General features: G+C 33.1%; 2 protein-coding genes, 2 long non-coding RNA genes and 1 other non-coding gene across 6 annotated transcripts; 3 read left to right on the top strand and 2 right to left on the bottom strand.

Moving 5' to 3' along the window:
* Positions 1 to 2,389: 2,389 nt before the first annotated feature.
* On the bottom strand, positions 2,390 to 40,462 carry LOC145016957 (uncharacterized). The gene is made up of 18 exons (XR_013666336.1): positions 40,130 to 40,462; positions 35,524 to 35,602; positions 35,344 to 35,423; positions 31,035 to 34,836; positions 30,690 to 30,751; positions 26,317 to 30,118; positions 25,789 to 26,033; positions 21,598 to 25,400; positions 21,253 to 21,314; positions 16,881 to 20,683; positions 16,536 to 16,597; positions 12,165 to 15,966; positions 11,820 to 11,881; positions 6,376 to 6,480; positions 6,255 to 6,301; positions 5,988 to 6,184; positions 5,221 to 5,304; positions 2,390 to 5,138 (listed from the first exon to the last, which is right to left on the bottom strand). It is a non-coding gene; the product is annotated as an uncharacterized LOC145016957 (long non-coding RNA).
* LOC145016965 (uncharacterized) lies at positions 8,531 to 11,813 on the bottom strand. Its single transcript, XR_013666338.1, has 2 exons — positions 11,637 to 11,813; positions 8,531 to 8,859 (listed from the first exon to the last, which is right to left on the bottom strand). It is a non-coding gene; the product is annotated as an uncharacterized LOC145016965 (long non-coding RNA).
* A 10,407-nt stretch (positions 40,463 to 50,869) lies between the features above and the next one.
* On the top strand, positions 50,870 to 53,530 carry LOC145014031 (uncharacterized). The gene is made up of 12 exons (XM_078972383.1): positions 50,870 to 51,036; positions 51,156 to 51,280; positions 51,418 to 51,502; positions 51,570 to 51,763; positions 51,865 to 51,947; positions 52,051 to 52,096; positions 52,183 to 52,239; positions 52,393 to 52,447; positions 52,525 to 52,625; positions 52,698 to 52,761; positions 52,905 to 53,038; positions 53,107 to 53,530. The coding sequence occupies exons 2-12, from the start codon at positions 51,200 to 51,202 to the stop codon at positions 53,281 to 53,283; spliced, it is 1,077 nt and encodes a 358-aa protein (XP_078828509.1). The 5' UTR covers positions 50,870 to 51,036; positions 51,156 to 51,199; the 3' UTR covers positions 53,284 to 53,530.
* A 487-nt stretch (positions 53,531 to 54,017) lies between these two features.
* On the top strand, positions 54,018 to 57,952 carry LOC145015633 (Pentatricopeptide repeat (PPR) superfamily protein). 2 transcript variants are annotated; one of them, XM_078974102.1, is made up of 5 exons: positions 54,018 to 56,765; positions 56,849 to 56,916; positions 57,014 to 57,061; positions 57,412 to 57,504; positions 57,598 to 57,952. In XM_078974102.1, exon 1 carries the CDS (start codon positions 54,036 to 54,038, stop codon positions 56,727 to 56,729), a length of 2,694 nt encoding a protein of 897 aa, XP_078830228.1. In that variant the 5' UTR covers positions 54,018 to 54,035; the 3' UTR covers positions 56,730 to 56,765; positions 56,849 to 56,916; positions 57,014 to 57,061; positions 57,412 to 57,504; positions 57,598 to 57,952. The 2 variants fall into 2 exon arrangements, with proteins under 2 accessions (XP_078830228.1, XP_078830227.1); XM_078974101.1 differs by having other exon boundaries at positions 57,007 to 57,061.
* Positions 57,953 to 58,790: 838 nt separating this feature from the next.
* On the top strand, positions 58,791 to 58,864 carry TRNAV-AAC (transfer RNA valine (anticodon AAC)). Its single transcript has one exon. It is a non-coding gene; the product is annotated as a tRNA-Val (tRNA).
* The last annotated feature ends 4,216 nt before the right edge of the window (positions 58,865 to 63,080 follow it).

Here is a 63,080-nt window from a genome sequence, read left to right as displayed (position 1 = left end):
TATATATATATATATATATGTATATATATACATATATATTTGAAAAATCCAAAAATATTTTATGAATATGTTTTTATTTTTCTGCATTTCATGAAAAAAAAAATTAAAGATTTAACAAAAATGACATGAGATGAGGATACTCTCTACATTCAATAGCTCTAGAAAACGGTGAAAAATGATTGTCCGAACCAACAGGAACAATAGTGGAAGTGTAGAATCAACTACCATAAGTTCATAACAAGGGGACGTGACACCGTGAGCTGAGATGCCAATTGTATAATAATAAACCATAATATAAATAAAATATTGCGTAAGCGAGGGTGAAACAGTTTATTGAACTAATCGCTTGAAAATTTGAAGTGAATCCTCTGTTTAAGAACTCTTGACCCCAGTAAACGGCTTTGTTTGATTTTCTCGCCCACTTGGTTTGAAGGAGGGACTCATATTGCAAATGTAAATCGACATATTCATCTGTAATTATGTTTTAGAGGTGACCATAGTGTACATGACCATGATATCCATTGAACAACAGTAATACACATGGTATTCGTTCATATAGTTCCATTTTTCTATTTCAATTTTCTTCTTCATGGTTTATCGCCAATTCATCTGCCCATTAAATTCTCTCCTCTTTATATCTATCTATCTCTAAACATATGACCAAGGGATTATCATTTTTTTTTTATAATTTAAAGTTAAATTGTTATTTTCTCTTAATGGTTTTCATTGCTAATGGGTATAGAGTTAAGTTTTGTTATAGGAATGCAGAACTGATAGAAAAGTTGAAGAAGACACATGCCTATTTCCTTGAAGAATGCAAGCAATAATAGATGTTTGTTCACACAAGAAGGTATCTATGATACGATGCTTGAAACTATTTTTTCCTTTTTCTTCTTCTTTTTTTTTTTAATTATGAGTTTGCTCTTAATATATAACAATGTCCATCATGGTTATTTGAATGTGGATGGAGGATCAGGATCCACACTTTTCCCTTTCCATTCAGACAAACAACTTTTAACAATATCCATCAATTTTTTTGGCTTAGCCAATTAACTTATGAGAAATTTCATAAAATAACCATATCTTAAAGGGTGTTTTCACCTTTTACCTTAAAATTTCGAAATTTGTAAAATGATCATCAGATCCGTAATCGCTTAATGGCTCTAAGGATCGGTTAATGGCTCAGATGATCTCTTCTTGAGCAAAAATAGTGTCAATTTTTTAGGTATGAAAAAGTAATTGCCCGTTTTTTTAGTTTTTTTAGTTAATTATATGTTGTTAGGGTGTATGATAGTTTGTATGAATGTATGATAGTTTAGTAATTAGTAAATCCCAAATTTTTATCCGATTTTTGCCATGGAAATATCGTTTCTACAAAGAACAGATCCGCAAAAGTGTTTTGCTCAAGAACATATCCACAAAGCCCCCTCCCCTCTAAGGATCGATGTTCGTCTCTGCGAAATTATTAATTATTTATTTATTATTTATTATTTTGATTTTATATGCGAAAATGATTATTAAGTAACAAAAATTATTAAAAACCCCCTAAAAACCCCCGTAAAAATTGTTCTTTAGTGCTGTCACCTTATTAAGATCCTCAGAAAGGTAAACGGATTAGCAGACCCGATGATCATTTTATAATTTTTGAAATTTTATGATTAAAATGTGAAAATACCCCTTAAAATATGGTTATTTCATGAAATTTGTCTTAAGTTATTCCGTCTAAATTAAGTTAACTGGAAAAAAAAACATGTGTCCATTGTACACTTGATTAAAATCTATAGAACTAATACATTCTATTGTGATCTTTGGGAAATTGAAACACTTCGATAAAAATCTATATAAACATTGTATTCTCTAATTCTACAAAGTCAAGGTTTTAATTAATATATATTTTAGTTAAAAACGTATACTAATAATGAAACTCATAAATAAAACAAAACGGATTATCTTTTAGACCACAATTGATCCCAAAAATATGTGCTGAAATAAATTGAAACACAAATCGTCCCTCATGTAGGCGTCAAAAGACATGTTTAGTCCGTATTTTCAAAAATTAAATTCTACCGTCCCTCGTTTAGTTAAAAGTTACACATTTCATCCCTTACAAGACATGAACTGACTATAATGTCGTTTTTAATTTATTTTTGATTTATTTTTTATGTTTTTGATTACTTTTAATTAATAAAAAATCATTTAATTAAATTCGTGGGTCCACTTAACCTTTTAATGTTTTAAAAGGTTAAGAGGACCCACGAATTTAATTAAATGATTTTACATATATATATATATATATATATATATATATATATATATATATATATATATATATATATATATATATATATATATATATTGCTTGAGAACACTTAAACACTACAACCGGAAATTTGAACCACCATCGGAAAATGGAATACCACCAGAAACCCTCTTGATTACTGTCCACAAATGTAACACAAAACACACAAATGGAAATCATAAATAGACTGAGCACTCAGGCATGACCTACTCTTCCCCCTTAAATTCACCGACTCCGACGATGAATCAGGTCGTCTTCTTCTACCGAGAACTAGTAGCTGCAAGAGTACCATAACAATAATCCCATCAAATAACATCTCTTCCACGTCTTTCATTCTTGATCCACCCTCTACCACCGATGACAAACCCCTTATCGGAAAAGATGGTCTTAGGTAGGCTATGGTCGTTGTTTATCAAGATTCGGTATCTCCATATTTCTCTGGTCGATTCTCAACATTGTATCAATCCACGTAATTATTCGGTATCTGCAAAATCTGGTACCGACCCAACTCTCATTAATGTTGTCGCCAGCTCGGAAAATCACCATCGTATTATTTGGTTTCAAACCTTCACCTTCATCGTCTCAAATCTCGCCGCCACCGCTGCCTAGGGTTAGTATCTGTTACTTCCATTCATTGGATTTGATACGATGGGAAAAACAAACATGTCATCACCTATAGTCATTTAGATCTGAAAGCGAGTTCCAGATCTACGTGTGTAGATGTTTGGTTTCTCTATACCTCGACAGATCTGGTGGGTAGTGTATTGCCTAGGGTCGATCTCCTCTATACAAAACCTTAGATCTGAATTGGTGCTCTTCTACGTGAGAGAGGGAAAGAATGTTAAGGATGCAATGGCCGAAAAAGTCAGCCAGAGTTGGTATCGGGCTGGAGTGGGTGGTGATGGTGGATAAGAAAATTTATTTTAAGCTACTAGTATCCAGGTTTTTATAAATTATGTTTCTTGTTTTTTATTTTATTTTTTTAAATCTATGTGTCTAATTTAATGACCTCTTTAATGAATACTTCAGTTCACGAATAAAGAAATTACCAACAAAATCACTATTGATCTTCATGGACAATATAGACATGAGGCAATGTGGTTTTTGAAGCTTTACTTGTGGCTGTTTAACAATTTGCGTAGTATGATCATTAATATTAGTTTATTTAATATCTTTTCATGTCTTTTTCTTTAATTTTTTATTCTTTACAACAGTTGTAAAGGAAATTGTTGTGATAACAGGACATGCTGATGATCGAGAAACCGGTTTTGAAGCCAATGGTACATGTACTTTTTATTCAATTTTAATTTTCAATAGTTAAAGAATAAAAGATTTGCTTTTGTTTTGTAGTTCATTAGTTTATTAAAAAGATATGGAATGGAGCCTAAAGAATTAGACATTTCAACTGTCGAGATGTCTAAACTAGAAGAAGCCTGCCAAGGGTTGATGACAATGTCATCTGCATTACTGCATTACTATTGGTAGATGCATTATATATAAATTCCATCTCATTGGACCTGGAATGGTCAACAAAAAAAATTCGATTGTCTTTAGTTTCTTCACTTGTTTTCTTTAGCACCTGATGATGTGGACAGAAATTAAAAAAATCACATACGATGATAATGATCCAACATATATTTGACCAATATATCCCTATAGTCATATTTTTACATGGAAATATCTGAATTCTTCTCTGAAAAGCGAGAAAAAGCTTATAGTAGCTGAACCAAAAATTATGATAGTTTAAAGTTTATGTAATTGAATAGCGTTATTAACATATTGAATTTACAATAAATTTTTATTGTAGAAATTTTAACGTATTTATGCGTCCACTTATTGAAAAATTTATTGTAAATTCAATATGTTAATAACGCTATTCAATCACATAAACTTTAAACTACCATAATTTTTGGTTCAGCTACTATAGACTTTTTCTCGCTTTTCAGAGAAGAATTAAGATATTTCTACATAAAAATATGACTATAGGAATATATTGGTCAAATATATGTTGGATCATTATCATCGTATGTGATTTTGTTAATTTCTGTCCACATCATCAGGTGCTAAAGAAAACAAGTGAAGAAACTAAAGACAATCGAATTTTTTTGTTGACCATTCCAGGTCTAATGAGATGGAATTTCCATACAATGCATCTATCAATAGTAATGCATTAATGCAGATGATATTGTCATCAATCATGGCAGGCTTCTTCTAGTTTAGACATCTCTACAGTCGGAAATGTCTAATTCTTTAGGCTCAATTCCATATCTTTTTAATAAACCAATGAACTACAAAACAAAAGCAAATATTTTATTCTTTAAGTATTGAAAATTAAAATTGAATAAAAAGTACATGTACCATTGGCTTCAAAACCGATTCCGTTTCTCGGTCATCAGCATGTCCTGTTATCACAACAATTTCCTTTACAGCTGTTGTAAAGAATAAAAAATTAAAGAAAAAGACATGAAAATATATTAAATAAACTAATGTTAATGATCATACTACGCAAATTGTTCAACAGTCACAAGTGAAGCTCCGAAAACCACATTGCCTCATGTCTATATTGTCCATGAAGATCAATAGTGATTTTGTTGGTAATTTCTTTATTCGTGAATTGAAGAATTCATTAAAAAGGTCATTAAATTAGAAACATAGATTTAAAAAAAAAAATAAATAAATAAATAAAATAAACAAGAAACATAATTTATAAAAACCTGGATACTAGTAGCTTAAAGTAATTTTTCTTATCTTCGACCTTGATCTCCTTTCTTAAGTTCTCTGCTTCATCCATCTTTTGATTTCGAAGAATTATACTTCCTTCCTTGAAAAATTTAGAGGCCTGCATTAAGAGAAGATAGAAAAAAGATGTACATAAAAACGAGACAGAAAAAACTGAATATCTCTAAGAATAAAATTAGTACCTGTTTGGTCCCATAAATTGGCACGACGTTCACTTTGTTTTGCATCTTGAATAAGATCTCTAATTTCTAAATTTCTTCTGATATCTACAATAAAAATAATAGTTTTATTGATTCTTTCTATTAGGGATGAGAATTTGACCCGAAAACCTGAACCAAACCGAATTAGGCCCGAATAAGCAATTCGATTTGGTTTTTGGGTATTTATATTATGTTTATTCGGTCCGCGTTATCCAAATAAGACCTTATTCAGTTCTAAATACCCGTCCCAAATAAGAGCATATTGGATTTTACATTCTTATATCTCAAAGAATAGTTAATTCGTCGTTTACATTTTTACTACACAAATTCTAACCTTTTTTTACACCTTCAAAACAATTTTGTATACTTTGCATTATTTTTAATTAACAAATTTATTTATTTAAAGGATTTGTTAAGAAATCATAAGCTACAAAAGTCATAAAAAATACAATGTTTATAATCATATTGTAAATGTTGTTTGGGTTATAGAATCCTAATACAGTTTATTCAGTGTTTTTTCGGTTATATTAGGTGCTTAATCATCTTGTACATGTTATTCGGGTAATAACTGAACCAAATCGATTAATACCTAAACTAAACCGAACCCGTATTGGTTAATTGGTTCCGTTCTCGGTCCATGCAATTACCCTTATTTGGTTTTCGGGTTGTTCACGTCGGTTTCAATCCGGTTCAACATCTCTACTTTCTATGTTACAACAAACAACAAAAATAATGTCAAGGATACTAACCTTGTGGGTTGACACCCACGTAAAGTTGGCCACATCGCAGTAATGCCTCTAAAACCGATCGCCAACTATTTTTTTGATCACTAACCCAGTCCATCTCATTATCAAAGTTGTAGTCTATTTTATTCAAGAAAAATGTGATTTCAAAAACGCCCGGGTTTTCTGAGTCTGACATATTTTCTAAGTAAGTAACGACCGATCTGCAAAAAAACATAGATAGTTAATTATAAAAAAATATATAATCATAATGTAAAATAAACAAATTTGTACCGCTTGATGGTTTGGATTCCCCGAAATTATAGTTATTTTTTGCAAGGCTGTTTAGAAAAATAAAAACTTACATATTAGTAAAGATATAAGAAGGTATCTAATAATAAACTAATGTTACAACTTCTTAGGTTAAATGCAATCCATAGATGAATATCTATAGAACAAATTGCATTCTCTTCTGACTGGTCTCCCAAATTGATTTTGATTGTGTTATGACGATCTATTCCTGAAATATAAACATCATAGTTGTTAATAACTTTATTTTTTTATATAACTAATTGGGAGACCCATGCATTACATGGGTTAATTTAAAAGAAAAAAAATTAAATATAAAAAGTCAATATTTGAGAACTTTGAACTTATAAGAAAGTAAGAAAAATAACGAATTATTATAACTGAAATGTTTTTTATCTTTTAAATTTAAATAAATAAATATAAAAAACTACAGAGCTTTAATTTGAGAATTTTAAAATTTAAAGGTAAGTTTATTAATAAAACTTATATCAATTTATTACTATAATTATTGCAATTATTACATTAAAATATTATGTGAAAATTTAATAAAATAGAAAAGCTCATAAAATGACGTGGAAAAAAATTTTAATTTAAAATAACCACAAAATGACATTTGACAAATTGAATAAGAATGTGACATGTGACCAAAAAAAAAAAACACTTCTTTTTTTAGAGTAGATTAAAACAAACTTAAAGCTAACGTTAATTCAATCAATTTAAAACTCTCCAGTTTTTTGTTCCTTGCTAGATCCCTTTCTAGAGCCGGTCTCAATATCTCATCCTACAAACAAAAGTCATTTAAAAGTTAAAACTATCCACTTTTGTTAAAAAAAAACTGCAATTTTTAACAAAAGAACTTTACTCTATAAATAAAATAAAATAAAATAAAATAAAATAAAATAAAAACTACATGTTTAAATAAAAATAACAATATTAATAAAAAACTGCATTTTAATAGCTTTTATTTGTAAAAAAACAACAAAACAACACCACTTATAAAAAACACATCTTGTAATAATTCAAAATGACTTGACTCATCATAATTCCTTATGGGTCAAATGCTTTGTTAAAGATCATCACTAGCCCAATAAAACAAATATTATTTAGAAGACTTTAGCTTGTTCTAGAATGCTCTAGAAGATTCTAGAACATTATGGAAGACTATGGAAGACTCTGGAATATACCGGAAGAGTCTAGAATACTCTAGAACGACATGGAAGACCCTGGAAGGATATGGATCATTCTAGAAGACATTGGAGCAACCTAGACCTCTCCAGAACATGGTAGAACGTTCTAGAAACATATGGAAGCATGTAGAGTATGTTAGATAGTTCTAGAGTTATCTAGTATGTAGTAAGTGTATGCTAGTATCTAGAACCTTCCTAAGAGGCCTATAAATAGGTATGGAGCTCATTTGCTCCAAACCATCCAAGAAAGCCTCAAAGAAAGCAAAGTGTGTAGTAATCTCACAAAGTGTAAGTTCTCCTTAAGTGTCTTAATAAAAGTCTTGTTGTTTCCCATATAAAAGAGTCGTGTTCAACATGCTTTAATTCTTACCTTCTTAAAGGAAGAAGTTTATGGGATGTAGGGCCTAAAGATAAAATGAGTTGGAGTTGGAGAAACCTATTGAAGATTAGACCTTACCTTCATGACTCTTTTTATTCTCATATTGGAAATGGTGAAGATACTTCCATGTGGTTTGAAAATTTGCATCAACTAGGTCCTTTGAGTTATTTCCTATCTCATAGAGAAATAGCTAATGATGGGTTTAATATACGGGATAAAGTGAGTGATGTGATAGTTAATGAAGATTAGAGTTGGCCATTTGATTGATTGAGAATGATTCTACAGCTTGGAGATTACCCTGTTCCTAGGCTCATTAGAGAGAAAAAGGATGTTGTGTTGTGGATGAACTGGAAGCGAGATATTGTTCCTTCTACTGTTAGTCATGTCTTTTCTTCTCTAATTAGTCTAGAGCCCAAAGTTGATTGGTATGACTTGGTTTGGTTTCAAAACAAAATTCTCAATCACTGTTTCATTCTTTGGCTAGCTATTCTTTGTTTCATTCTTTGGCTAGCTATTCTTGGAAGACTTAGAACACAAGCTAGAATGAAAAAATGGAAAGTTTCTGATGACTTCTCTTGTGCTTTTTGTAACAATCAAGTGGATTCTCATACTCATTTGTGTTTTGAATGTAATTTCCCAATGGAAGTTTGGAAGATGATAAAAGACAATGTGACTTTCAAACAAAAATCGGGAAATTGGTTTGAGATGATTCAGGGACCTCAATACTCTTTAAAGGCAAAAACAAGAACCAAGAAATTGGTTTGAGATGATACACAAAAACAAAAAAAAAATGACTCGAATCGTTTGACAACTATGCCCCTGGCTATTAACTAGTTAATCAACCCAAATTATTAATACTATTGACGACGGTGAGTCTAACCGCCGTCCTCAAAATCTAAGCCGTCTAAACTCCCACGTTCTTTCGATCTCGGCCGCATAAACTCGATTTTGGTGGTTGTTTACGATTCCAGCAATCGGTTTTGACGACCCTCCTCCTTCTCCCCACCTCCCACATTCCGGTGCTCTGTAATAATTGCAATAATTATAGTAATAAATTGATATCAGTTTTATTAATAAACTTACCTTTAAATTTTAAAATTCTCAAATTAAAGCTCTGTAGTTTTTTATATTTATTTATTTAAATTATTTGTTTAAATTTAAAAGATAAAAAACATTTTAGTTATAATAATTCATTATTTTTCTTACTGTCTTATAAATTCAAAGTTCTCAAATAGTGACTTTTTATATTTATTTTTTTTTCTTTTAAATTAACCCATGTAATGCATGGGTCACCCAATTAGTTATATAAAAAAATAAAGTTATTAACAACTATGATGTTTATATTTCAGGAATAGAGATCGTCATAACACAATAAAAATCAATTTGAGAGACCAGTTAGAAGAGACGTCATAACACAATAAAAATCAATTTGAGAGACCAGTCAGAAGAGAATGCAATTTGTCTTATAGATATTCATCTATGGATTGCATTTAACCTGGGAAGTTATAACATTAGTTTATTATTAGATACTTTCTTATATCTTTACTAATATGTAAGTTTTTATTTTTCTAAACAACCTTGCATAAAATAACTATAATTTTGGGGAATGCGAACCATCAAGCGGTACAAATTTGTTTATTTTACATTATGATTATATATATTTTTATAATTAACTATCTATGTTTTTTTGCAGATCAGTGGTTACTTACTTAGAAAATACGTCCGACTCAAAGAAAACCCGGGCGTTTTTGAAATCGCATTTTTCTTGAATAAAAAAGACTACAACTTTGATAATGAGATGGACTGGGTTGGTGATCAAACAAATAGTTGGCGATCGGCTTTAGAGGCATTACTGCGATGTGGCCAACTTTAAGTGGGTGTCAACCCACAAGGTTAGTATCCTTGACATTATTTTTGTTGTTTATTGTAACATAGAAAGTAGGGATGTTATTCGGACTGGAACCGGATAGAACCGACGTGAGCAACTCGAAAACCAAATAAGGGTAATTGCATGGACTGAGAACCGAACCAATTAACCAATACGGGTTCGGTTGGTTTAGGTATTAATCAATTCGGTTTAGTTATTACCCGAATTACCCGAATAACATGTACAAGATGATTAAGCATCTAATATAACCGAAAAAACCCTGAATAAACCGTATTAGGATTCTATAACCCAAACAACATTTACAATATGATCATAAACAATGTATTTTTTATGACTTTTGTAGCTTATGATTTCTTAACAAATCCTTTAAATAAATAAATTTGTTAATTAAAAATAATGCAAAGTATACATAATTGTTTCAAAGGTGTAAAAAAATGTTAGAATTTGTGTAGTAAAAATCTAAATACCCGTCCCAAATAAAAGCATATTGGATTTTACATTCTTATATCTTAGTTAATTCGTCATTTACATTTTTACTACACAAATTCTAACCTTTTTTTACACCTTTGAAACAATTATGTATACTTTGCATTATTTTTAATTAACAAATTTATTTATTTAAAGGATTTGTTAAGAAATCATAAGCTACAAAAGTCATAAAAAATACATTGTTTATGATCATATTGTAAATGTTGTTTGGGTTATAGAATCCTAATACGGTTTATTCAGGGTTTTTTCGGTTATATTAGATGCTTAATCATCTTGTACATGTTATTCGGGTAATTCGGGTAATAACTAAACCGAATCGATTAATACCTAAACCAACCGAACCCGTATTGGTTAATTGGTTCGGTTCTCAGTCCATGCAATTACCCTTATTTGGTTTTCGTGTTGTTCACGTCGGTTCTATCCGGTTCCGGTCCAAATAACATCCCTACTTTCTATGTTACAATAAACAACAAAAATAATGTCAAGGATACTAACCTTGTGGGTTGACACCCACTTAAAGTTGGCCACATCGCAGTAATGCCTCTAAAGCCGATCGCCAACTATTTGTTTGATCACCAACCTAGTCCATCTCATTATCAAAGTTGTAGTCTTTTTTATTCAAGAAAAATGCGATTTCAAAAACGCCCGGGTTTTCTTTGAGTCGGACGTATTTTCTAAGTAAGTAACCACTGATCTGCAAAAAAACATAGATAGTTAATTATAAAAATATATATAATCATAATGTAAAATAAACAAATTTGTACCGCTTGATGGTTCGCATTCCCCAAAATTATAGTTATTTTATGCAAGGTTGTTTAGAAAAATAAAAACTTACATATTAGTAAAGATATAAGAAAGTATCTAATAATAAACTAATGTTATAACTTCCCAGGTTAAATGCAATCCATAGATGAATATCTATAAGACAAATTGCATTCTCTTCTGACTGGTCTCTCAAATTGATTTTTATTGTGTTATGACGTCTCTTCTAACTGGTCTCTCAAATTGATTTTTATTGTGTTATGACGATCTCTATTCCTGAAATATAAACATCATAGTTGTTAATAACTTTATTTTTTTATATAACTAATTGGGAGACCCATGCATTACATGGGTTAATTTAAAAGAAAAAAAAAATAAATATAAAAAGTCACTATTTGAGAACTTTGAATTTATAAGACAGTAAGAAAAATAATGAATTATTATAACTAATTTTGTTAAGTGCAAGTAGTTCGCTAAAGGAACTTGATCACTCCCTATGCCTCTGTCCCTTTACATCCCACCACCAATGAAGGTTGATTCTTTCAAACCAAATTCCTTGACTTTTTACAAAAAACTTTCCTCAATTATTTTTCCTTCTTTTTCCCTAATTATGTTCTCATTTTCTTAAATATAAGCCCTAACTTGACTTAACAGAGATTTACCTGTTTATCTGTGTCGCAAAGATAATTCCATGTTTGAGGTGTATAGGAATGGATCAATGGAGTCATCATTAACATTGAAAACACAATAATTGATAAATCAGATTCTAAGATCTAATTTCCATATTATTTAATATCAATTTGAAGAGGAATTTTATATAATAAAAAGATAGAGTAAAAGTTCACCTTTCATTTTGTAACCCCTGTCTTTCTAACAATGGGGATTGCACCATATCTAAAGGCTTCATCTAGAGCAAAATAAAATAATAGTTAAATAATTGTTAGTTTTCAATTTCCATCTATTAACATAAGAAATAAAATATCATAATGAACAAATAATATCTGCTTCCCATGGAAGTTGACGAATTTACCTCTTCTTATTTATACTTCCAAACGCCTCCAATTAAAACTCAAACCGAAAATCAAATGAATCCATGTTTTTCCACATCAATGACAAATGATTCGGTTCGAGATTAAATAAGGGGGAAAAATTAACACAATCACAATGTGGAGCTAGTAGGAGAAACGTACCTGAGTGGTTGTGCGAGATGAAAAACTTAGGCTAGGGTTCATGAATTGGGGATGATGGGTTGTACATGAAGATCTGAAGCGAGAGAAGGAGATGAAATAGAGGAGCATCAGGAACATTGGAGATGAAGTGGTGTCTTTCTTATACTTCAATCAAAGAAACCTTCATACTCAATCGTGAAGCCAAGAGAGAAATAAGGGGAGATCGTGGGAAGAATTACAGAGCACCGGAACGTGGGAGGTGGGGAGGAGGAGGGTCGTCAAAACCGATTGCTGGAACCGTAAACAACCGCCAAAATCGAGTTTATGCGGCCGAGATCGAAAGAACGTGGGAGTTTAGACGGCTTAGATTTTGAGGACGGCGGTTAGACTCACGGTCGTCAATAGTATTAATAATTTGGGCAGGGACATAGTTGTCAAACGAGTCGAGTCATTTTTTTTTTGTTTATCATCTCAAACCAATTTCCTGGTTTTTGTTTGAAATTCACATTGCCTTTTATCATCTTCCAAACTTCCAATTGGGAAATTACATTAAAAAAACAAATGAGTATGAGAATCCACTTGATTGTTACAAAAAGCACTAGAGAAGTCATCAGAAACTTTCCATTTTTTCATTCTATCTTGTGTTCTATGTCTTCCAAGAATAGCTAGCCAAAGAATGAAACAGTGTCCGAGAATTTTGTTTTGAAACCAAACCAAGTCATACCAATCAACTTTGGGCTCTAGACTAATTAGAGAAGAAAAGACATGACTAACAGTAAAAGGAACAATATCTCGCTTCTAGTTCATCCACAACACAACATCCTTTTTCTTTCTAATGAGCCTAGGAACAAGGTACTCTCCAAGCTGTGAAATCATTCTCTGCCAATCAAATGGCCAACTCCAATCTTCATTAACTATCACATCACTGACTTTATCCCGTATATTAAACCCAGCATTAGCTATTTCTCTATGAGATAGGAAATAACTCAAAGGACCTAGTTGATGCAAATTATCAAACCACATGGAAGTATCTTCACCATTTCCAATATGAGAATAAAAAGAGTCCTGAAGGTAAGGTCTAATCTTCAACAGGTTTTTCCAACTCCAACTCATTTTATCTTTAGGCCCCACATCCCATAAACTTCTTCCTTTAAATGATTTATGTTTGTAGGAAGAGATATTGAGACCGGCTCTAGAAAGGGATCTTGCAAGGAACAAAAAATTTGAGGGTTTTAAATTGATTGAATTAAGGTTAGCTTTAAGTTTATTTTTAATCTACTCTAAAAAAAGAAGTGTTTTTTTTTTTTTTATCACATGTGACATTCTTATTCAATTTGTCAAATGTCATTTGGTGGTTATTTTAAATTAAATTTTTTTTCCACATGTCATTTTATGAGCTTTTCTATTTTATTAAATTTCACATAATATTTTAATGTAATAATTGCAATAATTATAGTAATAAATTGATATCAGTTTTATTAATAAACTTACCTTTAAATTTTAAAATTCTCAAATTAAAGCTCTGTAGTTTTTTATATTTATTTATTTAAATTATTTGTTTAAATTTAAAAGATAAAAAACATTTTAGTTATAATAATTCATTATTTTTCTTACTGTCTTATAAATTCAAAGTTCTCAAATAGTGACTTTTTATATTTATTTTTTTTTCTTTTAAATTAACCCATGTAATGCATGGGTCACCCAATTAGTTATATAAAAAAATAAAGTTATTAACAACTATGATGTTTATATTTCAGGAATAGAGATCGTCATAACACAATAAAAATCAATTTGAGAGACCAGTTAGAAGAGACGTCATAACACAATAAAAATCAATTTGAGAGACCAGTCAGAAGAGAATGCAATTTGTCTTATAGATATTCATCTATGGATTGCATTTAACCTGGGAAGTTATAACATTAGTTTATTATTAGATACTTTCTTATATCTTTACTAATATGTAAGTTTTTATTTTTCTAAACAACCTTGCATAAAATAACTATAATTTTGGGGAATGCGAACCATCAAGCGGTACAAATTTGTTTATTTTACATTATGATTATATATATTTTTATAATTAACTATCTATGTTTTTTTGCAGATCAGTGGTTACTTACTTAGAAAATACGTCCGACTCAAAGAAAACCCGGGCGTTTTTGAAATCGCATTTTTCTTGAATAAAAAAGACTACAACTTTGATAATGAGATGGACTGGGTTGGTGATCAAACAAATAGTTGGCGATCGGCTTTAGAGGCATTACTGCGATGTGGCCAACTTTAAGTGGGTGTCAACCCACAAGGTTAGTATCCTTGACATTATTTTTGTTGTTTATTGTAACATAGAAAGTAGGGATGTTATTCGGACTGGAACCGGATAGAACCGACGTGAGCAACTCGAAAACCAAATAAGGGTAATTGCATGGACTGAGAACCGAACCAATTAACCAATACGGGTTCGGTTGGTTTAGGTATTAATCAATTCGGTTTAGTTATTACCCGAATTACCCGAATAACATGTACAAGATGATTAAGCATCTAATATAACCGAAAAAACCCTGAATAAACCGTATTAGGATTCTATAACCCAAACAACATTTACAATATGATCATAAACAATGTATTTTTTATGACTTTTGTAGCTTATGATTTCTTAACAAATCCTTTAAATAAATAAATTTGTTAATTAAAAATAATGCAAAGTATACATAATTGTTTCAAAGGTGTAAAAAAATGTTAGAATTTGTGTAGTAAAAATCTAAATACCCGTCCCAAATAAAAGCATATTGGATTTTACATTCTTATATCTTAGTTAATTCGTCATTTACATTTTTACTACACAAATTCTAACCTTTTTTTACACCTTTGAAACAATTATGTATACTTTGCATTATTTTTAATTAACAAATTTATTTATTTAAAGGATTTGTTAAGAAATCATAAGCTACAAAAGTCATAAAAAATACATTGTTTATGATCATATTGTAAATGTTGTTTGGGTTATAGAATCCTAATACGGTTTATTCAGGGTTTTTTCGGTTATATTAGATGCTTAATCATCTTGTACATGTTATTCGGGTAATTCGGGTAATAACTAAACCGAATCGATTAATACCTAAACCAACCGAACCCGTATTGGTTAATTGGTTCGGTTCTCAGTCCATGCAATTACCCTTATTTGGTTTTCGTGTTGTTCACGTCGGTTCTATCCGGTTCCGGTCCAAATAACATCCCTACTTTCTATGTTACAATAAACAACAAAAATAATGTCAAGGATACTAACCTTGTGGGTTGACACCCACTTAAAGTTGGCCACATCGCAGTAATGCCTCTAAAGCCGATCGCCAACTATTTGTTTGATCACCAACCCAGTCCATCTCATTATCAAAGTTGTAGTCTTTTTTATTCAAGAAAAATGCGATTTCAAAAACGCCCGGGTTTTCTTTGAGTCGGACGTATTTTCTAAGTAAGTAACCACTGATCTGCAAAAAAACATAGATAGTTAATTATAAAAATATATATAATCATAATGTAAAATAAACAAATTTGTACCGCTTGATGGTTCGCATTCCCCAAAATTATAGTTATTTTATGCAAGGTTGTTTAGAAAAATAAAAACTTACATATTAGTAAAGATATAAGAAAGTATCTAATAATAAACTAATGTTATAACTTCCCAGGTTAAATGCAATCCATAGATGAATATCTATAAGACAAATTGCATTCTCTTCTGACTGGTCTCTCAAATTGATTTTTATTGTGTTATGACGTCTCTTCTAACTGGTCTCTCAAATTGATTTTTATTGTGTTATGACGATCTCTATTCCTGAAATATAAACATCATAGTTGTTAATAACTTTATTTTTTTATATAACTAATTGGGAGACCCATGCATTACATGGGTTAATTTAAAAGAAAAAAAAAATAAATATAAAAAGTCACTATTTGAGAACTTTGAATTTATAAGACAGTAAGAAAAATAATGAATTATTATAACTAATTTTGTTAAGTGCAAGTAGTTCGCTAAAGGAACTTGATCACTCCCTATGCCTCTGTCCCTTTACATCCCACCACCAATGAAGGTTGATTCTTTCAAACCAAATTCCTTGACTTTTTACAAAAAACTTTCCTCAATTATTTTTCCTTCTTTTTCCCTAATTATGTTCTCATTTTCTTAAATATAAGCCCTAACTTGACTTAACAGAGATTTACCTGTTTATCTGTGTCGCAAAGATAATTCCATGTTTGAGGTGTATAGGAATGGATCAATGGAGTCATCATTAACATTGAAAACACAATAATTGATAAATCAGATTCTAAGATCTAATTTCCATATTATTTAATATCAATTTGAAGAGGAATTTTATATAATAAAAAGATAGAGTAAAAGTTCACCTTTCATTTTGTAACCCCTGTCTTTCTAACAATGGGGATTGCACCATATCTAAAGGCTTCATCTAGAGCAAAATAAAATAATAGTTAAATAATTGTTAGTTTTCAATTTCCATCTATTAACATAAGAAATAAAATATCATAATGAACAAATAATATCTGCTTCCCATGGAAGTTGACGAATTTACCTCTTCTTATTTATACTTCCAAACGCCTCCAATTAAAACTCAAACCGAAAATCAAATGAATCCATGTTTTTCCACATCAATGACAAATGATTCGGTTCGAGATTAAATAAGGGGGAAAAATTAACACAATCACAATGTGGAGCTAGTAGGAGAAACGTACCTGAGTGGTTGTGCGAGATGAAAAACTTAGGCTAGGGTTCATGAATTGGGGATGATGGGTTGTACATGAAGATCTGAAGCGAGAGAAGGAGATGAAATAGAGGAGCATCAGGAACATTGGAGATGAAGTGGTGTCTTTCTTATACTTCAATCAAAGAAACCTTCATACTCAATCGTGAAGCCAAGAGAGAAATAAGGGGAGATCGTGGGAAGAATTACAGAGCACCGGAACGTGGGAGGTGGGGAGGAGGAGGGTCGTCAAAACCGATTGCTGGAACCGTAAACAACCGCCAAAATCGAGTTTATGCGGCCGAGATCGAAAGAACGTGGGAGTTTAGACGGCTTAGATTTTGAGGACGGCGGTTAGACTCACGGTCGTCAATAGTACTAATAATTTGGGCAGGGACATAGTTGTCAAACGAGTCGAGTCATTTTTTTTTTGTTTATCATCTAAAACCAATTTCCTGGTTTTTGTTTGAAATTCACATTGCCTTTTATCATCTTCCAAACTTCCAATTGGGAAATTACATTAAAAAAACAAATGAGTATGAGAATCCACTTGATTGTTACAAAAAGCACTAGAGAAGTCATCAGAAACTTTCCATTTTTTCATTCTATCTTGTGTTCTATGTCTTCCAAGAATAGCTAGCCAAAGAATGAAACAGTGTCCGAGAATTTTGTTTTGAAACCAAACCAAGTCATACCAATCAACTTTGGGCTCTAGACTAATTAGAGAAGAAAAGACATGACTAACAGTAAAAGGAACAATATCTCGCTTCTAGTTCATCCACAACACAACATCCTTTTTCTTTCTAATGAGCCTAGGAACAAGGTACTCTCCAAGCTGTGAAATCATTCTCTGCCAATCAAATGGCCAACTCCAATCTTCATTAACTATCACATCACTGACTTTATCCCGTATATTAAACCCAGCATTAGCTATTTCTCTATGAGATAGGAAATAACTCAAAGGACCTAGTTGATGCAAATTATCAAACCACATGGAAGTATCTTCACCATTTCCAATATGAGAATAAAAAGAGTCCTGAAGGTAAGGTCTAATCTTCAACAGGTTTTTCCAACTCCAACTCATTTTATCTTTAGGCCCCACATCCCATAAACTTCTTCCTTTAAATGATTTATGTTTGTAGGAAGAGATATTGAGACCGGCTCTAGAAAGGGATCTTGCAAGGAACAAAAAATTTGAGGGTTTTAAATTGATTGAATTAAGGTTAGCTTTAAGTTTATTTTTAATCTACTCTAAAAAAAGAAGTGTTTTTTTTTTTTTTTGTCACATGTGACATTCTTATTCAATTTGTCAAATGTCATTTGGTGGTTATTTTAAATTAAATTTTTTTTCCACATGTCATTTTATGAGCTTTTCTATTTTATTAAATTTCACATAATATTTTAATGTAATAATTGCAATAATTATAGTAATAAATTGATATCAGTTTTATTAATAAACTTACCTTTAAATTTTAAAATTCTCAAATTAAAGCTCTGTAGTTTTTTATATTTATTTATTTAAATTATTTGTTTAAATTTAAAAGATAAAAAACATTTTAGTTATAATAATTCATTATTTTTCTTACTGTCTTATAAATTCAAAGTTCTCAAATAGTGACTTTTTATATTTATTTTTTTTTCTTTTAAATTAACCCATGTAATGCATGGGTCACCCAATTAGTTATATAAAAAAATAAAGTTATTAACAACTATGATGTTTATATTTCAGGAATAGAGATCGTCATAACACAATAAAAATCAATTTGAGAGACCAGTTAGAAGAGACGTCATAACACAATAAAAATCAATTTGAGAGACCAGTCAGAAGAGAATGCAATTTGTCTTATAGATATTCATCTATGGATTGCATTTAACCTGGGAAGTTATAACATTAGTTTATTATTAGATACTTTCTTATATCTTTACTAATATGTAAGTTTTTATTTTTCTAAACAACCTTGCATAAAATAACTATAATTTTGGGGAATGCGAACCATCAAGCGGTACAAATTTGTTTATTTTACATTATGATTATATATATTTTTATAATTAACTATCTATGTTTTTTTGCAGATCAGTGGTTACTTACTTAGAAAATACGTCCGACTCAAAGAAAACCCGGGCGTTTTTGAAATCGCATTTTTCTTGAATAAAAAAGACTACAACTTTGATAATGAGATGGACTGGGTTGGTGATCAAACAAATAGTTGGCGATCGGCTTTAGAGGCATTACTGCGATGTGGCCAACTTTAAGTGGGTGTCAACCCACAAGGTTAGTATCCTTGACATTATTTTTGTTGTTTATTGTAACATAGAAAGTAGGGATGTTATTCGGACTGGAACCGGATAGAACCGACGTGAGCAACTCGAAAACCAAATAAGGGTAATTGCATGGACTGAGAACCGAACCAATTAACCAATACGGGTTCGGTTGGTTTAGGTATTAATCAATTCGGTTTAGTTATTACCCGAATTACCCGAATAACATGTACAAGATGATTAAGCATCTAATATAACCGAAAAAACCCTGAATAAACCGTATTAGGATTCTATAACCCAAACAACATTTACAATATGATCATAAACAATGTATTTTTTATGACTTTTGTAGCTTATGATTTCTTAACAAATCCTTTAAATAAATAAATTTGTTAATTAAAAATAATGCAAAGTATACATAATTGTTTCAAAGGTGTAAAAAAATGTTAGAATTTGTGTAGTAAAAATCTAAATACCCGTCCCAAATAAAAGCATATTGGATTTTACATTCTTATATCTTAGTTAATTCGTCATTTACATTTTTACTACACAAATTCTAACCTTTTTTTACACCTTTGAAACAATTATGTATACTTTGCATTATTTTTAATTAACAAATTTATTTATTTAAAGGATTTGTTAAGAAATCATAAGCTACAAAAGTCATAAAAAATACATTGTTTATGATCATATTGTAAATGTTGTTTGGGTTATAGAATCCTAATACGGTTTATTCAGGGTTTTTTCGGTTATATTAGATGCTTAATCATCTTGTACATGTTATTCGGGTAATTCGGGTAATAACTAAACCGAATCGATTAATACCTAAACCAACCGAACCCGTATTGGTTAATTGGTTCGGTTCTCAGTCCATGCAATTACCCTTATTTGGTTTTCGTGTTGTTCACGTCGGTTCTATCCGGTTCCGGTCCAAATAACATCCCTACTTTCTATGTTACAATAAACAACAAAAATAATGTCAAGGATACTAACCTTGTGGGTTGACACCCACTTAAAGTTGGCCACATCGCAGTAATGCCTCTAAAGCCGATCGCCAACTATTTGTTTGATCACCAACCCAGTCCATCTCATTATCAAAGTTGTAGTCTTTTTTATTCAAGAAAAATGCGATTTCAAAAACGCCCGGGTTTTCTTTGAGTCGGACGTATTTTCTAAGTAAGTAACCACTGATCTGCAAAAAAACATAGATAGTTAATTATAAAAATATATATAATCATAATGTAAAATAAACAAATTTGTACCGCTTGATGGTTCGCATTCCCCAAAATTATAGTTATTTTATGCAAGGTTGTTTAGAAAAATAAAAACTTACATATTAGTAAAGATATAAGAAAGTATCTAATAATAAACTAATGTTATAACTTCCCAGGTTAAATGCAATCCATAGATGAATATCTATAAGACAAATTGCATTCTCTTCTGACTGGTCTCTCAAATTGATTTTTATTGTGTTATGACGTCTCTTCTAACTGGTCTCTCAAATTGATTTTTATTGTGTTATGACGATCTCTATTCCTGAAATATAAACATCATAGTTGTTAATAACTTTATTTTTTTATATAACTAATTGGGAGACCCATGCATTACATGGGTTAATTTAAAAGAAAAAAAAAATAAATATAAAAAGTCACTATTTGAGAACTTTGAATTTATAAGACAGTAAGAAAAATAATGAATTATTATAACTAATTTTGTTAAGTGCAAGTAGTTCGCTAAAGGAACTTGATCACTCCCTATGCCTCTGTCCCTTTACATCCCACCACCAATGAAGGTTGATTCTTTCAAACCAAATTCCTTGACTTTTTACAAAAAACTTTCCTCAATTATTTTTCCTTCTTTTTCCCTAATTATGTTCTCATTTTCTTAAATATAAGCCCTAACTTGACTTAACAGAGATTTACCTGTTTATCTGTGTCGCAAAGATAATTCCATGTTTGAGGTGTATAGGAATGGATCAATGGAGTCATCATTAACATTGAAAACACAATAATTGATAAATCAGATTCTAAGATCTAATTTCCATATTATTTAATATCAATTTGAAGAGGAATTTTATATAATAAAAAGATAGAGTAAAAGTTCACCTTTCATTTTGTAACCCCTGTCTTTCTAACAATGGGGATTGCACCATATCTAAAGGCTTCATCTAGAGCAAAATAAAATAATAGTTAAATAATTGTTAGTTTTCAATTTCCATCTATTAACATAAGAAATAAAATATCATAATGAACAAATAATATCTGCTTCCCATGGAAGTTGACGAATTTACCTCTTCTTATTTATACTTCCAAACGCCTCCAATTAAAACTCAAACCGAAAATCAAATGAATCCATGTTTTTCCACATCAATGACAAATGATTCGGTTCGAGATTAAATAAGGGGGAAAAATTAACACAATCACAATGTGGAGCTAGTAGGAGAAACGTACCTGAGTGGTTGTGCGAGATGAAAAACTTAGGCTAGGGTTCATGAATTGGGGATGATGGGTTGTACATGAAGATCTGAAGCGAGAGAAGGAGATGAAATAGAGGAGCATCAGGAACATTGGAGATGAAGTGGTGTCTTTCTTATACTTCAATCAAAGAAACCTTCATACTCAATCGTGAAGCCAAGAGAGAAATAAGGGGAGATCGTGGGAAGAATTACAGAGCACCGGAACGTGGGAGGTGGGGAGGAGGAGGGTCGTCAAAACCGATTGCTGGAACCGTAAACAACCGCCAAAATCGAGTTTATGCGGCCGAGATCGAAAGAACGTGGGAGTTTAGACGGCTTAGATTTTGAGGACGGCGGTTAGACTCACGGTCGTCAATAGTACTAATAATTTGGGCAGGGACATAGTTGTCAAACGAGTCGAGTCATTTTTTTTTTGTTTATCATCTAAAACCAATTTCCTGGTTTTTGTTTGAAATTCACATTGCCTTTTATCATCTTCCAAACTTCCAATTGGGAAATTACATTAAAAAAACAAATGAGTATGAGAATCCACTTGATTGTTACAAAAAGCACTAGAGAAGTCATCAGAAACTTTCCATTTTTTCATTCTATCTTGTGTTCTATGTCTTCCAAGAATAGCTAGCCAAAGAATGAAACAGTGTCCGAGAATTTTGTTTTGAAACCAAACCAAGTCATACCAATCAACTTTGGGCTCTAGACTAATTAGAGAAGAAAAGACATGACTAACAGTAAAAGGAACAATATCTCGCTTCTAGTTCATCCACAACACAACATCCTTTTTCTTTCTAATGAGCCTAGGAACAAGGTACTCTCCAAGCTGTGAAATCATTCTCTGCCAATCAAATGGCCAACTCCAATCTTCATTAACTATCACATCACTGACTTTATCCCGTATATTAAACCCAGCATTAGCTATTTCTCTATGAGATAGGAAATAACTCAAAGGACCTAGTTGATGCAAATTATCAAACCACATGGAAGTATCTTCACCATTTCCAATATGAGAATAAAAAGAGTCCTGAAGGTAAGGTCTAATCTTCAACAGGTTTTTCCAACTCCAACTCATTTTATCTTTAGGCCCCACATCCCATAAACTTCTTCCTTTAAATGATTTATGTTTGTAGGAAGAGATATTGAGACCGGCTCTAGAAAGGGATCTTGCAAGGAACAAAAAATTTGAGGGTTTTAAATTGATTGAATTAAGGTTAGCTTTAAGTTTATTTTTAATCTACTCTAAAAAAAGAAGTGTTTTTTTTTTTTTTTGTCACATGTGACATTCTTATTCAATTTGTCAAATGTCATTTGGTGGTTATTTTAAATTAAATTTTTTTTCCACATGTCATTTTATGAGCTTTTCTATTTTATTAAATTTCACATAATATTTTAATGTAATAATTGCAATAATTATAGTAATAAATTGATATCAGTTTTATTAATAAACTTACCTTTAAATTTTAAAATTCTCAAATTAAAGCTCTGTAGTTTTTTATATTTATTTATTTAAATTATTTGTTTAAATTTAAAAGATAAAAAACATTTTAGTTATAATAATTCATTATTTTTCTTACTGTCTTATAAATTCAAAGTTCTCAAATAGTGACTTTTTATATTTATTTTTTTTTCTTTTAAATTAACCCATGTAATGCATGGGTCACCCAATTAGTTATATAAAAAAATAAAGTTATTAACAACTATGATGTTTATATTTCAGGAATAGAGATCGTCATAACACAATAAAAATCAATTTGAGAGACCAGTTAGAAGAGACGTCATAACACAATAAAAATCAATTTGAGAGACCAGTCAGAAGAGAATGCAATTTGTCTTATAGATATTCATCTATGGATTGCATTTAACCTGGGAAGTTATAACATTAGTTTATTATTAGATACTTTCTTATATCTTTACTAATATGTAAGTTTTTATTTTTCTAAACAACCTTGCATAAAATAACTATAATTTTGGGGAATGCGAACCATCAAGCGGTACAAATTTGTTTATTTTACATTATGATTATATATATTTTTATAATTAACTATCTATGTTTTTTTGCAGATCAGTGGTTACTTACTTAGAAAATACGTCCGACTCAAAGAAAACCCGGGCGTTTTTGAAATCGCATTTTTCTTGAATAAAAAAGACTACAACTTTGATAATGAGATGGACTGGGTTGGTGATCAAACAAATAGTTGGCGATCGGCTTTAGAGGCATTACTGCGATGTGGCCAACTTTAAGTGGGTGTCAACCCACAAGGTTAGTATCCTTGACATTATTTTTGTTGTTTATTGTAACATAGAAAGTAGGGATGTTATTCGGACTGGAACCGGATAGAACCGACGTGAGCAACTCGAAAACCAAATAAGGGTAATTGCATGGACTGAGAACCGAACCAATTAACCAATACGGGTTCGGTTGGTTTAGGTATTAATCAATTCGGTTTAGTTATTACCCGAATTACCCGAATAACATGTACAAGATGATTAAGCATCTAATATAACCGAAAAAACCCTGAATAAACCGTATTAGGATTCTATAACCCAAACAACATTTACAATATGATCATAAACAATGTATTTTTTATGACTTTTGTAGCTTATGATTTCTTAACAAATCCTTTAAATAAATAAATTTGTTAATTAAAAATAATGCAAAGTATACATAATTGTTTCAAAGGTGTAAAAAAATGTTAGAATTTGTGTAGTAAAAATCTAAATACCCGTCCCAAATAAAAGCATATTGGATTTTACATTCTTATATCTTAGTTAATTCGTCATTTACATTTTTACTACACAAATTCTAACCTTTTTTTACACCTTTGAAACAATTATGTATACTTTGCATTATTTTTAATTAACAAATTTATTTATTTAAAGGATTTGTTAAGAAATCATAAGCTACAAAAGTCATAAAAAATACATTGTTTATGATCATATTGTAAATGTTGTTTGGGTTATAGAATCCTAATACGGTTTATTCAGGGTTTTTTCGGTTATATTAGATGCTTAATCATCTTGTACATGTTATTCGGGTAATTCGGGTAATAACTAAACCGAATCGATTAATACCTAAACCAACCGAACCCGTATTGGTTAATTGGTTCGGTTCTCAGTCCATGCAATTACCCTTATTTGGTTTTCGTGTTGTTCACGTCGGTTCTATCCGGTTCCGGTCCAAATAACATCCCTACTTTCTATGTTACAATAAACAACAAAAATAATGTCAAGGATACTAACCTTGTGGGTTGACACCCACTTAAAGTTGGCCACATCGCAGTAATGCCTCTAAAGCCGATCGCCAACTATTTGTTTGATCACCAACCCAGTCCATCTCATTATCAAAGTTGTAGTCTTTTTTATTCAAGAAAAATGCGATTTCAAAAACGCCCGGGTTTTCTTTGAGTCGGACGTATTTTCTAAGTAAGTAACCACTGATCTGCAAAAAAACATAGATAGTTAATTATAAAAATATATATAATCATAATGTAAAATAAACAAATTTGTACCGCTTGATGGTTCGCATTCCCCAAAATTATAGTTATTTTATGCAAGGTTGTTTAGAAAAATAAAAACTTACATATTAGTAAAGATATAAGAAAGTATCTAATAATAAACTAATGTTATAACTTCCCAGGTTAAATGCAATCCATAGATGAATATCTATAAGACAAATTGCATTCTCTTCTGACTGGTCTCTCAAATTGATTTTTATTGTGTTATGACGTCTCTTCTAACTGGTCTCTCAAATTGATTTTTATTGTGTTATGACGATCTCTATTCCTGAAATATAAACATCATAGTTGTTAATAACTTTATTTTTTTATATAACTAATTGGGAGACCCATGCATTACATGGGTTAATTTAAAAGAAAAAAAAAATAAATATAAAAAGTCACTATTTGAGAACTTTGAATTTATAAGACAGTAAGAAAAATAATGAATTATTATAACTAATTTTGTTAAGTGCAAGTAGTTCGCTAAAGGAACTTGATCACTCCCTATGCCTCTGTCCCTTTACATCCCACCACCAATGAAGGTTGATTCTTTCAAACCAAATTCCTTGACTTTTTACAAAAAACTTTCCTCAATTATTTTTCCTTCTTTTTCCCTAATTATGTTCTCATTTTCTTAAATATAAGCCCTGACTTGACTTAACAGAGAGATTTACCTGTTTATCTGTGTCGCAAAGATAATTCCATGTTTGAGGTGTATAGGAATGGATCAATGGAGTCATCATTAACATTGAAAACACAATAATTGATAAATCAGATTCTAAGATCTAATTTCCATATTATTTAATATCAATTTGAAGAGGAATTTTATATAATAAAAAGATAGAGTAAAAGTTCACCTTTCATTTTGTAACCCCTGTCTTTCTAACAATGGGGATTGCACCATATCTAAAGGCTTCATCTAGAGCAAAATAAAATAATAGCTAAATAATTGTTAGTTTTCAATTTCCATCTATTAACATAAGAAATAAAATATCATAATGAACAAATAATATCTGCTTCCCATGGAAGTTGACGAATTTGCCTCTTCTTATTTATACTTCCAAACGCCTCCAATTAAAACTCAAACCGAAAATCAAATGAATCCATGTTTTTCCACATCAATGACAAATGATTCGGTTCGAGATTAAATAAGGGGGAAAAATTAACACAATCACAATGTGGAGCTAGTAGGAGAAACGTACCTGAGTGGTTGTGCGAGATGAAAAACTTAGGCTAGGGTTCATGAATTGGGGATGATGGGTTGTACATGAAGATCTGAAGCGAGAGAAGGAGATGAAATAGAGGAGCATCAGGAACATTGGAGATGAAGTGGTGTCTTTCTTATACTTCAATCAAAGAAACCTTCATACTCAATCGTGAAGCCAAGAGAGAAATAAGGGGAGATCGTGGGAAGAATTACAGAGCACCGGAACGTGGGAGGTGGGGAGGAGGAGGGTCGTCAAAACCGATTGCTGGAACCGTAAACAACCGCCAAAATCGAGTTTATGCGGCCGAGATCGAAAGAACGTGGGAGTTTAGACGGCTTAGATTTTGAGGACGGCGGTTAGACTCACGGTCGTCAATAGTATTAATAATTTGGGCAGCGACATAGTTGTCAAACGAGTCGAGTCTTTTTTTTTTGTTTATCATCTCAAACCAATTTCCTGGTTTTTGTTTGAAATTCACATTGCCTTTTATCATCTTCCAAACTTCCAATTGGGAAATTACATTAAAAAAACAAATGAGTATGAGAATCCACTTGATTGTTACAAAAAGCACTAGAGAAGTCATCAGAAACTTTCCATTTTTTCATTCTATCTTGTGTTCTATGTCTTCCAAGAATAGCTAGCCAAAGAATGAAACAGTGTCCGAGAATTTTGTTTTGAAACCAAACCAAGTCATACCAATCAACTTTGGGCTCTAGACTAATTAGAGAAGAAAAGACATGACTAACAGTAAAAGGAACAATATCTCGCTTCTAGTTCATCCACAACACAACATCCTTTTTCTTTCTAATGAGCCTAGGAACAAGGTACTCTCCAAGCTGTGAAATCATTCTCTGCCAATCAAATGGCCAACTCCAATCTTCATTAACTATCACATCACTGACTTTATCCCGTATATTAAACCCAGCATTAGCTATTTCTCTATGAGATAGGAAATAACTCAAAGGACCTAGTTGATGCAAATTATCAAACCACATGGAAGTATCTTCACCATTTCCAATATGAGAATAAAAAGAGTCCTGAAGGTAAGGTCTAATCTTCAACAGGTTTTTCCAACTCCAACTCATTTTATCTTTAGGCCCCACATCCCATAAACTTCTTCCTTTAAATGATTTATGTTTGTAGGAAGAGATATTGAGACCGGCTCTAGAAAGGGATCTTGCAAGGAACAAAAAATTGGAGGGTTTTAAATTGATTGAATTAAGGTTAGCTTTAAGTTTATTTTTAATCTACTCTAAAAAAAGAAGTGTTTTTTTTTTTTTTTGTCACATGTGACATTCTTATTCAATTTGTCAAATGTCATTTCGTGGTTATTTTAAATTAAATTTTTTTTCCACATGTCATTTTATGAGCTTTTCTATTTTATTAAATTTCACATAATATTTTAATGTAATAATTGCAATAATTATAGTAATAAATTGATATCAGTTTTATTAATAAACTTACCTTTAAATTTTAAAATTCTCAAATTAAAGCTCTGTAGTTTTTTATATTTATTTATTTAAATTATTTGTTTAAATTTAAAAGATAAAAAACATTTTAGTTATAATAATTCATTATTTTTCTTACTGTCTTATAAATTCAAAGTTCTCAAATAGTGACTTTTTATATTTATTTTTTTTTCTTTTAAATTAACCCATGTAATGCATGGGTCACCCAATTAGTTATATAAAAAAATAAAGTTATTAACAACTATGATGTTTATATTTCAGGAATAGAGATCGTCATAACACAATAAAAATCAATTTGAGAGACCAGTTAGAAGAGACGTCATAACACAATAAAAATCAATTTGAGAGACCAGTCAGAAGAGAATGCAATTTGTCTTATAGATATTCATCTATGGATTGCATTTAACCTGGGAAGTTATAACATTAGTTTATTATTAGATACTTTCTTATATCTTTACTAATATGTAAGTTTTTATTTTTCTAAACAACCTTGCATAAAATAACTATAATTTTGGGGAATGCGAACCATCAAGCGGTACAAATTTGTTTATTTTACATTATGATTATATATATTTTTATAATTAACTATCTATGTTTTTTTGCAGATCAGTGGTTACTTACTTAGAAAATACGTCCGACTCAAAGAAAACCCGGGCGTTTTTGAAATCGCATTTTTCTTGAATAAAAAAGACTACAACTTTGATAATGAGATGGACTGGGTTGGTGATCAAACAAATAGTTGGCGATCGGCTTTAGAGGCATTACTGCGATGTGGCCAACTTTAAGTGGGTGTCAACCCACAAGGTTAGTATCCTTGACATTATTTTTGTTGTTTATTGTAACATAGAAAGTAGGGATGTTATTCGGACTGGAACCGGATAGAACCGACGTGAGCAACTCGAAAACCAAATAAGGGTAATTGCATGGACTGAGAACCGAACCAATTAACCAATACGGGTTCGGTTGGTTTAGGTATTAATCAATTCGGTTTAGTTATTACCCGAATTACCCGAATAACATGTACAAGATGATTAAGCATCTAATATAACCGAAAAAACCCTGAATAAACCGTATTAGGATTCTATAACCCAAACAACATTTACAATATGATCATAAACAATGTATTTTTTATGACTTTTGTAGCTTATGATTTCTTAACAAATCCTTTAAATAAATAAATTTGTTAATTAAAAATAATGCAAAGTATACATAATTGTTTCAAAGGTGTAAAAAAATGTTAGAATTTGTGTAGTAAAAATCTAAATACCCGTCCCAAATAAAAGCATATTGGATTTTACATTCTTATATCTTAGTTAATTCGTCATTTACATTTTTACTACACAAATTCTAACCTTTTTTTACACCTTTGAAACAATTATGTATACTTTGCATTATTTTTAATTAACAAATTTATTTATTTAAAGGATTTGTTAAGAAATCATAAGCTACAAAAGTCATAAAAAATACATTGTTTATGATCATATTGTAAATGTTGTTTGGGTTATAGAATCCTAATACGGTTTATTCAGGGTTTTTTCGGTTATATTAGATGCTTAATCATCTTGTACATGTTATTCGGGTAATTCGGGTAATAACTAAACCGAATCGATTAATACCTAAACCAACCGAACCCGTATTGGTTAATTGGTTCGGTTCTCAGTCCATGCAATTACCCTTATTTGGTTTTCGTGTTGTTCACGTCGGTTCTATCCGGTTCCGGTCCAAATAACATCCCTACTTTCTATGTTACAATAAACAACAAAAATAATGTCAAGGATACTAACCTTGTGGGTTGACACCCACTTAAAGTTGGCCACATCGCAGTAATGCCTCTAAAGCCGATCGCCAACTATTTGTTTGATCACCAACCCAGTCCATCTCATTATCAAAGTTGTAGTCTTTTTTATTCAAGAAAAATGCGATTTCAAAAACGCCCGGGTTTTCTTTGAGTCGGACGTATTTTCTAAGTAAGTAACCACTGATCTGCAAAAAAACATAGATAGTTAATTATAAAAATATATATAATCATAATGTAAAATAAACAAATTTGTACCGCTTGATGGTTCGCATTCCCCAAAATTATAGTTATTTTATGCAAGGTTGTTTAGAAAAATAAAAACTTACATATTAGTAAAGATATAAGAAAGTATCTAATAATAAACTAATGTTATAACTTCCCAGGTTAAATGCAATCCATAGATGAATATCTATAAGACAAATTGCATTCTCTTCTGACTGGTCTCTCAAATTGATTTTTATTGTGTTATGACGTCTCTTCTAACTGGTCTCTCAAATTGATTTTTATTGTGTTATGACGATCTCTATTCCTGAAATATAAACATCATAGTTGTTAATAACTTTATTTTTTTATATAACTAATTGGGAGACCCATGCATTACATGGGTTAATTTAAAAGAAAAAAAAAATAAATATAAAAAGTCACTATTTGAGAACTTTGAATTTATAAGACAGTAAGAAAAATAATGAATTATTATAACTAATTTTGTTAAGTGCAAGTAGTTCGCTAAAGGAACTTGATCACTCCCTATGCCTCTGTCCCTTTACATCCCACCACCAATGAAGGTTGATTCTTTCAAACCAAATTCCTTGACTTTTTACAAAAAACTTTCCTCAATTATTTTTCCTTCTTTTTCCCTAATTATGTTCTCATTTTCTTAAATATAAGCCCTGACTTGACTTAACAGAGAGATTTACCTGTTTATCTGTGTCGCAAAGATAATTCCATGTTTGAGGTGTATAGGAATGGATCAATGGAGTCATCATTAACATTGAAAACACAATAATTGATAAATCAGATTCTAAGATCTAATTTCCATATTATTTAATATCAATTTGAAGAGGAATTTTATATAATAAAAAGATAGAGTAAAAGTTCACCTTTCATTTTGTAACCCCTGTCTTTCTAACAATGGGGATTGCACCATATCTAAAGGCTTCATCTAGAGCAAAATAAAATAATAGCTAAATAATTGTTAGTTTTCAATTTCCATCTATTAACATAAGAAATAAAATATCATAATGAACAAATAATATCTGCTTCCCATGGAAGTTGACGAATTTGCCTCTTCTTATTTATACTTCCAAACGCCTCCAATTAAAACTCAAACCGAAAATCAAATGAATCCATGTTTTTCCACATCAATGACAAATGATTCGGTTCGAGATTAAATAAGGGGGAAAAATTAACACAATCACAATGTGGAGCTAGTAGGAGAAACGTACCTGAGTGGTTGTGCGAGATGAAAAACTTAGGCTAGGGTTCATGAATTGGGGATGATGGGTTGTACATGAAGATCTGAAGCGAGAGAAGGAGATGAAATAGAGGAGCATCAGGAACATTGGAGATGAAGTGGTGTCTTTCTTATACTTCAATCAAAGAAACCTTCATACTCAATCGTGAAGCCAAGAGAGAAATAAGGGGAGATCGTGGGAAGAATTACAGAGCACCGGAACGTGGGAGGTGGGGAGGAGGAGGGTCGTCAAAACCGATTGCTGGAACCGTAAACAACCGCCAAAATCGAGTTTATGCGGCCGAGATCGAAAGAACGTGGGAGTTTAGACGGCTTAGATTTTGAGGACGGCGGTTAGACTCACGGTCGTCAATAGTATTAATAATTTGGGCAGGGACATAGTTGTCAAACGAGTCGAGTCTTTTTTTTTTGTTTATCATCTCAAACCAATTTCCTGGTTTTTGTTTGAAATTCACATTGCCTTTTATCATCTTCCAAACTTCCAATTGGGAAATTACATTAAAAAAACAAATGAGTATGAGAATCCACTTGATTGTTACAAAAAGCACTAGAGAAGTCATCAGAAACTTTCCATTTTTTCATTCTATCTTGTGTTCTATGTCTTCCAAGAATAGCTAGCCAAAGAATGAAACACTGTCCGAGAATTTTGTTTTGAAACCAAACCAAGTCATACCAATCAACTTTGGGCTCTAGACTAATTAGAGAAGAAAAGACATGACTAACAGTAAAAGGAACAATATCTCGCTTCTAGTTCATCCACAACACAACATCCTTTTTCTTTCTAATGAGCCTAGGAACAAGGTACTCTCCAAGCTGTGAAATCATTCTCTGCCAATCAAATGGCCAACTCCAATCTTCATTAACTATCACATCACTGACTTTATCCCGTATATTAAACCCAGCATTAGCTATTTCTCTATGAGATAGGAAATAACTCAAAGGACCTAGTTGATGCAAATTATCAAACCACATGGAAGTATCTTCACCATTTCCAATATGAGAATAAAAAGAGTCCTGAAGGTAAGGTCTAATCTTCAACAGGTTTTTCCAACTCCAACTCATTTTATCTTTAGGCCCCACATCCCATAAACTTCTTCCTTTAAATGATTTATGTTTGTAGGAAGAGATATTGAGACCGGCTCTAGAAAGGGATCTTGCAAGGAACAAAAAATTGGAGGGTTTTAAATTGATTGAATTAAGGTTAGCTTTAAGTTTATTTTTAATCTACTCTAAAAAAAGAAGTGTTTTTTTTTTTTTTTGTCACATGTGACATTCTTATTCAATTTGTCAAATGTCATTTCGTGGTTATTTTAAATTAAATTTTTTTTCCACATGTCATTTTATGAGCTTTTCTATTTTATTAAATTTCACATAATATTTTAATGTAATAATTGCAATAATTATAGTAATAAATTGATATCAGTTTTATTAATAAACTTACCTTTAAATTTTAAAATTCTCAAATTAAAGCTCTGTAGTTTTTTATATTTATTTATTTAAATTATTTGTTTAAATTTAAAAGATAAAAAACATTTTAGTTATAATAATTCATTATTTTTCTTACTGTCTTATAAATTCAAAGTTCTCAAATAGTGACTTTTTATATTTATTTTTTTTTCTTTTAAATTAACCCATGTAATGCATGGGTCACCCAATTAGTTATATAAAAAAATAAAGTTATTAACAACTATGATGTTTATATTTCAGGAATAGAGATCGTCATAACACAATAAAAATCAATTTGAGAGACCAGTTAGAAGAGACGTCATAACACAATAAAAATCAATTTGAGAGACCAGTCAGAAGAGAATGCAATTTGTCTTATAGATATTCATCTATGGATTGCATTTAACCTGGGAAGTTATAACATTAGTTTATTATTAGATACTTTCTTATATCTTTACTAATATGTAAGTTTTTATTTTTCTAAACAACCTTGCATAAAATAACTATAATTTTGGGGAATGCGAACCATCAAGCGGTACAAATTTGTTTATTTTACATTATGATTATATATATTTTTATAATTAACTATCTATGTTTTTTTGCAGATCAGTGGTTACTTACTTAGAAAATACGTCCGACTCAAAGAAAACCCGGGCGTTTTTGAAATCGCATTTTTCTTGAATAAAAAAGACTACAACTTTGATAATGAGATGGACTGGGTTGGTGATCAAACAAATAGTTGGCGATCGGCTTTAGAGGCATTACTGCGATGTGGCCAACTTTAAGTGGGTGTCAACCCACAAGGTTAGTATCCTTGACATTATTTTTGTTGTTTATTGTAACATAGAAAGTAGGGATGTTATTCGGACTGGAACCGGATAGAACCGACGTGAGCAACTCGAAAACCAAATAAGGGTAATTGCATGGACTGAGAACCGAACCAATTAACCAATACGGGTTCGGTTGGTTTAGGTATTAATCGATTCGGTTTAGTTATTACCCGAATTACCCGAATAACATGTACAAGATGATTAAGCATCTAATATAACCGAAAAAACCCTGAATAAACCGTATTAGGATTCTATAACCCAAACAACATTTACAATATGATCATAAACAATGTATTTTTTATGACTTTTGTAGCTTATGATTTCTTAACAAATCCTTTAAATAAATAAATTTGTTAATTAAAAATAATGCAAAGTATACATAATTGTTTCAAAGGTGTAAAAAAATGTTAGAATTTGTGTAGTAAAAATCTAAATACCCGTCCCAAATAAAAGCATATTGGATTTTACATTCTTATATCTTAGTTAATTCGTCATTTACATTTTTACTACACAAATTCTAACCTTTTTTTACACCTTTGAAACAATTATGTATACTTTGCATTATTTTTAATTAACAAATTTATTTATTTAAAGGATTTGTTAAGAAATCATAAGCTACAAAAGTCATAAAAAATACATTGTTTATGATCATATTGTAAATGTTGTTTGGGTTATAGAATCCTAATACGGTTTATTCAGGGTTTTTTCGGTTATATTAGATGCTTAATCATCTTGTACATGTTATTCGGGTAATTCGGGTAATAACTAAACCGAATCGATTAATACCTAAACCAACCGAACCCGTATTGGTTAATTGGTTCGGTTCTCAGTCCATGCAATTACCCTTATTTGGTTTTCGTGTTGTTCACGTCGGTTCTATCCGGTTCCGGTCCAAATAACATCCCTACTTTCTATGTTACAATAAACAACAAAAATAATGTCAAGGATACTAACCTTGTGGGTTGACACCCACTTAAAGTTGGCCACATCGCAGTAATGCCTCTAAAGCCGATCGCCAACTATTTGTTTGATCACCAACCCAGTCCATCTCATTATCAAAGTTGTAGTCTTTTTTATTCAAGAAAAATGCGATTTCAAAAACGCCCGGGTTTTCTTTGAGTCGGACGTATTTTCTAAGTAAGTAACCACTGATCTGCAAAAAAACATAGATAGTTAATTATAAAAATATATATAATCATAATGTAAAATAAACAAATTTGTACCGCTTGATGGTTCGCATTCCCCAAAATTATAGTTATTTTATGCAAGGTTGTTTAGAAAAATAAAAACTTACATATTAGTAAAGATATAAGAAAGTATCTAATAATAAACTAATGTTATAACTTCCCAGGTTAAATGCAATCCATAGATGAATATCTATAAGACAAATTGCATTCTCTGCTGACTGGTCTCTCAAATTGATTTTTATTGTGTTATGACGTCTCTTCTAACTGGTCTCTCAAATTGATTTTTATTGTGTTATGACGATCTCTATTCCTGAAATATAAACATCATAGTTGTTAATAACTTTATTTTTTTATATAACTAATTGGGAGACCCATGCATTACATGGGTTAATTTAAAAGAAAAAAAAAATAAATATAAAAAGTCACTATTTGAGAACTTTGAATTTATAAGACAGTAAGAAAAATAATGAATTATTATAACTAAAATGTTTTTTATCTTTTAAATTTAAACAAATAATTTAAATAAATAAATATAAAAAACTACAGAGCTTTAATTTGAGAATTTTAAAATTTAAAGGTAAGTTTATTAATAAAACTGATATCAATTTATTACTATAATTATTGCAATTATTACATTAAAATATTATGTGAAATTTAATAAAATAGAAAAGCTCATAAAATGACATGTGGAAAAAAAATTTAATTTAAAATAACCACGAAATGACATTTGACAAATTGAATAAGAATGTCACATGTGACAAAAAAAAAAAAAACACTTCTTTTTTTAGAGTAGATTAAAAATAAACTTAAAGCTAACCTTAATTCAATCAATTTAAAACCCTCCAATTTTTTGTTCCTTGCAAGATCCCTTTCTAGAGTCGGTCTCAATATCTCTTCCTACAAACATAAATCATTTAAAGGAAGAAGTTTATGGGATGTGGGGCCTAAAGATAAAATGAGTTGGAGTTGGAAAAACCTGTTGAAGATTAGACCTTACCTTCAGGACTCTTTTTATTCTCATATTGGAAATGGTGAAGATACTTCCATGTGGTTTGATAATTTGCATCAACTAGGTCCTACACAATTTTTTTGCTTTAGAATTCTTATTTGACTATCATAATTGTGTGATTTTGTTAATATTTGTGTAAGTGTAATAAAAACTTATTGTACGGTAAAGAAGTAAAAAAAAATTTGAAACATAAACTCATCTTTAAGGCAAAAAACAGAAGCAACAAGATTGCACTTCTTTTAGTTCTTAGTTTTACCTACTTTTAGCATTTACTTTATTATTTACACTCAAAATATAAAATGCATATATAAATAAATTTCCTTTATCTATTATTAAAGTTAATATTGGCAATTAATCATATTCCAGAATTGTGTAGATAGCCACTTTTGTTGATAAAATATAACTTTTTGTTTGATTCCCTTTTTAGTGAGCTATGTTTATTTGTTCTATGGTCATAGTATAAGTTTGTCCCTTTATGCACATGGGATTGAACCTCACGTATTTCAAATTTGCCGCTCTAACCCTTTGGCATACCGACGCAGCAAGTCTGGTATAATCATAAATGATTATACAATGTCACTCGTTCCTTTCTCCTCCGCCACCATCCCCACCACCGTAACTGCCACCGCCACCACCATTACCACCACCTCTGACACCAATCATCAAAAGTCAACATACCATTTTTTTTTTCTTTTTTTCTTCTATATAATACTACTTTAAAGTTTTTTTGCTCCCTGGGTCATCAAAAGTCAACATACCAGTCTTTAAATTTGTGAAAAGAATAGTACCATTTTCTTTTGGTGTAAAAAGAAAATTATTTGCACTTTTGGTCCTTGTGGTACTATCTATTATTGAACCATGTGGTCATGTGTTGTCAATTTTACAAAATTTAATTATTATTAAATATTTTAAAATGATCAAGATTGGAAAAACATAATCAAAGGGCAACGTACTTTCTTCGATGTTTTTGGGTTAATTGCAAAAAAGTAAACTAGTTTCCCAACATGAGTTGTCGCTACAATGGATCTTTTAGGCAATTAATATGTTTTAAAACATCAAATTCAAGTTTTAGTAGTAAATTTTCTACTAAGCTTGTTTGATATTCCACAAATTAAACTAAAATTATGCATATAGATAAAGTATGTCTTGAGACAATATAATCCAAAACAAAGTTATTTGTGAACCAAAATTCAAATCTTGTGAATAAAATAATCCTCGATGAAAGAAAGATTACTACAGTACTACTGATGTCTATAATGCTATGAATAAAATCAAACTCAATGAAGGAATCAAATGAACCAAAGAGTGTTGATGCCTATAAGGCCATGAATAAAACCAAACTCAATGAAAGAATCAAATGAACCAACGAGTACCTAATGAAAATGTATGGAATTCAGCTAACTGATAAGCCCCAAGTAATCCTAGAGTGCTTCTAGTTGATCTGCTTTATTATAATTATTTTGGTCTAGGGGTAGTTCGGTCTTTTATTTAGTTATTTTGCAGGTTAGAGTTAGTGGTGATTCAAAGTAGTGGGGATATCACCTCGCTAAGATGTAATTCCCTTGTCCTTTTCTTTAGTAGTAGTAGTATACATATAGTAGTTAGTTATAGGAGTGAGATAGCTAAGAATTAATCTGTAAGAGAACTTTGTTCTTCTTTTGGAGAGACTCTCACCTCTAGAATTGTGAGAAAACTATCTTTATGAATATTATCAAGAATTTCTGTTAGTGTGAGCTTTACAATACCTGGAGTATATGATAGATTCAACAAGGATCTATCAATTGGTATCAGAGCAGTTGATGCTGGGGAAACAATGATAGCAAATGAACAACAACAATCTCTGTGGATTCAACAACAAGCAAAGGACCAGGAAGAGCTGAAGATCATCCGAACGGAGTTGCTAGAGATGGTGAAGATAATGGAGATGCATCGTCAGAACCAGATAAAGAGAAAAGAAGAGACAGAAGCTAAAATAGCAGAAATGAAAAAATATTACTACTCAGAGGAAGGGATGGAGGCTGAGAAGGCTAAATGGAGACAAATTTACTACTCAAGCTTGAAGGAGAAGGAGAAAGTAGACCATGAGGAGGAAGAAGCATCCGTCAAAGTTTATGAGTCAGAATCAGAATGCAAGACCACACCATCGTCATCACTGTCGGAATTTGAAGCAACTAGCGAAGGAAAGACAGCCCACGAGGAGGAAGATGAAGTATCATCGGAATTTTCTGAGTTGGAATTGGAATCCGAGCCACCGTCGCAGTTTCCACCAGCAGCGCTGCCGCCGAAACAACCAACCCCGCTGTCGTCTCCGCCATCTCTAGGGTATGAGAGCAGAAAAGAGAATGAGATGAAGAACTTAGGTGGAAAAGTTCCTGAGTCGGAATCAAAACCAAAGAAGGCACCACAACCACCTATGCTGTCACAGCCGCCACCTTGCCCTCCCCTGTCGCCGCCACATTCACCTTCACCACCACCATCACCGGTGATATTTCAATCAGCAGGAGTAATGAGAAAATCAGCTCTGGACCAGGAAGGATCGAACCAGATGTTGAACATGGCGACTCTGGTATGGACGAATCCAAATGGCGAAATTCCGGTAGCAGAAAACCATTTAGAAACGGGAGCCACCGGGCGATGTTGTGTGTTTTCGCAGATCAGGAAGCAAACGGAATACTCACAAATGGGAGATAGCGGCTCCCTTAAGCGACGTCTGTGAAACGAAACATCTAGGTCAACACAAAGGTGGGCTTCAAAAAGAAATTTGGGCCGAATTTAAAGTAAGGGGCTCACCTAATCAGACATTGGACGTGATGAAAGGTAAACACTCTAACTTAAGCCCAATTGTTAGTAAATCATCTAAGGCTAAAGAGACCTTCAGCAGCCCATGTGAGATTGAATCACTGAGTACGCATTCAATCCCACAGTCGGCGAACTTGGCGCCAACTCTTACGTTCGTAACTCCTACTTTAGCACCACCTGCATCGTTGTTTCCTATAATCTTAAATCTAGATATGAGTATGGAGTTTTCGTTGAATCAAATGCAACACACACACAATTCATCATCATCTCTATCGATGTACAGTTCCAATTCAACTTCTGAAATACGAAAAGAAGACCCCCTCAAGCTTGCTGCCGAAGACTACTTATCTGGGATTTTGATGTTGTACCTCCAGAAAGGAATGGTGGACCAGGCACTCCAACCGTTCGACAAAATGCTTCAACATCAGAACCGCATCTTTAATGAAAAATCTCCTTGTCAAGAGGCATTTCTAAAAGCTTTACCAGGTGATAATGAAAGATTTAGTGCAAACAGTAGGGAGGTAAAGTATCTAAAAGGAGGTTATGTTGCTTCGAATTTCAAGAAAGTTCATGCAATGGGTGCTGCAAATTTTATTTCTTATGTGATTATCATGAACCCTGTGGGTCAGATTGGAACTGTATATGCTCTGATGTTCCATTGTTTGGTTGTGAAGTTGGCTGAGATTTTGACTAGGATTGATAAAGAAAGAGAGAAAGAAAAACTTGAGATTCCTAGTAAAGGGAAGAATGTATCAAGGTCTGCTGTCATCTGGATGGGGAAGAAACCAGAAACTGTTGGAGACATAATTAGCTTAGATAGGACGGGAAAAAGCCCAGAAGTTGTGGGTGCTATGCATGTTGTTTCTGGAATCTATTATGCATACGGTGAAAATAACAGATTGCATGGGAAGGAATGGGTTCAATTTTTTGTTGAGAAGGGTGATGCTGATAAAGAAAATATTGATGTGCTAACTGAGGTCGAGCAAGTGGATGTGATAACTACAAATCAGAGCAATACTGAGGAAGCAAAGATAACAAGGTTGTATGTTAGAATTTGGGTGATATTGACCATTTTTATCCACCTTAAAGGGATGAAAGTTAAAAAAAATAGCAACAAGAATGAAATGGAATGGCTGGTGCAGTGGCCAAGGTTTCCGGAAGCAGAAGCAACGTGGGAAGAATTCAAGAAGATGAAACTAAGGGTTCTGGATGTTCACCTTGAGGACAAGGTGAAAGTTTGGGACGCCGGTATTGATAAGCCCCAAGTAATCCTAGAGTGCTTCTAGTTGATCTGCTTTATTATAATTATTTTGGTCTAGGGGTAGTTCGGTCTTTTATTTAGTTATTTTGCAGGTTAGAGTTAGTGGTGATTCAAAGTAGTGGGGATATCACCTCGCTAAGATGTTATTCCCTTTTGTCCTTTTCTTTAGTAGTAGTAGTATACATATAGTAGTTAGTTATAGGAGTGAGATAGCTAAGAATTAATCTGTAAGAGAACTTTGTTCTTCTTTTGGAGAGACTCTCACCTCTAGAATTGTGAGAAAACTATCTTTATGAATATTATCAAGAATTTCTGTTAGTGTGAGCTTTACAATGCCTAGAGTATATGATAGATTCAACAAGGATCTATCAAAGCTAACAAGTTGAAAGAACTCTAAAATATTCCTTCAAAGAATCACAATGGAAAATTAAGGCAATAAACCCTCAATCTAGCATTGCACCTCTGCAACATCATATTTTTTTCTACATTTCTTGAATTTAAATCAACCCAAATTATAATTATTGAACAGTTTACCTCATATGGAAGGCTTTTGAAATGTTGCTTCATATCAATTTCTACGCATTCACCGGAGGTTGGATGCATAATCTTCCTTCACACTCGCTCGCTGGCTTGGCTACTGAAGGGAGAGTTTCATCGGAAAATAATCAGGAGAGCTAATCGGAAATACATACCCTCACTCTCTCTCACGCAGACAGATACACACACTACTGTACAAGAACACATTGATTTTCTTTGCTTCTTTTCATATATGGATTCAAAACTGATCAAAGGGAATGGGAATGCTAATTTGAGGTTACAAACAAATTCCTTTCAAGGAATTCCAGAATTGATGGTCGGATTTTGAGAAAAAAAGGACGATTCCCCTGCAGATATGCGATCAACGACTGTAACTAGAAGACAACAGGATTTCGGCATTTGACAGCTTTGGTCCCTAGGTTTAGCATTCCGACATAGTCTACCCTCAATACAATTATCTCTACTAATTTCTGAAAATTACACACTACCCCCTGGACTTGTAATTCCCAATCAGTTTTTTTAAGTGGATTGATTTATTTTAATTTCTTATCATTATTATCATTTTTTATTATACCTTGATTATTTATGTAATTAATTAATTGACTATTAAGTAGCAAAAATCATATAAGCACATTGTTAAATTAATTAAAGCACTCCGCATTTAATAATCATAATATTAATATTCCTCTAAAGAAGTTAAAACCGAAACGAACTGTTACAACCTTCAGATGTTTTAAGTGAATCAAGAGATGTGTCAAGTCCACAAATGCACGCATAGCCTTGCCGATGACGCGAGTCCAAAAAATAGCCTGATTTAGGCGCATTTAGCATTGGTCGCTAGGAGTTGAGGAGCTTTTATTTTTGACGGGTTCGGGTCAAGTCGGTTTGACCAACCTGGCCAAAGATTTTACCAGTGTGACTTTGTTTTTGTTGATGAGGTGACAAAACCTTCTAAAATCCTCTGGAAAGATCAAATAGGCTTCAATTTTGAATTCAAATAAGAACATATAACGATATCCGGTTCAAGTTTCAAACCGCCATGTGTTAGTCTGTGAGAGTTTGGACTTACTCACTAGGTATATTTTTTAGGAGCCTCTAGGGTTTTCGTTCATTATATAAAGGTCCTATTTACATCACATGAAACTCAAAGCTCTCTCTCTCTCTCTCTCTCTCTCTCTCTCTCTCTCTCATTTCTTCTAGTTCTATAAATATTCACTTTGCATTTATCGTTTTCCATATCTGTTAACCAATATATTTGCATTAAATCTTGAGGTTTTACTCTATTTTTTACAGCCCTAGAAGTGAAGTAAAAACCTCTAAGGACGTGAGTAAGATCCGTGCAAATTTCTATAATCAATATCAGCTATCACACTAGTAGGTTTTACTTTACTGTTTCGCGTTTAAATTCGTCTAATAACATGACAGTTTGTTTTACTCATTTCTTATAATCATATATGATCGTAAAGGATCATGATACAACCAAGTTTCCTCATGTGGCTAGGCCCAAACGTGACATCTAATTTCCGACTAAACTGAATGCTAAACTGAATGATTACCTTATATAATTTAGGCTCCATCTCAATGAATACATACTCAAAATCGTTTAGAGTAATTTTTCAATTTTATTGTTATTTCCAATTATATTTGCTTATATTATTTCATATATGTTTTTGAAAAATGTACTTATATAATGTAACTATGTATGAGACCCATGTATTACATGAGTTTATTTAAAAGAAAAAACTAAATATACGATTCTTGATAAAGCATTTGAAATTAGTAAGTTGTGATGTTTTGGATAAAACATAGACCAATTTAGGCCAATCATATGTAGTTTTTGTCTTGATAAAGAATTCACACTATCTATTGAATATTTGGTAAGAGAGTCTTATATGTCAAGAGGATAATGGGAGTCTTAAACGTCTTGGAAAAGATTCAAGAGTATGATCAAGAATAAAACTTGTAGTTTATCACTAGCACACGACTTGAGGTCTGTAACCTATCGTGTTGACATATTCCTATTTTTGTGCTCATTCCAGTTAAAGTTGGCTTTGCATATGAGTTCTGAGAGTTCTCAATTGGTTGCATAACAACTTGGAAGCAATGGTAGGCCCTTGTGTTGCCAGATGGCAAGAAGTAAAGACTGCACAAGTTCAATCCATATGAGTTTGGATTTGTCACTAACCTTGTCTTGTGATTATGGTTTTAACAAATTCACATGGATAAGAACACATACACCATAAAATCTAAGTGTCATAAGGTTTCTCTCCGATTAATGACAATGATGGTGAGGAAACGCTTTCACTAAGTAGATTTTAAGTAGATAGCAATTATGATATTTGCATTCTCAAAATCGTTAGTGGAGCATGTGTGGTTAACCGACACACTAACTTGGACTTGTGAGGAATGACAAAGGTCTAAACAATTGAGACTATGATTACGACATCCCTTTTCATAGTTCTGAAATTGTTTAGACACACATGTGTGCTATCTAAGGAAAGGTGTATGATTTTGATAATGTTTTTTTAAAGCATCTCGTATCAGAAATTTGAACTTTGGTAAGAAAGTCAATAAAGTATTGATTTCTAGAAGTCCAGCTGATCTCTGAGTACATGTCAAAGTTAGTGGGAGCATAAGTGTTATGCTAATAATCATCATGTTAGTGGGAGCATGATAGTTATGATAAGTGTTGCAAGTTAGCAATGTTAATTATAGAAAACAAAAAACTTTCAATTGGGAAAAAGTTGTTTTGCTATAATTAAGGGAGATGAAATTATACTTCGTTTCAATTCTAAAAGCTTAGATTGAGGATTTAATCATCTTTAGTCACGGATATATATATATATATATATATATATATATATATATATATATATGAATTTTATGTTGGAATGGCTCAACATTAGGAAATTCTATATATGGGTCCACTATTTACGTTCTAAAATTCGATTATGATTACGACATCCTTTTTGATAATCTGAATTATGAGAACATGGCAAATAGAAACACAAATATTATAGCAAAAGACTGGTCTAGTATCATGTATTTATGTGAGACATCATGAATCACGTCCCATATGTTTCGGATATAGGGTCGATTGCATGTGCTATAATATTCATCCTTTCTAAATTTTTTCCAAATGCCTAGAGTATTAAGATGGAAAAAGTACTAGAACTAGATATGACTAATTTGATTAAGAAATTATCGAGGACAATCTAAGGTTTACCAAAGATTGGTTGCTCAGGGACAGTTGGAAGTATAGTGTTAATTTTGGAAGGACCATATTGACATATTCTGAAAAGTGACAACTCTTGTTCAGAAGTGATAGTCAGAATGAGAATATGGAAATGTTCCTATAGGTGGAAGTTATTCATTAAATCTGTGTAAGATTAGGAAACTTAATGCAAGAAGGATATTCAAAGCAATGTACTTTGAATTTGAGACTTCGTTTCCATGGAATGATCTCCATTGGAATACTCTGTAATGTTTGTTGATAAGTCTATGTGACTTTGTGCATAATCATTACAAGAGGATCAATGCATATAAGTTTAAAATCTAACAAGATTTCGGTAAATAGCAGGTATTTGGAATTCTTGCATTTGCGGTAAGAATTTAGGACTGTGAAATGAGAATCATTGGAATTATGTTCAATCGATCTATTTCACAAAGTAAAGATCATAGAAAAACTTAGTGTGCATATTTGGTGTGTGGCATAACTAATGTTTGGACAAACATAGTGTGCATACTTGGTGTATGGCATAACTAGTGTTTAGAAAACATAGTGTACATGCTTGAAGCATGGGACAACTATTGTTTTAATTCAATTATAAAGTTGATAATTTGAAACAGTATGCAATGAATAATGTGTAATCAATATTGTGATAAATAAAAGTTGTTCTATTTATATTCATAAGTTTTAAGACCATATTAGATTTGATTATTCTTGTGTTTCACTTTGCATGTTTTGACTTCCATAATAACTAGGTCATTCTTCCCGAATGACTAATTTATTCAAACAATCCATAATCGATAATACGTTGGAAGTAGGTATTAAGGCAAGATTGTCATGAAGCTGGTTTGTAGATGTCCAAGGTATTGGACATAGCAAGAGTTGCTACAACATTCATGGGTGCTCATAAGTTATGAGTATTGGATTAAACCCACGCTCATTTGACTCACTTCATGGATTTTATCACGAGTGATCATGAGATGATAATATCTTATATTATTCAAACCTAGATATATGAGTTGTTGCCTATGAGTTGGTTATACATTGATTGCACGAAAACGCATTGGTAACTCGATGTTATAAAACATGCCTTTGTGTATGATTCAACAAGTAGTAGAACAAGCATATGAATCAAAGTTTATCTATTCCATTTACCCTTAAATGGATAAAAGCGATATATATGTGGGCCCCTCGATGATTTATTGATGACACCCCGAAGTGCTTGGCCAAGCCTGGACTGATTTGATTTGTTCAATTAGTCGGTCGTTATAAACCGGAAAGCGGGAAACAACAGATGGATAGAGAGAATGATTATAATCCATGCATCAGTCCATATGATATCTAGAATGGAGGAATATATGATCCCTTATCTAATGGACATGCCATTGATTCGTTTAGAGTTCGTCAACGGATTTCAAGAGCTACGATTGTCGGACAGATTTTGAAGTCTTACGCAATAATAGTTTTAGACTTATCCAAGTGGAAGACTATTGGATTAGTGTCTAAGTCCATAACTATAATTGGTATGTACTTGACCCGACTTGGCATGGTCCATTTGGGTTGCATGGCATCGGAACAATTGGATAGACAAAATGAGAAAAAGGATACTAGTGATTTCTATTAATATATTATAAGTTCTAATATATTAATATGAAATCATATTATTTAATCAATATTGATCAAGAATTAATCTAGTGATCAAAAGGAACTAATTAAATATGGACTCTTATATATAGTTGGTGGGCCAAGTTGATTTAGTTTGGGTTAAGTTTACATGGATAGTCCATGGAGCTTTTAACCCATGGATCCTATGGAAATGAAAGGTTATAGGTATTAGGGTTTACATGAATGTAGCCCTAATCATCCACACTATATAAAGAGGTATATGGTTCATGAAATGAAACTAGTGGAACTAATGTGACTAGTGTGTGTACACAAGAGGGCAACACCGAATTTTGTACAAGTATCCTTTCTCTCAAGTTATTCCAAGATGTTGATGATGTTGTGTGAACCATTTGAGGTGTCACATTTGAGGCAATAGGCTCTTAAACTCAATGGAATCAAGTTACAACAAAGAGGTATGTAATTCTACTAGAATTTATATTATATGTACTTCATATTATGCTAGTTAGAACAATACCTTGGAAATTTGATATTTGCATGTATAATATAGAAAACATAGATCCAAGGTATTTAGGGTTGCATGTACACTTTAGGAGTGTTAGAATGCTCAAAACCCTTCAGTAAGACTACGGGGGAGCCGTAGCATTCACTAATGGTCAGTTAGGGTATAGTGTTGTAAGACTACGGGGGAGTCGTAGCATTCACTAGCAATAGAGAGTGTTGTAAGACATCGGGGTGTCGTAGCGTTCACGGGTTCTCTCATGTGATTTGGACTAGGGCAGGCTAGTTCGCAGGGTTGTGGGGGAGCCACAACTTAGTCAGGATCAGGACCAGAGGTGATTGACCAATCAGTTATTTGGGGGTTAGCCCGTATGGTTATGGGAATTTAGGATGGAACCGGTAGAGACTGTTGAGCTAAGGGTTGGACCTTGTGATACATGATCTTGTGGTCGGGTAGCGCATGTTTCTATAGGGCTACGACTGGGTAGCCCTGTTATTGGATCTTATAAGAACCTAGTGGTTGGACCAGGTGCGATACTGGAAGTCTCAAGGAATCGGCTAAGGGTATTTATTAATCGGTCGAGTAACGGATAACAGGAAGTCATGGTACATTATGCAAATGCCGATTCGAGGATATTTGGATAGGACTGAAGTAACAATTTATATTTGGATAGGAACCCGAATTCGAATTCGTGCGGATTTTGTTTCAGTGAGTTGGGATGTGGGGAATCTATATGCCAAGGGCATCGACGGAAGAATTCCAGGGTGGTGAACGGGTTGGTTTGATGGTAGTTTAAGCCATTGTGATGTGTCTCGGGTGGCCCTATCTGTAATAGACCCACGACATGTCGAAATCAGGAAACGGTGGGTCGAAGGAGGCCGGGTATGATGTAAGGCTACAACTATTCTGGTAGTATTCACCCTTTTGCGTCAGATTCAGTGGCTACAGTTTGTCAGTTTATCTCGATCGGATGGATCAACGGATTGAAGGAGTTAGGGCAGTTATAGTTAGATGAGGTATTTGTCGGAGGTCGCAGGAGGACTGTTGAATGTGTTTTGGCTCAACAGTCGAGTATGTGTGCAATAGTCTGGACAGTTAGCATATAGGTTGGGACCAGGGAGGTCACTGGGTGTTCTCCAGGAAAGCATCCATGTGGCAACAAGAGGAGTATGAGCGACTTCAATGATTTAGGGTCTGTATGTAGAATTGCTGGTTATTCGGTAGTGGTAGTTGACCGGTGATTGTGTTCTTTAGGAAGCCTCAATGTATTACGAGTGGGAAGTATTCTATCTAGATTGGTTTCTTGTGAAATCAGTTCGATGATGATTCGATGTGGGCAGTCTTTTAGGGAGATAGACTACCCTGAGACTTCAGATTTCATATGGAGCATGTATGATCATGTTGCAAGAAATTTGTTTATCTCCGTGTTTTAGAACTCTATGAGGATTGGTTTCATTTGCTTTGGGTAGGTTGTGGTATTCACGGTTTTGTGACGGTGTTGCTATGGTTGTCTGTTATGTCGGGGACGATGATACATGATTTCGTGGATGAAATTTAATTTAAGTGGGGGAGAGTTGTAACACTCTGTTTCGAATTGACTCATAGTCTGAAGGGTGGCTCGAAGGTCGGTCATTATAAGGATTATGGCTCTTGGTAAGGTAATATATAGGCCTTTTTGGGTGCGGGTGATGTATTAGAAGTGATCCGGGTGTTCGATTCGTGTTTTGGAGCCTAGGGGTATTTCGGTAAAGCGGCAATTCGGGCTTTTGTGGAAAATGGATTTTTGTTCGGAAGGTCTTAAGAAAGGTTTGAGTTGTTAATAGTGTAGGGATTCTCGTCACCTCTTCGTGGATATAAGGATCGTCGGAATCGGCTTATAATGAATAAGTTATGGCCTTCAAAAGTTTCGTGGTTTCCAGGCTTAGCCGAGTACACGCGGTGTACTCAAAGTGTACGCGGGGGGTACTAGCAAAGAAGGTTGTATGCTGGGCGTACCATATGTACGTTAGGCTTACTCCAGTCAAATCAGAACCCAATTTTAGGGTCTTTGACCCTATTTAAACTCCTTCTCTCATAACCTAACCCTAATATCTTCAACCTCCACCCCTCTAAACCCTAGAAATCGTATTATACCATTCATGGTGGCATTTTGAGCTTATGGAGTCCATTTTTGGAGTGTTTTGCTCTTTTTCAAGAAGGTGGAGTTAGATGCACAGATGGAGATCAAGAAGAAGCTTGTGGATCTGGATTTTGTGACTCATTTTCAGCTTGATGAAGGTATAAAGTCTTGAACTTGACCATTGAATGTTTAGATCTATTTTGTTAAGTTTTTGGATCTTTTTAGTCCCAGGAATGGAGCTTTATGGTTCCAAATCCATTTTTAGGCTTGGTGTTGCCACCCTTGATGTTATTTGAGTCCATAAGACAAAAAGTTGTCATCTTGATGGTCTTAATGGGTTCACTCTTGAGTTATGGTCACTTTTATGGAAGTAGAATGCCATTTTTGGAGTTTGGGTTTGTTTTGGGCATGCAAAATCACCAAGTCAGTAACATTATGGGTTTAGATGTTAAGTATAACTTAGATCTGTGATTTGGACATGTTAGATCAACCATTAAGCACTTAATGGATGTTGTGCATGAGTTGTTTGTATGTTGGGCTACTATGTAGTATATTGCGCGTATAGTCCATTTGCTAAGTACGTTAAGCGTACAGAAGAGGTACAATGGGTGTATGCTATCAGGAGGTCTTGGGCCTTTGTGGACTTCGAACCTTTAGGCCCTAATGGTTTTGGGCATGGATTTGCTGATAGTTGGGCCTGAATGCATCTTTGGGCCAATAATGGAATAATTGGACCCATTGGGACTAGTGGCCCAATATAGAAATGAACTTCGCATTATGGGCCTCGGTTTGGGCCAATTCTTGGACTAGGTTGTTGTGGGTTTTCGTGGGCCAATTGGGTCAGGATTATTGACTAAGGAGAATATTGGGATTTAGTATAAGGTCCATTAGAAAGGTCTTGGCCCAATTTGGAAAATTAGGCCATTGATGGTTTTATGGACATTATAATGTTGGGCTTTTGTTTTGGGTTTGGGCCTTAGTTTTTGATCATATTGGGCCAGGGGTAAAATGTCATTTTACCCCATGTATGGATTAAGGATTATGGTATGGGACCCAATTGCTAATTGGGTATAATGATTGATAGTGACAGCTCAGGTAGCTGACGAGGCAGCAACTAAGGATTTCTTCAGGAAGCTTCTACATTTGAGGTGAGTCTTCTCACCATACCCATGGGTCTAAGGCACCAAGGTCGGCTCATTATGTGATTATGGTATATGTGTTAGTCATTATGTGATTTGATATGCTATGTGATTGTGTGTTATTGCATGAAAGACCCCCCCCCCCCCCGAGGGGGGGGGGAGCCCGTGGCATTAGATGTAAGACCATGTGGGGTAGCCCATGCCATTCCTAGGTAAATACCATGTAGGGTAGCCCATGACACAATGGTGTAAGACCCTGGGGGGAGCCCACGACATCCTTACAGGTTCATTTGTGCTATGTGTAGATATTTTTGTGATATATGATATGTTTATGTGATATGTGTTATGCTAGTTGTCTTTGTGATACTTGCATGGAAGACCCCAGGAGGAGCCCGTGACAATTAGATATAAGACCATGTAGGGTAGCCCATGGCATTCTCAGGTTAAGACCATGTGGGGTAGCCCATGGCATAACGGTGTAAGACCCTGGGGGAGCCCACGATATCCTTACAGGTTTTTGTATGCATGGCTTATGTATTATATGTAGCTTTTATAGCTAGCAGGAAATGTGATACATGTAGCTTTTATAGCAACATGATATGTGATACGTGGTTTGTGTGTATGGTATGCTCTGGGAAACTCACCAAGCTTCGTGTTTACAGGTTTTGTTTATGGTTTCAGGTATCATCGTTTTGGAAAGGAATGGCTCAAATTGATTGCAGTGCACACACCTATGATTTCTGTAATGAATGGTTTTGGGATGAACTCTGATAAATGTTTTACTTAATGAAGATTTGAATTGTTTAGAATAAATGGTATCAATGTTCTAGCTATATTAAAAATGAAATTTTTACCTTTGATTTTTGGGTCGTTACAATAATAATAATAATAATAATAATAATAATGAAACAACAAAAGGCAAAAGACACAAAAATCAAATTAAAATGAGTTTATAACAAAAAAATATATATATATATATTTAAGTCAAATCATGAGGGTTTAATTCATGTCAAATCAATGGTACGTATAGAAACATTCACTCGTGGTGCTTCTTGACCAATCTCTTTGCCAAAAATCTATTCAAATAGGACATTAAGCTCTTATTAACATGACTTATTCCCTAAATAGCTTAATGTAAATCCATATCTGAAATGATCATTCACTTGATCGCTAAAACTTCGTGTTACATCTTTTTGTCTCGAAATCAATTAAGCTCCACAAATATCATATTAAATGTCTTAATTCATTAAGATGTCAACTTAATTTCAAGTTTCCAACACTTTCATCATTTGGGTTCTTTTTCCTTTGTTGATTAGGTAAATGTTCGTACTGTAAAGACCTTCATGTTGATCCGTAAATGTAAACAACTCTTTAATTAACATGTTTAAGAAGTAAGCTTGAATAAACAGAGTTAATATACTTAAACACCACTGAAGTAGCTATCATTGCTACAACAATTTCAGTTGCAACTTCTGATCCTAGGGAAGATACGTTTACTTGTATCACAAGTCTTTTTCCAGCCGTATCTTCAGGTCAATCCCAACATTTGTGGTCAAGTTCTGGGTCATCGATATGAATGTAGAGCACATTAGGTTCAGGATGAACATTGATGAAGTAATCGGTGAGCCATTTTAGTGAGTTTTTAGCAGATTGTAATTGTTCGGCTATAGTCCTTTGATTTCCATAGTCGAGGATTGCCCATAAAAGAAAAGCGGTTGGGTAAGCCATAGGAAATTGAAACTTCATATGATCTACGACGTCATACATTCAATATGTTTAATCGATTAAGAATCGTAAGTAGCAATGAAGTGGCTTGAGAATCAGATGTTGAAGAGGCATCGCCGATGATAGATGACTCGATCAGGAAGCAAGGATAAGGAAGGAGCGTCATTGTCTTTTGGATACATAACCCTAGAATGGTTCTCTTTTTTAAATGAAGGGCATATTTGACAATACAAATATATTTGATTGGATTGATTAAAATCTTGCTCTGTAAAAATCACTTCCCTGAAGAAAAATAGGTTATTTATTAATACTCAATTAAGAAATTCACTTTAGAATATCCTTAATCATCACTTTGGAAACGACAGCCAGACACCCCCTAAAATGGATAGTTTGGTAATATGTAATAACAGATCATCCATTAATATTATAGCAATTGATCAAAGCCTCTATCTGCTTCGTCTACGGTGTTCCCTTTCTGCCACGCCATATCCCCCACGACCACCGTCGACGGTTATGACCGTGAATGCGGGTGCTAAAATCGATTATTTTCGCAGAATTTGTATTTAGGTCAGGCTTCATACGATTTTGCATCGGAGGAAAAGTTAATTACAACAATCATTCAACCAATATCTTGACCTAGGGTAAATGTATTGCTGATTTGTTATTAATATGGTTTTGATTTTCAGTTTTCAAATCAGATGCTCTGTTATTGGAGAAACCGATTAGAAGAATGCCGCCATTTGCCATAACTCCGAAAAGCTCTGCTTATTTCTCTGCTCTCACCCAAGAGATCGATAAAAAGCTCCATAGGGTTTGTATAATTATTCTGTGCATATCAATTGCCGTTTTAATTTGATTCGTTATTTATGATTTCTATGCATCTATACACGTTGATTGATCGGTTAATTTGAATCTGTTAATTGAGCGTTTTCTTCATAACTTCTTCAGGCAATAGCCTCAGCAACTCAGAGACGCGACTTATTACAAGCTCTGTTCGCAGACATAGCTTTAGAAGTTGATGATCGAGCTAGAGGTAACAAAGTGCGAACAAACTTGGCATTAATTTGTACATCAACCATATCAAATTTTCCTTGGAACAGATATCATTCTTGCTAGAGAAGATGCAACTTCTGAAGCATTGGTAGAAGTTCAGGTTCCCATATGCTTCTACGATGTTCTTGCTGATCATTTCTCCTTGCAACCTGAAAATGGGAAACCAATTCTTGTTTTGATTGTCCAACTCTGGAGTCAGCCATTTGCCTCTCATATTTTCGCCCTTCTCTTCCATAAATGGGTATGTAAGTCCTTACATACATGTTTTCTTGATTCAATCCTCAAAGATTCATCTCTTTTCTTATCAACGTTTAACTTTACCACTTTATGTTTATCTTGCAGTTATTTGAAGTTGAACTTGATAGTGCAGATGTCCTCCTTCGTTACTCATCAGCTCTTGTACAAGGTGCTACAAATGTCTTCTGGTATGAACTTTGATGGCTTTTGTTTTGGCCTAAATTCAATCCATTTTTAGGTTAAACTTTTTTTTTTATTCTTATTCTGATGCATTTGTATTCTTATTTGTAGGATTGATGTCCAGACGAACACAACACACTTTAAGAGTGTTTTCTCGGTGTGAGGGCTTCTAGTTTATACAATTTATAGTTCATGACTTTCAAGATCTTTTAAATCACACATTATTAGTTTATTTTTTTTTAGTATCTTCTTGAGGATGTTGCATTGGTGCCCGAAAAGTTGAAGAAAATCCCTTTACAGGTTAATATACAAACAAAAATCAACCCTATTCATATGACTATACTTACACTATCTTTATTCTTTATTGTATATTAACACACATATATATATATATACATATATATATATATATATATATATATATATATATAATCATATCCTTGTGGTTTTCAGACACAACGAGATCTATTTCTTCTGCTTTCAAGATTCATATTCCTTTATAATCTAGGTAATATTACTAATAATCCCACATACAAATACAATGTTGGTATTAGATTCTATATTAAAATGTATTGTTTCTTACAGTTGACAAGATTGAAAGCTTCTTAAAGAACTTTCCGGAATACCCAAATGCTTTCCTAGTAGGGGGTCCCGCAGATATACTTGTTATCGAACTTTCTGATCAGGTAAAGATCCTAGAAAATGTTTTATTTAACGAATATATTCCATGGAAAATTGAACACTTTCTTATTGGTCAGCTTCAAAAACTCAAAGTGGAACCTGTCCTTTTACATTATTTCTCCCACATTAAACTTCTCCAAGGTAATAACAAATACTCTTCATTCAGTAATTACACTTTTTCACCTGACAACAGACATGACAGAACAGAACAGAACAGAACTATGACTGATGTCAATGGGATCTGGTGTTTGTGCAAAAAGACGTAAATGCCCTTTTTTTCATAGGTTTGGAGCTTCGAATGACTACAAGTACAAGGCTTAAAAGCTGCTTGTACAGCTTCACTTCTCCTGGTGGTCCGATGTATCCAACAAGAGCTGTTCGTCATGCAGCCTGGGATGCTCTGGATTTTCTTTTCCCTGTAAGTAAATCTTTTTTTATTTATTTTTAATCTGAAAATTTTAATATTTGTTTTGTTTTGGTTATAAGGTGGGGCGATATCCACGACATATAATTAGTCTGTTTTTCCGATTGCTGTATCCATGGTACTGGCCATCTTCATGTTGGCATTTTGTCTTGTCATTCATACAAGCCATATTTTTCTCCATTTTGAGGCGTATCTTTCCACGTTATAAATTCAAAGATCCTCATGAACATCAATCTTAGTAGCCATGGCCCGCAACCTGTGTCCATACAAAATTGCTGTTTCTGGCTCGACACGTGGGCCCGCCCTTTTTTTTTTCTTGTGAACCGATGTTGGGTTGTTGTATTTTGGTAAATTCATGTTTTATTATTATTATTATTAATAGGGTTAATGTCAAAGACATAATGGCAACCAACTATTATTGTTTCAAGTCACCCGATCGTGTACTGTAGTATTCAACATGTTATTAAACATCTTATGTGCTTTCAATTATACTGTCACCCCGCCTAATGTGGCATCCTATGTGGCAAAAAATTTAAGTTTTTGTTTCTGTTGAAAGTTAAAACTTATACTTTTATTATCGTCTTCAATTTAGGGTTTTGAATTTTAAGAACCATTGACTTAATGATCATCACCTTCATTGTTATCTTCCGTATCACCTTTGATATGGGTTAGAATTATGACAATATTTAGATGTTTATTCATGTGTGTTACAAATATAATCTCCTATGGCTTAAAAATAAACGAAAAAAACTAAATGGCTTAAAAATAAACGAAAAAAACTAAGGAACGTATAAAGTGATGGTTTTGGTTCTTTGGAAAATCATAAATGATGTAATGTTATGTTGTGTATTTTCTACAAATGCAAAATTAAAGATTTAAGGGAAAAAAATGTAAATTGACCAATAACTGAAGGACTCTTTATGTAATTAACTTCTATTTCATTTCAATAGCCGCTGCAACTCGCTCACTCCCCGGCTGCATTTTCACCCAAATGAGAAAGCTCCACCGTCATCGTTCCATCCGGCCTCTTCCGCACCCAAATCCCATCATCTCCACCACCCTTCCACCGTCGTACCCCACCAAACACCAAATCAACGGCCACCTTGATAATGACGAAAACCTCATATCCACTATCACTAACATTGTTCATGGAAACCAAAGCTGGAGTGTATCTTTCAACAACACCATCTCTAGCAACTTGAAACAGCAACACGTCGAAAAGGTCTTGCTCAGAACCCTAGACGATCCAAGGTTAGCTTTACGCTTCTTCAATTTCTTAGGCCTGCACAGGAACTTCAACCACTCAACTACGTCGTTTTGCATCCTCATACACGCACTCGTCCAGTCCAATCTCTTATGGCCTGCTTCTTCACTGATCCAAACGCTCTTACTACGAACATCGAGTCCGGAAATCGTTTTTAAGTATTACTACGATACCTATGTGAATTACAAATTTTCGAGAACTATAGGGTTTGATTTGTTGATTAACGCGTATGTTCAAGGCAGGAGAGTATTGGATTCTTTTTCGATTGTGAATTCGATGAAAAACAGGAATTTAATGCCTGAGATTAGAACTGTAAGTGATGTTTTCAACGGATTGATTCGAATTAGGCGATTTGATTTGGTGTTGAAGTTCTTTGATGAGATGACGGAAATTGGTATTAGGGGCAATGCTTACATACATACCGCTATCATTCGATGTTTGTGTGAATTAAAGAATTTTGATAGGGCAAATGCATTGATACAGTGGTTAGAGTCCAACAATCATGAGTTAAATATCGTTATGTGCAATGTGTTCATTCATGGGCTCTGCAAGAGCCAAAAGATGGAAGAAGCAATGGAGTTAAAGCAAGCATTGCCTATAAAAGGTTTGAAAGCTGATGTTGTCACATATTGCAGTTTAATTATGGGTTTCTGTAGATTACGACAATTTAAAACTGCTAGAACTCTAATCAGTGAAATGGTGGACATGGGGTTTGTCCCAAGTGAAGCTGTTGTTTCAGGTGCTGTTGAAGGGTTGAGAAGAAATGGGGATGCTATTAGTGCTTATAATTTGATACAAGATTTAGACTCCATCAAAGCATTACCAAATTTATTTGTATATAATGCATTGATCAATTCGTTATGCAAAGAGGGAAATGTAGATGAAGCCAACATTCTTTTTAAAAACATGGATACCAATGGTTTAACCCCTAATGATATTACTTACTCAATCATCATTGATTCATTTTGCAAAAGAGGCCAACTTGAAGATGCACGTCTTTTTCTTGATAAAATGAATGATTCAGGAATAAAAGCATCTGTTTATCCTTACAACTCTCTGATAAATGGATACTGTAAGTCAGGAAAACCAAGAATTGCAGAAACTCTTCTAAAAGAGATGGTTTTTCAAGATGTAAATCCAACAGTTGTGACATATACATGTTTAATAGATGGATATTGCAAACATCAAGATGTACACAAGGCATTGAGGCTTTACCATGAGATGACAGGGAAAAGAATCTTTCCAAACACTTACACATTCACCTCACTAATTTCTGGTTTTTTTAATGCAAACATGGGGACAGAAGCAAGTGCTTTCTTTCTTGAAATGATGGAAAGAAACGTGATCCCTAATGAGAGAACTTACAATGTTATGATTGAAGGCCATTGTCAAGAAGGAAACATGGTAAAAGCCTTTGACTTGTTTGACCAAATGGTGGAAAAGGGTCTGAAACCCGATACATATACCTTCAGATCTTTAATAACTGGACTTTGTTCGATTAATAAGGTTTCTGAAGCTAAAGAATTTGTAAATAACCTCAACAGGCAAAACCACAAACTAAATGAAATGTGTTATAGTGCTCTTTTACAAGGTTTCTGCCAGGCTGGACGTTTAGATGATGCAATTAGTGCTTCCAGTGAGATGATAGAGAAGGGAATCGACATGGACATTGTTTGTTATTCCATGCTTATAAATGGAAGTGTTAAAGAAGGTGATGATGTAAAATTAATACACTTTCTAAAAGAAATGCACGATAAAGGAATGAAACCAGATAATGTTTTATACACAATCTTGATTGATGCATTTGGAAAAAGAAGAGATGTTGAGAAAGCAATAGGGTATTGGGACATAATGATTAGTGAAAAATGCAACCCAAATGTTGTGACATACACTGTGATTATAAACTGTTTATGTAAATTAGGGTTTATAGAAAAAGCCGAGGTTTTATTCAAGGAAATGCTTGTGAATTCCATCTTCCCAAATCATGTGACATACGGATGCTTTCTTGATTGTTTGACTAACGAAGGGCATATGGAAAAAGCATTACACCTTCATAATATTATGTTAAAAGGGTCTCTAGCAAACACGATAACATACAATATTTTGATTCGGGGTTTTTGCAAATTGGGTAGAATTCAAGAAGGTGTGAAGATCTTGGATGAGATGTTTGATAATGGAATCTTGCCAGATCATGTGAGTTATTCGACTATTATTTATGAATATTGTAGAAATGGGGATGTACATGAAGCGATTAAGCTATGGGATTTGATGATTGATTCGGGTTTGAAACCAGACACATTGGCATATAGTTTTATAATACATGGTTGTTGTGTTGCTGGAGAGTTGACCAAAGCGGTTGACTTTCGTGATGAAATGGTAAAAAGAGGATTGAAGTTAAATCGAAGTCTGGAGCTTTTGTGATTCGATTTGGGATTCTGTTTTCATGAAACAATCGGGGTAAGGGTTTAATCTTTTTTTTTTTTTTTAAATAGTTAGCCTTATAAAGAATTTAATTTAAGATATAAAATTTGCTTGTGTAGCTTCAGTTCCCAATTCCCATATGTCACCAAAACAGCTGATTGTCATGCAATCTGGGAGGTGTCCCTTGGTGAGTAAACTTTCGGATGCTTCCTATTTTAAAATTCTACAAAAATAATATAAAAAAATGTTCATTATTAAAAGTGATTTTATTTATAAGATTGCAGTGATTTCAAGTGGCAAGTGGATAGCCAGTAGTTGGATTGTAACTAGAGGTAAAGCATTTTGATTATTGCCCCTACATTTAATAACATTTCATTTTACACCCTAGTTGTATTTGCATATTAAATCTCTATTATTTTTTGATTAGTTAAGATATTTGATTGTAGGCACAAAATTAAAATGAATATTTTATAGAAATTGATATCATAAATGTCTAGAGTAATTTTTATTTTTTTTGGAAATATGATGTACGCTTAAAAAATGACAAATTACATGAGGGAGGGGGGTTTATAAAACATTTAAGATAGATGATGATAAATTAGTTAATTTCTAAAAATAGCTTTTGAAAAGGTTAAGAGAACTTTGAAGAAAAAAAGTGTTTGGTAATTTGGTTTTATTATAGGGCACATGAGATAGAAGATGAAGGATGAGAAAGAGCTTTTTATGTGCAATGATGCATGCAGATTTAGAAGCTTCTGAAGTGGGGTCTTAAAAGGTTAGTTCTTTTATCAAGTTCCCTTTTGGTAATTAATGTGTGATTAAGTTCATTTTAATATAGTGGTGTGTGTGTGTGTGTGTGTTGTTGAAGGCTCACCTCAAACCAGACTACTTGTGTTGGATTATGGGCTGAAACACAGTCCTGAATTTGGGATTCTGGAAATGGAAGGTGATTTTTGTCATTGCATCCAATTTTTGCTCATAAGCTATGTTTTACTTTTACATAGCCGCAAATGTAAAAATATCCATGTAATCTTTATTTTTTGAGATGCTTTTATGTGGTGTTTTTTGCTCGACTTGAGGCATTAGAGTTTAGGGTAAACTACAGTGGTATGCTGAAAGTTATGGATTTTGTCCTAGGGTTTCTTCTTTTCTATATAACATTGTGTCATTGACACTTGACATAAAAACCTGATACTCAATTCCTAGCCAGGGTTTCTTCTTTACATCTCTATGTTTTTCTTTAGGTCTGATACTCAATTCTCTAATGTATATTTTTGCAATCCAATTAGGATTCACCTATGTACCATGTTTGAACTCCTTAATACAAGTATGTATGGCTGTCATCGAGTCCTTTAATTTGGAAACACCTTTGCTTGTTCATTCATTGTGGCCAAACTTTAAGAATCATTTGACAAATTATTCGTATTTTTTTTTTAAAAAAAAATCATAAATCAATAAGTCATTTTTATAATTTTTATATGTATAAGCTAGTAAAATATTTTTAAAATTATTAACTTATTGATTTTCATTTCACCACAAAAACTACTGGATCAAACGTGGGAGTACGATGCCAAACAAAAGTTAGCATCTGGGAAACCCATTAATGGAGGAGGACCAACTGGATTTATGATGTTCGGAGCATGCAAAAGGCGCTGGAAAAATATGACAAATATTCATTCAAGCAAAAGTTAAAACTCTTCTTCCTATAACGAAACGAATATACGTATATCATATCTATCTATCTGAGTTCAACTAACTAAACGCCGGAGCATCTCCATTTCCAAATTCCACCTCCGCCGTTTTCTTAAAGTTCTTAATCAGATCGACAAAGACATAAATCAAGATCACCGAGGGCCATTCTTTCCGATTAACCCTGAATTAGATAACCAAATAAGAAACCTTCGAATTTGATTCAATTTGTGTTTGTAGTCTGTGCTCTGTAGATGGAGAAATCAAGAAATTTGGGTTGAGATCGAGAGGGATAGAAACGGAGACTGTTAGAGCACAGTCTGTTTGATTTTTTTTTTTTATATATAATAAAGTTAATTTTAGATCAAAAGCGGTTTCGTGGTGTAGTTGGTTATCACGTCAGTCTAACACACTGAAGTTCTCCGGTTCGAACTCGGGCGAAGCCATTTTCGTATTTTTTCCTAGTGTTTTTCCTTTATATACTATTAAGTGAAACTGAACTATTAACTTTAATACATTCATTGTAAGTTTATAATCAACTAAACTATTAACTTATATAAAATATAAAATTACTTTTGATATTCGGTTTTTTTATGAACTTATAACATATGGAAATTAGTTTTAGAACTTAAAATTGTCAACAATAAGTATGTTTAGTTACATGTGTTACAAAACTCTTGAGAAAAAAATAAATTCGATGAGAAAACATAAATGCAAATGTACTTATAGCATTTCTATGATCCGAACTTTAAATTACATAGTTTATTATAACATTTGGGTTAATAACCTAGAAAGGTAACGAATTTTGGTTTTTTATTCATATTTAGGTAACCATGTTTTTTTTCATTCACATTTAACCATTGAACTTGTTTCACCTGTCCAAAATAAGGTAATATGATTGATAATTACAGCAATATTACCTTAATATAAACATGTAAAATAAGTTTATTGGTCAAATGTGTACGGAAAAAAAAATGATTACCTAAATATAGACAATAACCAAAGTTTCTTACCCATTTTTGTAATATTGGACAAGAACCGTCTCAAGGATTGTGTCTTGGGATCAGGCTCCGACAGTCAATGAACAATTAGGTTAGGTTTGGTCCAACCCAGTCCATGCACGACTAGTCATGGGCTACGTTGTGTTGCTAGGTCTTTATAACACATACAACCTAGTAGTGGCGGAACTAGAAATTTTGATATGGTAGTACAAACATAGTTAATATATATTATATGTAGTTATCTAATATCGGGTATTAAAAAACATGTTATAATATTTTTAGTTGGGGGTACAATAAATGAAAAATGTTTATAAAATATTTTTTATATATAAAAAAATATTTTTTTGGGGGGTACTGTAGTACCCCAAACTCCCCATCTAGCTCCGCCACTGCAACCTAGCCTCTTAACCGTATACAGCCTAACCCCTAACTAGTTGGGCATAAACTGGGTTAACCTAAGACCTGACCATCTCCTCATACGCAAAGATCGAACAACCTAATTTCATGTCACATCAATGGGTCTTATGACTACTTGCACTTAACATAAAAAACTCAATATTACCAAAACGGGTAAGGAACTTTGGTTTTTGTCCATATTTAGGTAACAATTTTTTTCGTGCACATTTGACCAGTAAACTTGTTTGACATGTTCATAATAAGGTAATGTTACTGCTAATTACCAGTCATATTACCTTATTTTGAACAACTCAAACAAGTTCAATGGTCAAATGTACACGAAAAAAAAAAAAAAACATAGTTACCTTAATGTGAACAAAGACCAAAGTTCGTTACCTTTCTAGTTCATTAACCCTAACATTTTCAGTCTCTCTCACTAACTTAATTCCATCATAACATTCTCAATCTCGCTCATTTACATCAATAACTTAATTTCATTAAAACATTACAGTATGGCCATTTTGTCTTTTTTGTGTTCTTTCTTTTGTTTGTTTTTCAAGAACATGTCAACTATTCTTGCATAATGATCATTCCCTCCAAATTCAACTATCATATCAACTGATGGTTTGCACCTCTCATCAAGACTAAATGATAATTTTGGTCTCTATGTTTAAGTGTTTTTTATGAAGTCCCAAAAAAAAGTGCATCATCCTTATTTCATTATTGAAAAACAATCTTAGGGGTTGTTTGATAATGTGTTGATCGTGTCTGCTCAGCAAATTCCGGTTGACTCGGTTCGGTCAATCAGGTTAGTAAAGCCCCAAATTGACTGGCTCGGTCAGCAATAGTTGACCAATCTCCTAACTCGATCCAACTCAAGATGGTTGTTGACCTAAAGAATAAAAAACAAATAAATAAATAAAACATTGTTCCCATTGTGCCCTTTATATACTAAAAGAAAAAACAAAAAACACGTCTCTACTCAGCGACAACATCGGGATCGTTTCTTCCTTCCTTCCATCTTCCACGTAGCCTGAAATCAGGACCTCCCTCCGGCAACTTCGACGCCTTCTCAACCTCTACCAACGTCGACCTCCACAACAGTAGGTACGCATTTGTTTTTTGTTTTTTCCTAAAATTGGAATTTTTGATTTGATATGATATTCACTTTTGTATAGGTTGGAAGGAAGGGCATAGCACATATTCTAAAGTTTCCAAAGAAGTTGTATTGAATCCAACATCCGTAATTTTATTTTGTAACGCCCAATTTCTGGTATGTATTTCACTTCTTAAATTTGAGATTTATGGTTGGACATGATGTTGTAACGCCCACAAGATATGGCTAGATGATAAAAGAATAATAAGATAATTAGACATTATCAAAGAATGATTATTTAGGGAAAATAATCTAAATAGAAGTAGTAGTAGATGTTAAACCATGAGCGTGCATATAGAGAACGTCCAAATCTGACTTCGTAAAAGGAAACTATGTTTTTTTTCGAAATTTCATCACAGTAGTATATGACTCAAAAACTGAAGTAGAGATCGGTTGATTATTAGGAAAACAATCTGAAAGAGAGTTGAAAATTCTACCCATCTCGTTTTGTCGATATAAAGACAATTGAGAACGGATATGATATGAGAAAGTTATGAATTTTTAACACACTTTAATCGTCTAAGTCTATTAAAAATATAGCTTTAAAATAAATTCAAAATTAGCCGACAGAGTCTAAAAAGAGTTGTAGATCTCGTCGTTAGCTACGTGTGGATATAAAGAACGTTGAAAACGGAGCTCGTATAAATAAGATATGATTTTTTGAAAAGTTAGAAATTCACACGTGTGCGCGCGAGGGGCACGACGCGCAATAGGTTGCCGACATAGGGACTCTGACAAATCTAGACCCAACGTGTGTCGCAAAACAAGAGGATTGATGTGGCTTGAGTGCGCAAAGTGCACCTCATGCACGACACACATATGGACTATAAATAGATGTGCTCAACCTCATTCTCCTTCACACCATCAACACTTCCTCTCTCGATTTCCTTCGATTTTTGTAACGCCCGTGTTTCTGGGCTTGCCATTTTTAGCAATGTAATAGTCTAGGTTAACCTTTGTAACTAAATTTGAAATAATAAAAATGTATTATTTGTGAATTATGTGAATTATGTGATTTATGTGTTTATTTTCTTGATTTTTATAATTTAATGAATTAAGAATAAAATAAGCGTCAAAATTAAAGTGTGAGATAAGCCCGACATCTTTGCATAAAGTTGTAGTGGTTGAAACAAGGATTCCAGAGATATAAGGAATGCCAAAATCCGAGTTATAACGAAGAAGTTATGATCTGTCGAAGTTTCGAGACAGAACCGGTACGACGCCGAGCGACGTAAAATATGAATTTAAGATAGAGCGATATTTAGCCTTAGCGATCTAAACGAAAGTCGTAGATTTCGTTAAACCGAGAGCGTGCATAAAAGGAACGCCCAAATCTGACTTCGTATGAGGAAGTTATGATTTTTCTAAGTTTCGACTTAGCAGTATGCAGCCCGAATACTCGATTTGAGATCGAGCGGTTTTTAGCCGAAACAATCTAAATGAGAATCGAAGATCTCATTGTTAGTAGCGAAACGATGAAAAGTTAGGCGAGAACGGACGTCAGACGAAGAAGTTATGAATTTATAACGAAGTTTTTCTGTCCCGGCCTTCTAAAAATAAATAATAAAAATAAAAGTCAAAATTAGCCAATGGAGTCTAAATGAAAGTTGTAGAGTATGGTCTGACCTTCGCGTGGATATAAAGAACGTCGAAAACGGAGCTCGTATGCGAAAGTTACGCAATTTAGAAAATTGACAAGTCAATTACGCCTCGCGTACTCAGTCGGATGCAACTTGTCTGATCAATACTCGAGTGCCACCAGTCGACGCACGCAGTGACGTCAAAGTACGCCCCGCGTAACCCGAGTACGCCCCGCGTAATGAGTACGCCCCGCGTAATCCCAGACCCAGCAGCCTATAAATAGAACTCGAATTCAGCCATTTTCTCTTGTTCAAACTCTTCTCTCTATCTCTAAGTTTTGCCTCGTTTTGCGTGCCGTTTATACCCCGAAGCCCCGGTAATATTCCCGAGCCCCGAAGCAAGATCTGAAGCCCCGAGAATCCCGAAGAGCGTTATTCCCGAGTCGAAACGCTGCCCGCGAAGAGCCCGGTTTTGTGAAGATCTTCCAGATCTACGGAGAAACACCTCTTCTGCAAGCCGTAGTGCTGC

The sequence above is a fragment of the Lactuca saligna genome, chromosome 9 (assembly GCF_052625555.1).
Source record: "Lactuca saligna cultivar CGN05327 chromosome 9, ASM5262555v1, whole genome shotgun sequence".
Taxonomy (NCBI): Eukaryota; Viridiplantae; Streptophyta; class Magnoliopsida; order Asterales; family Asteraceae; genus Lactuca; species Lactuca saligna.
This window is presented reverse-complemented; position numbering and strand designations above follow the sequence as displayed.

Coding starts and splice junctions, on each gene's coding strand:
- LOC145014031 (XM_078972383.1), top strand. CDS start 51,200: ATGCCGCCATTTGCCATAACTCCGAAAAGCTCTGCTTATTTCTCTGCT. Junction 51,281..51,417: donor TCGATAAAAAGCTCCATAGG/GTTTGTATAATT, acceptor TAACTTCTTCAG/GCAATAGCCTCAGCAACTCA. Junction 52,097..52,182: donor ACTTTAAGAGTGTTTTCTCG/GTGTGAGGGCTT, acceptor ATTTTTTTTTAG/TATCTTCTTGAGGATGTTGC.
- LOC145015633 (XM_078974102.1), top strand. CDS start 54,036: ATGAGAAAGCTCCACCGTCATCGTTCCATCCGGCCTCTTCCGCACCCA.